The 62239-nt window shown below is 41.7% G+C and overlaps 1 protein-coding gene, 1 long non-coding RNA gene and 2 pseudogenes across 4 annotated transcripts; 1 reads left to right on the top strand and 3 right to left on the bottom strand.

The window, feature by feature from the left end:
• Nucleotides 1-7611: 7611 nt before the first annotated feature.
• Nucleotides 7612-33742, bottom strand: LOC129631909 (zinc finger protein 665-like). 2 transcript variants are annotated; one of them, XM_055553205.1, is made up of 4 exons: nucleotides 33607-33742; nucleotides 26000-26082; nucleotides 19473-19599; nucleotides 7612-12060 (listed from the first exon to the last, which is right to left on the bottom strand). In XM_055553205.1, exons 2-4 carry the CDS (start codon nucleotides 26012-26014, stop codon nucleotides 9224-9226), a joined length of 2979 nt encoding a protein of 992 aa, XP_055409180.1. In that variant the 5' UTR covers nucleotides 26015-26082; nucleotides 33607-33742; the 3' UTR covers nucleotides 7612-9223. The 2 variants fall into 2 exon arrangements, with proteins under 2 accessions (XP_055409180.1, XP_055409181.1); XM_055553206.1 differs by lacking the exon at nucleotides 26000-26082.
• Nucleotides 20434-20831, top strand: LOC129632073 (ATP synthase F(0) complex subunit C2, mitochondrial-like; annotated as a pseudogene).
• A 5216-nt stretch (nucleotides 33743-38958) lies between the features above and the next one.
• On the bottom strand, nucleotides 38959-52451 carry LOC129631918 (uncharacterized). 2 transcript variants are annotated; one of them, XR_008704228.1, is made up of 4 exons: nucleotides 51853-52451; nucleotides 50719-50802; nucleotides 45369-45490; nucleotides 38959-40970 (listed from the first exon to the last, which is right to left on the bottom strand). It is a non-coding gene; the product is annotated as an uncharacterized LOC129631918 (long non-coding RNA). The 2 variants fall into 2 exon arrangements; XR_008704227.1 differs by lacking the exon at nucleotides 45369-45490 and having other exon boundaries at nucleotides 51853-52426.
• Nucleotides 52452-52502: 51 nt separating this feature from the next.
• LOC129631917 (bolA-like protein 3) lies at nucleotides 52503-53828 on the bottom strand (annotated as a pseudogene).
• Between the last annotated feature and the right edge of the window lie 8411 nt (nucleotides 53829-62239).

Here is a 62239-nt window from a genome sequence, read left to right on the forward strand (position 1 = left end):
TGAAAATGCCACACACCAGTGTACCACTAACAGAGAATTCAGCTTGCTTTTTGTGGCCTTTAACAAGCCCGACCGAGAGGAGCTACTCTATGTCCAAGGTCGGGGCACCAGCTGAGAGGAGCTACCCCATGTCCAAGGTCAGGGGCGGTGGCTGAGACGAGCTACCCCACGTCCAAGGTAAAAAGCAGTGGTTGTGCCTTACTGGAGCAGCCGTGAAGAGATACCCCACGTCCAAGATAAGAGAAACCCAAGTAAGACGGTAGGCACTGAGAGAGGGCATCAGAGGGCAGACAGACTGAAACCACAATCACAGACAACTAGCCAATGTTATCACATGGACCACAGCCTTGTTTAACTCAATGAAACTAAGCCATGCTCTGTGGGGCCACCCAAGACGGATGGGTCATGGTGGAGAGGTCTGACAGAATGTGGTCCACTGGAGAAGGGAATGGCAAGCCACTTCAGTATTCTTGCCTTGAGAACCCCATGAACCGTATGAATAGGCAAAAAGCTAGGACACTGAAAGATGAACTTCCCAGGTTGGTAGGTGCCCAATATACTACTGGAGAAATAACTCCAGAAAGAACAAAGGGATGCAGCCAAAGAAGACACAACACCCAGTTTGGATGGGACTGGTGATAGAAGCAAGGTTCAATACTGTAAAGAGCAATACTGCATAGGAACCTCGAATGTTAGGTTGATAAATCAAGGCAAATTGGAAGTGGTCAAACAGGAGATGGCAAGAGTGAACGTCGACATTCAAGGAATCAGCAAACTAAGATGGACTGTAATGGGCTAATTTAACTCAGATGACCATTATATCTACTACTGTGGGCAGGAATCCCTTAGAAGAAATGGAGTAGCCATCATAGTCAACAAGAGTTGCATTCCAAAATGCAGAACTTGGATGCTATCTCAAAAATGACAGAATGATCTCTGTTCGTTTCCAAGGCAAACCATTCAATATCATGGTAATCCAAGTCTATGCCCCAAGAGTAACGCTGAAGAAGCTGAAGTTGAACAGGTCTATGAAGACCTACAAGACCTTCTAGAACTAACACCCAAAAAAGATGTCCTTTTCATTATAGGGGACTGGAATGCAAAAGTAAGAAGTCAAGAAACACCTGGAGTAAGAGGCAAATTTGGCCTTGGAGTACAGAATGAAGCAGGGCAAAGGCTAACAGAGTTCTGCCAAGAGTTTCTCTTTTAGTCCTCCATTAAAATTATATGATTTCTAATAGAAAATAAATTATTGTTACTCCAAAGTGTTTCATCTCTTACTCATGTTTATCTTCTAAACCTCAGCAACCACAATCCTGTCCAATTATGTCAGTTCAGTTCAGTAGGTCAGTCGAGTCCGACTCTTTGCGACCCCTTGAATTGCAGCACGCCAGGTCTCCCTGTCCATTACCAACTCCTGGAGTTCACTCAAACTCACGTCCATCGAGTCGGTGATGCCATCCAGCCATCTCATCCTGTCGTCCCCTTCTCCCCCTGCCCCTAGTCCCTCCCAGCATCAGAGTCTTTTCCAATGAGTCAACTCTTCGCATGAGGCGGCCAAAGTATTGGAGTTTCAGCTTCAGCATCAGTCCTTCCAATGAACACCCAGGATTCATCTCCTTTAGGATGGACTGGTTGGATCTGCTTGCAGTCCAAGGGACTCTCAAGAGTCTTCTCCAATACAATTCAAAAGCATCAATTCTTCGGTGCTCAGCTTTCTTTATAACCCAACTCTCATATCCATACAAGACTACTGGGAAAATCATAGCGCCTTAGCATACACACATGGTGCATATAAAAGTTACGTTTTCACTATTCTACAGACTAAACTATGCAACAGAATTATATCTTTAAAAAACAGTCTAAATACATGATTGAGATGTTTATTCCTGTCTTTTTCTTCTGGGAGGCAGCCCAATGGACACAGATATTTATTGGATTGGCCAGTTTTGTTCAGGTGTTTCTGTTAAGTTTTTCCAACAGATGTTTGTAAATACACTGAGGTCATCCTAACTGACCACCAGCATTTGATTTTTGTGGGCACAGAGCTGGTGGATGGCCCTACTCTCTCAGAATTACTATATGCAGAGAGTCCACCTGCACTTGGTCTGCTGCCTGAGGTGCCACCGCAGGGAGCCTCCCCTCAGCTGTTCCCCCAGAAATACAGCTGGGACAAGGTGACTTGTCCCACGCTTTGTGCCTGCCTGCACCTCGGCCCTGTCACTGCAACAAGAATTATTGTAGCCATGCCAACAACCTGGGCGTCAGTGTAGCAACATGGCGACGAGTTCTTTGAGGCGAGACCACGTGGATTCAAGCTCCCATTCAGTCACTTCCTGGGATGGGGTGGTTTTTGTTCCATTCAAGTTCCTTCATCTGGGAAATGAGAAAGAACATCAGTACTTATTTTGGAGTTCAAATTCAAAAAGCATGCATAAAGCATTTAGACAAGGACTCACAAACTGTGATATAAAAGTGAATTTGAGTCCAATTTAACATCAGTTATCAAAGAAAGTATTTTCACTTGGGAACAAAGAACACATCTCACTTTCTGTGCAAGATCTTTGGGCTCTGAATGTGAACACAACATTGAGAAACGGCAGGATGACTTGCAGGCATTTGGCACTGGAGACTAGTTCCCTGTCACAAAATACAGTTGGAATCCATAGGTTCCCTTCACTGTGTGCTTGTGAAACTACTCACTTGACCTTCAAGCACCTGATCACAGCCAACTCCCAAATTAAACATTTCATTTCACCATTTTGCCATTTCAGTTTTTTCATGGAAGTGAACCCCACCCCTACAGAAACTCAGCTTCTTCATGTTTATGCTGCACCTACTTTGTACATGTCATGGCATTTATGAGTATATTCAGGTCACAAAAGTTTGAAAACCACCCACTGATTCATATATACCTTGGTGTAAAGACGACAGACAGCTTCTGGGAGCACCTGTTATTTACCAGGTGGGATGCTGACCAAACCATGAATCAATGAATAAGGCCATCGAGATCTTTAACATTTACTTCTGAAGACCAGCGGGCCCTGACTGCAGGAGCTCCACAGGAATGGGGAAAACAGAGACTTCACTCTTAACAGGTGCAGACGAAGCCTCACGCACCCTGAGACGAAGCTGAGATGAAGGGCAACACACAATCGTTTGCTAGGATCCTGGATGGTGAGACCTGCCTGCTGGTCTTGAAGGATCTCTGGAGGGTGGGGGGTGGGCTGTGGCTCACTGTGGGGACACAGATCCTGAGGGCAGAACTATGAGAGAGCACTCATCTGCGTGATGTCTACATTTTGGCCCAACACTGGATCTACTCAGAACCTGTAGGCTACAGCAATGGGGCCCCTAAGGCCAAAGGATGAAAGGGTCAGGATGCAGCCCTAACCATCAGCAGACAGGCTGTCCAAAGGCCTCCTGTACACACGCCTTTCGATGTAACTCTACCCAAAAAAGGGTCAAGACCCAGTTCTAACCATCACTGTGCAGGCACAAGCCTCCAGACCAGCCTCACTCAGCAGGGTTGTTGGTCAGCCGCTCAGCCGCGTCTGACTCTTTGCGACCCCTTGGACTGCAGCAAGGCAGGCTTCCCTGTCTTTCACCATCTCCTGGAGTTTGCTCAAACTCATATCCATTGAATCGGTGATGTCATCCAACCCTCTAGTCCTCTGTCGCCCCTTTTTCCTCCTGTCCTCACTCTTTCCCAGCATCAGGGTCTTTTCCAACGGGTTGGCTCTTCACATCAGGGGGCAGACACCAAAAGCAAAAGTAGAGTCCCACAGCTTGCAAACCGAGTCCACAAATACCCGTGGGACACCACCCTGTGATCAGATGTTCTGGCCCTTGGATCAGGAGAAGGGTGCCTGGGATATCTCCTGCAGAGGGCCACTTCTCAAAGGTCAAGAAACGTAACTACACTAACAGATAGATAAAAATACAACTAGTAATTATACAAAACGAGGTGACAGAGGAATATGATTCAGAGGGAGAAACAAGACAAAACCCCAGAAGAACTAAGTAACGTGGAGATAGACAATCTACCTGAAAGAGTTCAGAGTAATGGTAGTAAACATGATTAGAGAATTTGGGAGAAGAATGCACAACCTGAGAACTGAGAAGTATTTAACGAAGACTTAGAAAATATAACAACCAACCAAACAGAATGGAGGAATATAGTAAATGAAATAAAAAAAAAAAACAAAAAAACAAACAACAACAAAAAAAAACAAAGAAGAAACTAAAATGAGTAAGAACAGGCTAAATGAGGCAGAAAACACATCAATGAGCCAGAAGAAAGAGTACTGAAAATCACCACTACTGAACAGAATAAAAAAGAACAAAAGGAGGAGATTTTAAGAGACCTCTGGGACAATAAGTCACAAATATTTGTCCTGTAGGAGTCCCAGAAGAAGACAGGAAAGATCTTCGGAGGAGAAAACAGCTGAAACCACACTAATCTGGGAAAGGAAACAGTCACCCAAGTCTAAGAAACACCAAGAGCCCATATCTAAATAAAAACTTCACAGTAAGGAGAAGCCAAAAATCTGTAACAGATACATAATCACAATACACATGAAAATACCCTCAACATCCTGAGACTGTCCACTGTGTCAGGCTCCTTGGAGCACCCACTTACCAGGTTGAATTCTGCCCAATGCATGAATCATTCAATAAAGCTAATGAGGGACTCCTCCAATGGTTCAGTGGTCAAGAATCCGCTGTCAATGCAGAGCATCAGGTTCCATCCTTGGTCTGAGAAGATCCCACATGCCACAGGACAATTAACAGTGTGTGCTGAAGCTACTGAGTCCATGCTTTAGAGCCTGTGAGATGCAACTACTGAGCCCTCGCATTTAGAGGCTGTGCTCACCAACAAGAAAAGCCAACACACACAGCAACTAAACAAACCTTGCATGCAGCAACAAAGACCAAGCACAGCCAAAAATAAAAATAAAGCAGATGAGATCTTTAAGTTTATTTGATACAATTTTTGTACAGTAATGGAAGTCGGTCTAAAATGCACTGCTGTGCTATTTGGATTGCAGTCATATGAATGTCCTGGCATAGAGTGTACAGAGAGTAACTTTAGTTACAAATTATGACTATGTAACCCCCAAATTTTATGTTGTTTGATTCCATGGTGACAAGAAATTGTTCTAGATTATTTAAACCTGAGAGCCGAATGGTGCCTTCTTAGCTGCTGTTGTAAGTACTGAAGTGAGAGAAAACGGTGTTGATGGAATAAACACAATTCATCCAGGGTTGTGACACAAGGGTTTCTATTTTATTCATGGAAACAGGAAACCTTGATACTTTGAGAATGTAGTTCTTTGAACACAATAGTAGCAAATGGTAATGATAGCTGTTAAATGTGATTCATACACATACACATAGTATCCTGGTTCAGATCAAACTGATGCTCAAAATAATTGCTCTGTGTCATGGGACGTTCAACTTTAAGGGATCCAGTATGTTGCATTTTCTTCTTTAGCATGCTCTTTCTCAAGGAGTCTGTATTCCTTACCAGTTCCTGGAAAATAGGAACGAGCAGAGCTGCACGCAGTTCTCAGGACTGAGATCATGAGAAAGGGCACCTGCTTGGATTCCTTTCAGTGACTCCCTTCAGTGACCTTTTACTTAAAGGTAATTATTCAGTTATGCCCCTCTTCCTCAGTATATGGAATGCTTTCTGGCCCTTTGAAGATTGTTATTTGCTTGGCTTTGTTTTTGCTCAATTTTTTTACTGACTAAAGCTGCCTTGTATGAAGATACATAAACATGTGTTTCTGCAAAAAAAAGCACCCTTGTTTTGAGATGTGGGTACCCTGCTTCCTTCTTCTTGTCCACTCCAGTCCCTGGGTCCCAGTCAACAAAGACTGTGACAAGTGGCGCCCGAAGAGGGACCTGGTGAATGCCCTTGGCAAGCGTCTGAATTCGACTGTTAGGACCTACGGAGGTCGGTACGTGCGGGGTTATACGACAAACGGCTGGAAAGCCCCACCACTTTTCTACTTTACTTCATCATTTATTTAAGGTTCAAGGACTGTTGGTTTTGCGTCAATGGATAGAGGCTTGTCTCCCAACAGTGGTTAAATATAATCCCTGGTTCCCTGAAGAAAGTAGTTTCAATTTAGAAATTTGGAGCTGGGTTAAAGAAAATGTTGAACAAGCCGCAAGACGGGGAGAAAATATTCGAATAAATTTCTGGCCCTTGTGGGCCTCCATTTAAGCCGTGATCTTGCTATTTCAAGGCCATTCTAGCCTCCCTGATATTCATCAAAAAGCAGAATGCTCATTATACGAATATAAATTAGATGATAAAACTTTACAGAAGGCCCAATTACAGCAACATAAAATGTTTAAAACTTTCCCACCATCCCTGCTCCGTCTGTCCCAAGTGCTCCTCCCCTTTCTCTTGTAATGGGCACAAAACCAAAGGTCCCCTGAATTAGAGGACAAAATTAATCTGATGATGATTCTTCTGATGCTCTCTTCGACACTAAAGCCAACAATACATTTTTGCTGATAATAAGCCCCTAACACACACTCATATTTATGAAAACAGACGATCCACGCATTGTCCTTCACGGCGAAGCCTTTCTGATTTACTGGCTTTGCAATCGCGAATCTCTGAGGCCTTGTTCTTGCCTTTTTTGTGTTAGGAAATGTTTACGCTGAAGGGCAACTAGTTTTGTTTGTACCGCAGTACAAACACATTGCTTTTTCTTACATGCAACAGGTGAAAAAGCATATAACTCTATACGGCCCTCATTCACGTTTTACTAAAGAACTTCTAAATGCATACGTGAAAGTGAAAGTGAAGTCGCTCAGGCATGTCCAACCCTTTGCCACCCCATGGACTGTAGCCTTCCAGGCTCCTCTGTCCATGGGATTTTCCAGGCAATAGTATTGGAGTGGATTGCCACTCCTTTTTCCAGGGGATCTTCCCGATCCAGGGATCAAAGCCGGGTCTCCCGCATTGTAGACAGACGCCTTCATACCTTCAATAAAATCATTACTCAGCCCTTAAAAATGAAGTTCCATCAGTTGCAACAAAATGGATAGTCCTGTAAGTAAAAGGTCACTGAAGAGAGTCACTGAAGGGAATCCAAGCAGGTGCCCTTTCCTATGATCTAAGTCCCGAGAACTGCATGCAGCTCTGCTCGTTCCTGTTTTCCAGGAACTGATAAGGAACAGAGTCTCTGAGAAATGGCACATAAAGGAAGAAAATGCAACATATTGGATCCCTTAAAGTTGAACATCCCATGACAATTCCCCCCTTTTTATTTTTTCATAATTGGGGGTGATTGTAGATACTTTTAGTGAAAAAGTCCCGGGCCAATTTAGTTTGTTTAGTTTGAACAATTTTAGTTGACAGGCAATGGTAGAATACAAATATAATCACCAGGATAATTATCAGTTTTATATCCCCAGATCCATTACTATGTGTAATGCTTTGAAACCATCCTCGAGGGTCTAGCCCAGATAATTGATCAGCTAGCTGGTCAGCTAAGGTTTCCAAATTGTTGGAAGAGGGTAGACTCATAGAAAAGGTTTCAAAGATTTCCTTTTGTAATAATTGTACATTTAAGGAAGCGTTATCACATATGTTTTACAAGTGAAATTTTATTTGTTCCCAAGAGTAGGCACTATAGTTGAACCGAACAGGGGTAATACAAAATTGAGTAGAATTCCAGTCACATTTTAGCATAACTTGTTTTTGTAAATCTATTAATTCATCTCTGACCCATTGGATGGCTGTTTTTATTTCCTGTATTTCATCTTGAACTTCCTCATTTACCTGAGCTGAGTGGTCCACATAGTATGAGCATCTTTGGTCCAATTTTGAATAAAGTTGTGTGTTTGAACTGAGGTTTGTAAAGCAGTGCCTGCGACAACGGCAGTAGTGCAAATGGCTATTAATCCCCAAATGCCAAGAATTAACCATCCAATGAATCATTTAGATCATCAAAGTAATTGAGTGTGTAGCCAGAAGGCAAGTCCTGCCATGGGACCCTCTTCCCAGTGTCGTTAAAGATCTACTAGCAACCATAGATTACATCGAGATTCAAGAATCAAAAGGGATTCGTTTTTCAAAGAAACAGAGAAATTAAGACAAGTATACAATTTAAAGTCTTATTAAACTGCAAGTTCCCTATAGCTATAAAAAAAAGGGGAACACAAGCTTGTGTGAAACAGATTATAACAAAGGAAATAGTTATGTTTTATAACTATTATTATAGTGTTTTCTATTATAATGTTTTATATTATTATTATATGTATGTTTTATGATAGGCTGGACTACGTACGGAAGGGCTTCCTGATCCTACTGACCATGATGAGTCCTGTCCTAGTTTTACATTATTTTCCGCCCTCCCTGTTGCTAATTCACACACGGCTGAATCTCATAATTCAGGCTGTGTGTGTTTCCAGGAAATACGGATGTGAATGAATCATATCTAATAAAGTTGGCCCCTTCATCTCACTGATTCCTTCCCAGAGACCATCAGGAAATGCATATAGCAAATGTGTTTGATCAATGTATTACCAAAGCCAAGCTCTTAGAGCTGACCACACAACAGGCCAATAAACTGAGAGACTACTTGTTGGGCAAGGAATAGTGACTTTATTCAGAAGGCCAGGAGACCAAAAAGATGGTGGACTACTTTCCCAAAGAATCATCTCTGCTGAGTTAGAATTCAGGTTTATTTTACACGAAAATATCTCTACAGCTTCTTGTCAAATATGGATTTACTGTAGCTGCTGAGTACCTGAACTAAAGTCATCAGAGAATACATATAGTGAAAAAGGTAAAGGATTTGCCACAACCACTGAGTCTGGGAAGTATGGCTCCACTATGTTCCTATCTTGTGACTTTTGGGTAAGATCCTTGCCACACACATTACATTGCTGTGTGTTTTCTCCAGGATAAATACTCTAATACTACTGTCGAGATGTTAAGCTGTGAGGATAGGTGTTTTTGTTTTTTACACTTGTGAAATTGGTGAGGAATCTTTCTAGAATGAATTCATGTTCTAAAGACCTAATAAATACATATATATCTGGCTTCTATCCAGTATGAATTTTCTCATGAAGCCTAAGATGTTGCCACACTCATGATATTTGTATGGTGTCTCAGGAGAATGAATTTTCTGACCAACAGTAGGGTGTGAATTCTTAAGACTTCTACCATATACCACATTCACATACATTTCTCTCATATATGGATTTTCTCATGTTGAGTGAGTGCTGAGACCTGAGTAAAGGATTTTCCACACTTGAAACATTTGAAAGGTTTCTCTATATGTATTCGGCGATGACTTGTAACGTGTGAATTTCGACTGAAGAACTTGCCACACTCATCACATCTGAAAGGTCTTTCTCCAGTATGAATTCTCCAGTGAAGTTGAAGATGTGATTTTTGACTGAAGACTTTTCCACACTCATCACATTTGTAAGGTTTCTCACCAGTATGAACTCTCTGATGCCTAAAAAGGGTTGACTTTATACAAAAGGCCTTGCCACACTCATCACATTTGTAAGGTTTCTCTCCAGTATGAACTGTCTGATGCCTAAAAAGGGCTGACTTTACACGAAAGGCCTTGTCACACTCATCACATTTGTAAGGTTTCTCTCCAGTATGAACTGTCTGATGCCTGAAACGGAATGACTTTTCATGAAAGGCCTTGCCACCCTCATCACATTTGTAAGGTTTCTCTCCAGTATGAACTCTCTGATGCATTAAAAGGATTGCTTTTACACGAAAGGCCTTGCCACATTCAACACATTTGTAAAGTTTCTCTCCAGAATGAACTGTCTGATGACTTAAAAGGACTGACTTTTCACGAAGTGCCTTGCCACACACATCACATTTGTAAGGTTTCTCTCCAGTATGAACTCTCTGATCCCTTAAAAGGGTTGAGTTTACACGAAAGGCCTTGCCAGACTCATCACATTTGTAAGGTTTCTCTCCAGTATGAACTCTCTGATGCCTTAAAAGGATTGACTTTACACGAAAGGCGATGCCACACTCATCACATTTGTAAGGTTTCTCTCCAGAATGAACACTCTGATGACCAGCAAGCTGTTCCCTTCCACTAAAGACTTTGTAACATATATCACATTTAAATAATTTTTGTCCTGTATGAATTTTCTGATGTCTCCTGAGGTTTGAGCTCTCAGGAAAGGCCTTGCCACACTCATCACATTTGTAAGGTTTCTCTCCAGTATGAACTCTCTGATGCCTTAAAAGGATTGACTTTACACGAAAGGCGATGCCACACTCATCACATTTGTAAGGTTTCTCTCCAGAATGAACGTTCTGATGACCAGCAAGCTGTTCCCTTCCGCTGAAGACTTTGTAACATATATCACATTTAAATAATTTCTGTCCTGTATGAATTTTCTGATGTCTCCTGAGGTTTGAGCTGTCAGGAAAGGCCTTGCCACACTCATCACATTTGTAAGGTTTCTCTCCAGTATGAACTCTCTGATGCCTTAAAAGGATTGACTTTACATGAAAGGCGATGCCACACTCATCACATTTGTAAGGTTTCTCTCCAGAATGAACGCTCTGATGACCAGCAAGCTGTTCCCTTCTGCTGAAGACTTTGTAACATATATCACATTTATATAATTTCTGTCCTGTATGAATTTTCTGATGTCTTCTGAGGTTTGAGCTGTTAGTAAAGGCCTTGCCACACTCATCACATTTGTAAGGTTTCTCTCCAGTATGAACTGTCTGATGACTTAAAAGGATTGACTTTACACGAAAGGCCTTGCCACACTCATCACATTTGTAAGGTTTCTCTCCAGTATGAACTGTCTGATGCCTTAAAAGGATTGACTTTACATGAAAGTCCTTGCCACACTCATCACATTTGTAGGGTTTCTCTCCAGTATGTAATCTCTTATGACTTATGAACTGTGAAGGTTGACTAAAGTCCTTGCCACACTCATCACATTTGTAAGGTTTCTCTCCAGTATGTAATCTCTTATGATTTATGAACTTTGAAGGTTGATTAAAGTGCTTGCCACACTCATTACATTTGTAAGGTTTCTCTCCAGAATGAACGCTCTGATGACCAGCAAGGTGTTCACTTCGGCTGAAGACTTTGTCACATATATCACATTTAAATAATTTCTGTCCTGTATGAATTTTCTGATGTCTCCTGAGATTTGAGCTGTGAGTAAAGGCCTTGCCACACTCATTACATTTGTAAGGTTTCTCACCAGTATGAACTGTCTGATGCCTTAAAATGGTTGACTTTGCACGAAAGGCCTTGCCACACTCATCACATTTGTAAGGTTTCTCTCCAGTATGAACTCTCTGATGACTTAAAAGGAATGACTTTAAACGAAAGGCCTTGCCACACTCATCACATTTGTAAGGTTTCTCTCCAGTATGAACTGTCTGATGACTTAAAAGGATTGACTTTAAACGAAAGGCCTTGCCACACTCGTCACATTTGTAAGGTTTCTCTCCAGTATGAACTGTCTGATGACTTAAAAGGCTTGACTTTACACGAAAGGCCTTGCCACACTCATCACATTTGTAAGGTTTTTCCCTGTGTGCTTTGAGGTCTTGCGTTACTACTGAAGGACTCATAAAGTCATTCCCATATATATTAGAAACACTGGTTTGGGCACAAGGAGGAATTCTTTGAAGTGGTGAAAATGAGAAACTGTTGTTGACAGACCTCTCAACTTCATTATATTCAGAAATTATCCCACTAGTTTGAAATATCTGCAGTTTATCGTGAAAGTTAAATCCAAGCCTACTTCCAAACGGCTTGATTCCTGCATCCTTTCCATCATGTGAATCTATTTCATCAGGCACATTTCCATTAAGGCTTACAGGTGTTCCTTTGTAATTTCGTTTGTCATCTCTCCCCTGACATTCAAAGTCACATGTATTTTCCTGACTTTCCCAAAGATGAAAATGTTTGATATCACAGCTTTCAGGTCTTCCCAGCATCAATGTTTGGAATATTTCTTGTTTATCACTGTTCCCTTTGGGTTGTAAATGCTTGATCACATGTGTAGGAGAGATATCTACAAGATAAAAAGAACCACAGGTATCCCGCTCACAATAATTCAAAAATAAATCTTTCATGTTGAATATATATTACACCAAAAGTAATACTTACACCAAGTTGTGAAACACCACAATGATGACCTTAAGTTTTTAGAAACACTAAAAGAATAGAATTCTTAATTTAAGAAAGCATGATAACATAAATTCACCGTTAAGGTAGCCTAGTTTTAAAAACCATATGTGAAACACACTCACGTTGGACAATCTTAGGCCAACTCTCAAAAACAGAGTATTTTTCTACCAGGACTCCTAGGAACATATCAAACAACAGTTGTCTCAAATTGAAAAGCAAAATATTACACTATCATTGTATTCTGCATACTTACTGTACATAAAGAAATTCTAAACAGTATATAATATATTGTAACAGTAAAGAATCCAAAACCAAGCTTACCCAATTAATGCTTAACTATTCAATTCGTTGTTTACAATTGAAAACAAATGAGAAAATGAAGAATGTGACTAAAACAATTCTTTGGATACAACAGTTTTCTAAATCTGCTATAGAACTACATACAAAAGAAGAAAAAGCATTTTAGAATGGTAACAAGTAGTATGTGTCAGCTGTATTGCAGAATACACACTAAAAGACCATCATTTGTAAATGACATATACATTAAGACATAAAATATTCACCAGTTTTCTAACAGTCAATAACCAAAGCAATCCCTACCTATGTTGTTGTTCAGTCGCTCAGTCATATTTGACTCTGCGACCCCGTGGACTGTAGCCCACAGGACTCCTCTGTCCATGGGAATTCCCAGGCAAGAATAATGGAGTGGGTTGCCATTTCCTTCAACACAGGATCTTCCTAACTCAGGGATCAAACCCGCATCTTCTGCATTGGTAGGTTAATTCTTTACCAGTGAGCCACCAAGGAAGGCTTCTCTCTAGCCATGCACTATTCTTAATTACCTGGTTTAATGGCACCAAAATATAATAAATAAAAATCGAGTGCTTTGTGTATTTATTGACTAGGGTCAGACACAATATTGCTGAAAAATGTTGCAAGTAAATAGCATACAAGATATAATGTAGTTGAGGTCTGACAGAAAACAAAATTCTGTAAAGCAATAATCCTTCAATTAAAAAATTAATAAAATTTTAAAAAGATATGTAGATAAAGTCATATCACAAAGAACATGAAATAAATTTTGAGTACTTACTATAAAACATGCACTACTGTAAGCCAACTGACAGCACTAATTTGCTTTAAAAGGCTTGAGGTAAATTAACATGTTTTTCTCTAATCAGAGGAGGAGACACACCAAATGGCACACAAAGTGGTAAGAGAAGCAGGTTATGAATCTGAACCTACAGACTGAGAAAACTTATTTGTAAACATGACCACCCACCGAATGAATAGATTAGAAAATATTAAAAAAAAAAAAATACAAGGAACTTAGAAAGAAAATATCAACAAAGAAACAAGACAGAAGTAGTCCATTTAACTATTATTCAACCATCCCATCTCGAAATGGGTTGTGAGTCATCATGGATGCACAGAGTGATTTAGGTCATGTCCTGAGAAACTTGTTCAATAAATGACCAGAGATCTTTACAGTGAGAGTATGTAAAAGGTGGAGGGATGTGGTAGTTGAGAACAGTGTTTCCATCCATATCAAGGTACTATGTGAGGAATGGTCAGGACTAAGAAAGGGCCTGCATAGAGCATAGGGTTCATAGGTTTATGTCAGATATCAGCTTGTGACCGCATGTCTTTGTGAAGATAACTGAGAGTGCAAACTAATATACTGACCTTAAAAGAAAAGAACTGGTTCAGCAAGTTTATGGGCATTATACTATGGGTATGGGACAGAAACAAAAGAGATTTTAAAAAGTGACTGTGATATATGGAGAAAGCAGGATAATACCTGTTATACTATTTACAATGTACTGTATCCAACTGTGAATTTTGTAAGTTACAATGGAATGCTAATATTCAAGAAAAACATACACAATATTCCAGGATATTGTGTAAGAATCTTATCAGCAGAAATCAGAAGGAAAATCCAGGAAAAGGCTATCTAAACCTGGGTACCTCTGCCAAATACGATTAACCTCTCTTTTGGACACTTATTTCATTTCTTCTTCCACACATGTTCATCTCAAGATCGAGGAGTATCAAAGAAAATGAGGTATTGAAATTGACTCTGGACGACCTTCCCAGTTACAAAAGCCTTCCTGAGGCATCCAACTCCTTTTTGTAGAAAAAGGCATTATTCTCCTAGACCTTCCCTGAGTTCAAAAGAGCAGATTCAAACACTTACTAACACATAAAAGGATCATACCATGTTCAAGTGGGATTTATTGCAGGGATGCAAGATTTCTCAATATCCACAAGTTAATCACTATGATACACCACATTAACAGTTGAAGATTAAAAACCATATGATCATCAATAGATTCAGAAAAGGTTTTGACAAAATTCAAGTGCCATTTATAATAAAAACCCTTCAGAAAGTCAGCACAGATGGACCCTGCTGCTGCGGCTGCTAAGTCGCTTCAGTCGTGTCTGACTCTGTTCAACCCCATAGACGGCAGCCTACCAGGCTCCCCTGTCCTTGGGATTCTCCAGGCAAGAATGCTGGAATGGGTTGCCATTTCCTTCTCCAGTGCGTGAAAGTGAAGTTGCTCAGTCGTTTCTGACTCTTCGCGACCCCATGGACTGCAGCCTACCAGGCTCCTCCGTCCATGGGATTTTCCAGGCAAAAGTACTGGAGTGGGGTGCCATTGCCTTCTCCGAGATGGACCCTACCTCAAAATAATTAAGACTGTATATGTCAAACACACAGCTAACATCATACTCAACAAGGAAAAACTGAAAGCATTCCCCTTAACAACATGAATAAGACAAGAATGTTCACTATTGCCACTTTTACTGGAAATATTTCTGGAAGTCCTAACCACAATAATCAAAAAAGAAAATGAAATAAAAAGGAATTCAAGTTAAAAAAAATAAGAAAGAAGTAAAACTGTCACTATAATGCTACACACAGAAAATCCCCAAGATGCCACAGATGACTACTAGACCTCATCAATGAGCAGAGTAAACTTGCTGGATACAAAATATATAGAAAACTCCTGCATTTCTATACACTAACAATGATATATCAGAAAGTGAAATTAATGAAACAATCCCATTCACCATCTCAAAGAATAAAACTCTAAGGAATAAACCTACCAAAAAAGTCATAGGAACTGTACTCATAAAACTATAAGATGCTGATGACTGATACCAAAGATGACACAAACAGATGGAAACATATACCATGTTCTTAGATTGAAAGAAGTAACAGTCAAAATGACCATACTATCCAAGGCAATCGACATATTCAATGCAACCCTTATCAAATTAACAATGACATATTTCATAAAACAAAGAAAAACTTAATTTGTAACAAAATACAAAAGACTCTGATATTTAAAATGATCTTGAGAAGGAAGAACAGAGCTGGAGGAATCATGTTCCCTGAGTTCAGAGTACACTACAAACTGACAGTCATCAAAGTGAAAGTGAAGTCGCTCAGTTGTGTCCAACTCTTTGCAACCCCATGGACTGTAGCCTACCAGGTTCTTCTGTCCGTGGGATTTTCCAGGCAAGAATACTGAAGTGGGTTGCCATTTCCTTCTCCAGGAGATCTTCCTGACCCAGGGATTGAACCTGGGTATCCTGCATTGTAGGCAGACGCTTTACCGTCTGAGCCACCAGGGAAGTGGTATGATAATGGCACAAAACAGAAACACAGATCCGTAAGACCACATACAAAAATAAACTCAAAATGCATTAAACATCTAAATGCTAAAGCAAATACTATAAAATTCATAGTAGAAAACAAATGCAAAACACTGACATAAATGTCAGCAAAATTTTTTTGGATCTTAGAGTCATGGTAATAAAAGCAAAATCAAACAAATGAGACCTAATTAAATTTAAAACCTTTTTGCAAAGCAAAGGAAACCAAGCAAAGAACAAAAACACAACTGTTGGACTAGGAGACTATAGATGCAAATGATGCTACCTATAAGGGATTTATTTCCAAAATATACAAACACCTCATACAGCTTAATATCAAAACAAACAAACAACCCAATCAAAAACTGGGCAGAAGATCAAAACCGGTATTTCTCCAAAGGAGACAAACAGATGGCCAACAGTCATCTGAAAAGATGTTTGACGTCTCTACTTATGAGAGAAATGCAAATCAAAACCACAAAAATGTATCACCTCACACTGGTCAGAATGACCACCATCAAACAGTCTACAAACAATAAAGGCTTGAGAGGGTATGGAGAAAAGAGAACCCTCCTGCACTGTTGGAAGGCCCATAAATTGGTACTGCCACTTTGGAGACTAGCATGGAGGTTCCATCAAGAACTAAAAATAGAGCTATCACATGAACCAGCAATTCCAATCCTGGGCATATATCCAGAAAGGATGAAAACTAATTCAAAATGACACATGCACCCCAATGTTGTTAGCAGCACTATTTATACCAGGCAAAACATGGCAGCAACCTAAATGTTCACTGACAGACAAAGGGATAAAGAATGTGTGTACATATACACAAGGGAATATTGTGAAGTGAAAGTAGCTCAGCCATGTCCAACTCTTTAAGACCCCATGGCCTGCAGCCTGCCAGACTCCCCTATCCATGAAATTCTCCAGAAAAGAACACTGGAGTGGGTTGCCACCTCTACCGTATAAAACACAATGAGGTAATGCCTTTTGCAGCAATATAGACAGACTTAGGGATAATTCTAAGTGAAATCATACAGAGAAAGACAAATACCATAGGCTATTATATGTTGAACTGAAACAAATGATACAAATGAACTTATTCACAAAATAAACTCACCAGCATAAAAAACAAACTATACCAAAGGCGATAGGGCAGGATGGTGGTGCGGGCAGGAAAGGGAGAGATAAATTGGAGTTTGAATATATACAAACTAATATATATATAAAATAGATAAACAACAAGAACCTATGATATAGCTCAGGGAACTATATTAAGTATCTTGTAAACTGCTGTATACCTGAAACACAACATTGTAAATTAACTATACCTAAAAAGTGGAGAAGGAAATGGCAAGCCACTCCAGTATTCTCGCCTGGAGAAACCCAGGGACAGAGGGGCCTGGTGGGCTGCCGTCTATGGGGTCGCACAGAGTCGGACACAGCTGAAGCAACTTGGCATGCATGCATGCATTGGAGAAGGAAATGGAAACCCACTCCAGTCTTTTTGCCTCGAGAATCGCAGGGGCAGAGGAGCCTGGTGGGCTGCCGTCTGAGGGGTCGCACAGAGTCGGACACAACTGACGCGACTTAGCAGTAGCAGCATGCCTAAAAAGAATGCTTAAAACAAAAACAAAAACACCTCTTGCAGAGATGTTCAAAGGATGTTCACAAGGGTGAAAAAACCACTAAATGGGGAAACAGTCTATGAAACAAGACATGTTGACAAAACTGAATACCCACCAGCAAAAGAATTTACTTGGAACATTATCTTACACTATAGACAAAAATGAACTCAAAATGGTTCAAAGACCTAAACCTAAGTCCCAAATGTATAAAACTCCTAGAGGTAAACATGCAGGAAATGTTTCTGGAAACTGGACCCACAAATGATTTACTAGTTATAACATCAAAAGCACAGGCCACAAAATAAAACTATTATTAATAAATTGAACTATATCCAAATTATAAACTACTGTGTATTAACGTGCAGTGAGTTTGAAAAGACAATCAACAGTAAAAGAGAAAATATGTGGAAATCATACATCTGATAGTAAATGAGTACAAAGAATATATCAAGAATTGTAAGAGGGACTGATCACCAGTTCCACCATAGGGACCATTCCCCAATCAACCATCTAACCCATTGCAAATACAAAACAGAAACACTAAGAGTAACACAGAAAATTGAACTCAATGCTAAAATAAAAAAGAACTTACAATGCACAGAACAACAGTGCAGCCAATAGCCTCATAGATAGAGAATGTGACCTTGGACAAAGTTGTCCTGGGATAAATTCCCATACCATTTACAGAGGCTAAAATATACGGTCCTTGATATACATGAACAACACTGTCATGGTGCCCTTGACAGAGTCTCCAAAGGCAGAAAATAACCTGGAAAGATGTATCAGGTTCTCATGATACTTTCTCTCTCATAATCCTAGAACATGCTGATCACTCTACTTGATAGCTTCAAGTGGTGACTTTGTACAGAGAAAGAAAATACCATTAGGAATAGTGTCTCAATCACAGTTTTCTGTTACCTAGTAAATCCATCCCACAGAGACTCAGCTGCTGCTGCTGCTGCTAAGTCACTTCAGTCGAGTCTGACTCTGTGCGACCCCATAGACCGCAGCCCACCAGGCTTCCCCGTCACTGGGATTCTCCAGGCAAGAACACTGGAGTGGGTTGCCATTTCCTTCTCCAATGCATGAAAGTGAAAAGTGAAAGTGAAGTCGCTCAGTCATGTCCGACTCTTAGCCACCCCATGGACTGTAGCCCACCAGGCTCCTCCATCCATGGGATTTTCCAGGCAAGAGTACTGGAGTGGGTGCCATTGCCTTTTCCCAGAGACTCAGCAGAGGTTGCCAATTAAACATAGTTGGATTACCACAGCAAGGAAACCAGATAAAATTTCAAACCCTCAGGAATATATATCAAAGAAATTTAAGTGGTAAAATGATACAAAGTAAGGAGAATCTAACATCAGGAAGGGTTGACATTCCCAGACTGGGTAGAGCAGCACAAGGGTAAAAATAATACAGCATGAAGGTCAGACATCACAGCGTCTTGAGATGGGACCATGCGCTCAACCTACAGATGGCAAGCTAAGAGCCCGTGGGATTCACATATGCTCCCCGAGTAGGATCTGGGATCAAAAAGACGATCTCTATACCCACTCCCCGTACATTTTCCTAAGTAACAACCACAGAGGATCCAATCCACCAGCTTGGCCCAATCCTAAACAGAAAGAAAAAGCCCTTTTTGAGATACTCATTTTTCTTTATACGTTGTATTTTTGACTATTTTTACATCATTCCCCACTGTCCAGAGCTTTATCTCATGCTCCAATGTGGAGATAATATTCAAATCCAAAAGAGAAATTCTGGGACTCCCCTGGTGATCCAGTGGTTAAGACTCTGCATTTCCAATGCAGGGAGTGCAGGTTTGATCCCTAGTCAGTGACATGAAACAGACACAGCATCTGAAGAGGGTCAGTTTAACTTGTGAAGCTGTGTCATGCCCGAGTCACCAGAATTCTCAGATGAAAGACATCAGGGCCTCCCATGGGGCACACAGGGAAAATGCAGATACCCAAGGGCAGCTCTGGAAGGAAGTCATCCTCACCCACAGACAGCAGGTTCCTGTAGGTCTCCAGCATCACATCCCTGTACAAGGCCCTCTGAGCAGGGTCCAGGAATTCCCACTCCTCCTGAGTGAATTCGATGGCCACATCCTCAGAGGTCAGTCGTTTCTGAAATGAAACCACATGTCAACAAAACGGCCATGAAAAGTTCTCATTTTCATGCAAAAGACAAAGTGTAGTAAGGGGTAAGGATTGACTTGGTTGAAGTATGTGTTCTAACAGATCCATGCAGGGGTATCTGGAGAAATTATGCATCTCTAATTTTAATTTCTTATGCTTTTTCATTAGGCCTTATGAGATCCTCCAATTAATATGGAGTTTTCATCACTGCTCAAAATCCATGAAATATATATAAATAAAACTCAACACTGTACTGGATATACAGAAGTGTCAGATATTATGTTCTACCCAGTGAGTGCAATTCATTATCTAGATGAGGTACAGCATGAGTGGTGTCTTCAGAGATGATGAAGTCCAGGGCACTTTTAATGGAAAGGTCAAAAGTTTCAGTTATGACATCGATAACAGCAGCAAGGACCAAAAGTGTCTGAAGGCTTCCGGCTGCTCTAAATTACTGTAGTATTACTCTAAACATTAAACAAGTACTTTACAGGCAAGAACCTGTCATCAATATAATAGCTCATTAAAGAACGACCTCTTCCCACCTTACAGAAGAAAAACTGTATCACAGACAGACACTCTGAGAAACTCGACTCAGATCAAGAAGGTAAGAAACATTACATGAAGCACCTGAACTCAGAGACTTGGGCTCAGCAACTGAAGCTTAAGCATCTAACAGTTAAGTAATACGGAGAACATTAAAAGTCCTTTGACAGAGGGCTCCTAAAGAAAACTTGAAAGAAGTCCAAGGTGAGCCTCCTCCCTGTCCCTCTTGTTTGCACGGGGAGCAGCTCTCGGGCCTCGGGCCTTCATCCCCTGAAAATGGACCTCTGCACCAAATTCGTCTCCACCCACTTCTTGATCAGGAGAACCTCCCTGCTGTTGAGTGATCACTGTCCAGAGTGGTGGTGAAGGACGGGAGACACTGACCGATGAGAGCCACAGCAGCTTGGGAGCCCCAGGTCCCCGGAACATCTCACTTATTCCTAGCCACAGCTTCCAAACTAGTGCCATTTCAAGGGACTCTGACACAGCAGCCAAGTTCCTGGAGCTGGAGCTGCCACAGCAGGGGTTGCTGGCTCCGGGGCTGGAAGTGGGACTGTGTTCGGGAGCTTCATCACTGTTAGGCCAGGAACCCTTCTCTGAAACAGTAGCTCTTCTACGCCATGGGCTTGGCCCTCTCAAAGGCCATGGGGCTCTTTTGCCTGATTGTGGTCTAGCTCACCTTCTTCACGATGTGAAGGAGCTGTTTCCACCTCCCATAGTTCTTTCTCCTGTGTCTGCCCTGTATATTCCCTTTCCCGTAACTCCCCAGGCAGCCTGGGGAAAGTGGTGGGCTCAGGGTTTGACAGAAGGAAAACAAATAAATATTGTATTACTATGAAAAAAACACAAAGCTCAAGGTGAACAATATGGAATGGCATGAAAGGTCATTATAGATGTGGATACAGAAACACAACGGATAGTAATTTACTACTTAAAATACTAATAGGATTGTTTAGAAAATTACAAGGCCACAGATTATACTGATAAATAATTTCAACTCAAAAAAAAAAAGGTGATATGTAGTTTTTAAATAATGATGTCTTCTATCTAAACCACAGACTTGTACATGAATGCATACATATCTATAAAAAATTAACTGAAAGGAGAGGATGCATCTCTTGACAGATTTTTTTTTGGACAATTTTATATCATCCATTTATTCACATGTATTTCAGCATCTTTCAGACAATAAAAATGTATCCTTTGTACTCAGCTGAGTTTGTCAACAGCATTCTATACTAGGCTACCAAAAGAAAAACTGGTAAAAACATTAAAAAAAAAAATACTTGAACTAAATTCATAATAAAATGACCATATACTAAAATACAAATACAATTTTATCCACTTAAATTTACATAGCAAGGCATTAACAGAAGCCAAAGACTTTCTCTGCTTTCATTTTTCCATTAATAAAACAGTGATTTGAAATTAGAAGAGTCATTAGATTATAACAAAAAAAAAAACTATAGCAATAGTAAAGTAAAACAACTTCTTGTAAAATGAAAAATCATGGAGAAAAAGAATATGAAAAAAATATATACTTCTTAAGCAAGACTATCTCAAGAAACATCATGATGGGAAGGAAACATTCAAAATATTCCTTCTGAAATTACAGTGGCATGAAAGGAGCTGTCCAGGGTGTCTGTCTTTCACCACCATATGATGTGCATGAGCAGGGGCCACTAGAAAAAGTAACAGGAGGAAAAACACAGGGCAAGAGACACAGAGTTTGTCAGAGAGTTGAAACAGGTAGTACTCACAAACCTAAGGACATGGAAAGGTGAACAGTCAAAGGATGGAAAAAGTCCATCCTAAAGAGAGCAGGGGAGAGTGTTATATCAGACAAAATAAACTGAAGAAAAAAAAAGTGCAATGAGTTAAATATTGTATAATGATAAAATGGTCAATTTACCGAAAAGCTGTAACAAGTAAAAACATATATACATCTTATATTGGATATGTCAGAAAAATGAAGCAAACATTAAGGGAAAGGAGACAGAAATAGTGGCACAGGAATAGTATGAGATTTCAACATCCAAGCTGAACAGGCATGTACAGATCACACGGCCCAACAAAAGCATAAAACACGGGCATCTCAAGGACACATAAAACATTATCTATGAGAGACCACAGGTTAGGCCCAAATCAACAATTTTAAGAGACTGCTACCATGAAAGTATTGAGAGGGTAACAGGCAGGAAGGCCAGGGGTCTCCAAAAGGAGGAAGGAGCTTCCAAGTGTCAGACATTTTTCTCTCTCTTAAGCAGCAGGAAGAAACAAACTAGCTATATTTTTTCCTTCTCTATACTAATTTAAAAAGAGGTTTCTCTTAAAATACTGTGTTGCCATAATGACACTTGGTTTCACCTGAAGTTAACTATTCTCAAACCTTGAGTGAACCAATGCCTTTCTCTTATGGAAATGTTCATCTTAAGCTATGCGAATGTACTATATGTATTTACCCCAAACTCTGTCTTCAAGTCGGTTCTGCCTCTTGGCTCAGAACCTACTTGACAAACCACTATGTTACATTCCGATACTGCTCGCCTAATCTATGTAAACGAAACTATTTGTATGGCGATCTGCCCTTCTTCAAGATTCAAGTTAATCATTTTACGGCCCAGGATGAACCATTTGGTGCCAAGATTCTCCCCAAATGCATCTTATGGGTGAGGGGCCTGGTGCCATTCTGAGTTTTAAGACATTCCTTTCTTTCATTAACAGACTGCTAGTGACTATAGAACATCCAGCTGAAGACTAGCAGGGGGGTACTCTTTCTGCCCCCTTCTGATGCCTATGTCAGAAGCTTTCTCTATCTCCTTTATACTTTAATAAACCTTTATTACACAAAAGCTCTGAGCCATCAAGCCTCATCTCTGGCCCCTGACTGAATTCTTCTCCTCCAGGGCCAAGAATCCCGGCGTCTTTGCGTGATTCAACAACCACCTTTCAGGATCTTCCCTAACAATGAAATAAACACAAGAAAAAAAGAAAATTCCCCAAATGTGGACATTAAACAACTCACTTTTACACCACAAATGGGTCTAAGAAAAAAATCACATGGAAATTTTTAATACAGGGATGAAAACGAAAAGACAACATTAGAAAATTTATAACACACAGAGAAGACTGTACTAAAAGCAAAGTCTGAACCGTTAAATGCTTACAGTAAAGAAGAGACAAGATCTTAAATCTGAAATCTATTTTTAGACCTTTAGGAAGCAGAAAACAGAAAACAAACTAAACTCAAGTTTAGCAGAAGGAAACACGTAAATAAGAAAGATTAAACCAGAGATACAGCAGAAAGAAGAAAACTATAAAAATCAACAAACCAAGAGCTGATGTTTTGAAAAAAACTGTACAGGAAAACCCCCACCTAGACTAAGGAAAAGAGAAAAAAAGATTCAAATAACTAAAAACAGATATGAAACAGGACTAATTACACCTGAGGTCCAAGAAAGTTTCTAAAGATAAGGAAGTACTATGACCAATAATGCCGATAAATGACAGAATATAGGAGATCCTGGCAAATTCTCAGAAACACACAAACTCTTTTACTTATTAAGAAATAAAAACATTGAGAAGTGTTGAAAGTGAAAGTGTTAGCCACTCAGTCGTGTCTGACTCTTTGTGACCTCATGGACTGTAGCCCACAAGGCTCCTCTGTCCATGGAATTTCTCCAGACAAGAATACTGGACTAGACAGCCATTCCTTTCTCCAGGGAATCTTCCGACCCAGGGATAGAACCTGGGTCTCCCTCACTGCAGGCAGATTCTTTATGATTCGAGTCACCAGGGAAGCCCATTATACCTAGAGAGATTTAAGAAATAGTCAGAAACCTCTAAGAAAAATACAGGACCAAATTCTATGAAACATTTACAAAAGAATTACCACTAAGCCTGCTAATTCTATGGAGCAAGCATGATTCGAATAGTTTGCTGATTTCCCAAAGACACAAGAAAAGAAAACTAGAAACCAGTACCCCTGACGAATAATGATGCAAAATTAAAATACTTGCAAACCCACTTCAACACATATTAAAAAGATCTGGAGAAACAAACATAGAGAACAGACAGAGGCGGGAGGGGAGGAAGGAGAGGGTGAGATGTATGGAGAGAGTAACACGGAAACTTACATTACCACATGTAAAGTAGAGAGCCAATGCGAATTTGCAGAATGACTCAGGGAACTCAAACAGGGGCTCTCTAACAACCTACAGGGGTAGATAGGGAGGAAGGTGGGAGGGAGGGGACATAGGTATACCTATGGCTGATTCATGTTGGTATTTGGCAGAAAACAACAACTTCTGTAAAGCAATTATCCTTCAATTAAAATAGATAAATAAAAAGATCTGACACCATGACCAAATGGAATTTACTCATATAAGGTAAGGAGAAGTCAACATACAAAAATCAATTAATATGACACACTACATTAACAGATTTAAGGGAAAAAAAAATACAGGATCATCTCGATGCAGAAAAAAAACATTCGACAAAAATTTGACAACCTTTCAAGATGGAACACTCAACAAGCTACAAACAATAAACTATACCAACATCAACATAATAAATGCCATTATGAAAAGAGCACAGCAATGGGGAAAGAATGAAAGATCTTTTCCTCTGAGGTCAAGAAGGCCAGGATGCACACCCTGTACTACAGTTCAACAAAGCACTGAAACCCTTAGAGCAATTAGATGAGAAAAAGAAATCAAAGGTCAGCAAATTGAAAAAGAAGGAAATTTATCTTCTTTCCCACGTGACAAAGTTTCATAAGTAAAAGCCATAAAGATTACAAAAGAAACATGCTATATCAAAAAAGATTCTTTAATAACCACACAAAGGATCAATCAACCAATTAACTTATTATCAAAACTGCCATAGCAATCTTTGTAGAAGCAGAAAAAAACATGGTGAAAGTTGTAGAACTATTCAAAGAGCAAACAGCAAAACTCCTGAAGAAGGAAGATGGAGGTCTCTCTATTCCAAAACCTATTACAAGGTAATCAAGGTGATGTGGTACTGGTATAAAAACAGACAAATAAACCAAATGAACAGAACACAGTACTCAGAAATAATTCTTTCTGTATATGTAAGGTATATCCACAAGATACACAAAAGGGCAAGGACAATCTCAATAACCATGACGCTGAGAAAATAGATACCCACCAGCAAAAGAATGAAGCTGGAATCTTGCTTGCGTTAAAAGTTAAAACATTTCTGTGTCAAAGGATTCAATCCACAGAGTGAAAGGACAACCTCTGAAGAATGGAGGTGATGAAAATTTCCACTTGCCAGAGACTTAGATTCATTTCATAGATTAAATCTGATGATAAACTAAAAAACCCTGTATCACTGATGTCTATTTCTGAACTTTCCATTCTATTATCAATAAGGATTTAAGGAGACTGACCCACATCTTTAGCTTGAACTGCCTTAAAAAAGAACAAACTGCCCCTAATTGATCTGATCCCAGATTTCACCAGCTACTGTGCATATTAATACCTGACTTCCAAGTGCAGTTTCTTTACCCTGGTTGACAGAGAGCAGACAGAGTGTCCAGGTGGGCCCTAAGCAATCCCTGCTGCCCAACAGCACTAAGACCCCATCTCCAACCCGTGGGTGAGAAGTCCTGCCCAGGACGGTGCCCAGGGGAGCCTCCTCACAAGGGCCAGGTCACCGGGTCATGCGGAAACAACATGTAAGTGGAGACAACAGGCCCTGAGGGAAGGCCCCGGATGAGTGTGTGTATACAGGAGTCAGGATACTCCAGAGTCAGACACGATAAGCAAGTCCAGCGCAGGGCATTTCAGGAAGGACAGACTGAATATGACCTTACCTGAGAAAGAGCCATGCCTGACTCCTTTTCTTTCCTCTTCCTCAACTTCAGGGCTTCCTCAGGCAACACAAGTCTTCAGAGTTCTATCATGAAAGTTGAAAACAGGCCGCTTAATGCTTAGAGTCAGCACATCCCCTTTCTGAGCCCCAGTGACACACACAGGGCAGCCCTCACTGTGTGGAACAGACAGTCCTCTGTGGCCACTGTCTCAGGAGGGACTCAGGAAGGTCAACTCCCGCAGAGAGACCAACATGGGACTTTCCCACACTTTCCCTCGGATCGCAATCCCCTCCTGGTGAGGCCTCATGTACACAGCAAGCAGGGGCCACCTCTGCTGACCCCACGACCCCTTTCAGGTCACACAGCAGGCCCTGGTCCAGACCCACTCGGAGCAGAGTGCCCCCTCCTCAGCTCAGATCTCAGCCCTCAGGACTGGGAGGACTCAGAGTCCTGATGCTCAGTGAGGGAACCAGACTGGAATCAACTGGGGCACCTTAAACATTCTCGAGCTGTGGACCAACACAAGTTACCTGAAGGGCAATCTCTGGTCAGAGGGTACAAAACATGGGTATGCAAAATGCCTCATGAATGAAATGTGAAGCCTGGACTGAGCACCATTCAGAGGAGCAAAGCACCTCCCAACTCTCTTTTTCATCCCAGCCTTACTAAGGAGTAACTAACAAAAAATGGTATAAACGTACTGTGTACAAAGTGATCGTGTAATAGATTCATACACTGAATAATTATTATAGTGGAGTAAGTTACACTTCCATCTATGAGTACACTGTATTTCTCCTCTCTGGGCGAATTTCAAGTATATAAAAACACTACAGGCAGCATGCAGTACCTCAGATTCCCAGAACTGAATATCTCTACTCTTTGCCTAACAGTGCCCCATTTCCCCCTCCACCCAGCTTCTGGTAACAGCCTTATTACTCGATGGCTCCATGAGTTTGACAAATCTAGTTTCCACATACAGTGTCTGTCCTCCTTTGTCAGGCGTCTTTAACTTGGCATACTGTTCTCTAGGTTCATTCAGTTTAGTTCAGATCCTTGATTTTTATATACAGAGAAAAAATAGTTCATGAATATACAGTATATAATAAATATTTCTATACCATACTTTTGTTACCTATTCTTTTGTCAAGAGACATCTGGGCTGTGTCTATGCCTTGGCTACTGCAAATCCAGTCACACTCATGGGACTGCGGACATATCCCTGAAAAACCGATTGCTTTCCCTTTGGACATCTGTCAGAAATGGGTTTGACAGACTGTAGGCCTGTTCTATATTAATTTGTTAAAGAACTTCCATTTTATTTTCCAACATACCAGTACCATTTACATTACCAACAACAGTGCAGTTAAGATTCCGTGTTTTGTGTACTGTGCCTGTGTGTCTGCTTATTTTGGGAGGGACAGGAGTGGATAACAGAGAACCCAGCACTGGTCTGGCAGCAAGAGAGTTGCAGCTGCATCTTCCAGAGGACGAGCCTCCAGGATGCAGATCACTGTGGTATCGCTGCCCTCTGATTCTCGGAATCATCTTCCCCTACGTCACAGGACTTTATGACTCTTCGCAGGTTAGGCCCAGAGATCCCTACTGAGCAGGACCACCTTATAACAAGCATTCTGTGATCTTAACCTTAGTACTCCTATTTTCCCAGAGGGACTCAAACAAACTTACAAACTTTCATGGTGTCCAACAGAGTGTCCACAGAGCCCATGATGAGCCTCTAACCCTCTTATACAAACACAAAGCATTCCAAGCCCTGATAACTCACGCATGAGGCAAAATACAAAAGAGGACAGCCAAGGATTCACAGACACAAGACACCATATTTTCATTTACAGTGAGTGATCCGGGTCAAACACCGAAATCTCCAAAGACTATGAAAAAGAGGGATCATTCCAATGATGCACACGGCCCACTGAGACCTCAGCATCTTCCAAGGAAACACTCCAGATTCTCTTGGTATCTTCCCAAATGCACATGAACCTTTCTTCACAGGCAACTCCAAGAACACAATGATACCAAAGTTGATGCAAAAAATGACCTGAGATTTTCCCTGTTACTCTATGGTGCCTGCCTGCTAAAAGAGCCAACAAAAGCCAGGGCGTGGAGTGGATGCTGGGGGCACCTGCTAGAACCAGCCCCTCAAGCCCAAGGCTCCCATCCTCCTGCACCCACAGGTGCCTGTGGGCTCAGCCCAGGCCACAGTTCTAACACTGGAAAAGACTTCTCCTGGCTGAATTCCACGTCCTTCATTGCTGCTCACGTGTGGTCACGAGTTGTCAAATCAAACCTGTGCAGGCAAGTGTCAGCCTCAGCACTGCTGTCCCGGGAACACGAGCTAAGGCATTGGAACCTCAAACCATTCCATGCGGGCTCTCCAACAAACCCGCTCCCAGGTTCTCCAGCCTGAACTGAGACATTCTTTTCCAACAGATCCACACCCGCCTTGTCCCTGCAACTACACTTGGGATGGGCGCACGCTCCATTCACTGGGCTCACCTTGATGCCCCCAAGTACTGCCACAAGCCTCCTGCAGACCCCACCAGGCTCCCTCCGCTTTCCCCATTTGTCTACCTCTCCTCCCTGCATGACTGGACTAAGCAAGACTAAAGCGCACTGGGGTTTCTTGGCAAAGGGGATCACAAGAGGAGTGTCCACGAGCTACCACCCAAAGGACACTGCACGTGCAGTATGAAAATCAAGACACTGGCCTTCCTGGGAAAGTCTGCCACCACCTGAGGACACTATGGAGTCCACGTACAAAGGTATTTGAGATGAGGAAGTCTCAGAGCAAGGGTCTCCAGGTCTCACTCTCTCCTGTTTTCCCCACCCACACCTACTTGGAAAATATTCTAGCCCTTGGGAGGGGGGAGGCCGGGCAGCGTCTCCGTCCTGCGCTGTTAGGTTTTGCATTTCTGCTCATCCTCAGCGCACTAAAATCACAATCGCTGACACTGAGCACATGAACTCCTAGAAGGCAAAGCTGCTGTTCATTATGGTGACTGGTCCCTGGATGGATAGAGCTTAGATCTGGGGGCTGCAGAGGACGAAACACAGCAGACTAAACATGGGGACATCTTAGCCCACTGCTTGAGGACACCAGTTCTGTAAGGCTTTGGGGGATTTTCTATATTTTTTGGCTCTTCTTTTCAGTAATTAAGTAGTCACATGGGGTAAAGATCAATTACAGCTGAAATGTCCAGAACGTGGGAAACATCTTCATCACCTGTCCTGTGCTCTTGGTCATCCCTGAGGATTATTCAACCCAACCCATAGTCCTGTCATCTAAAGACATTTCCAGTATCAGGTACTACAGCCACGATGGGAAGAAGAGGAACACTATGAGCCCTAAAAAGAGGGGAACCAGGAAGGACTCAAAATAACCCTTGAAGAAGGGCATTAATTTCTGCTGATGGCAACTGATACAGAGGCAAAAAACCTGGGTAACATGAGAGAGACTGTTAGGAGGGGATGGGGAGACCTCTCTGAGCCTAGACTTGAAGGGTGACAAAGGGCCTGAGCCAGGGTGACCTGAAGGTGAGAAAAGGAAGTACAATGTCAGACAGAAATGGTTTTGGTATTTGGAAACAGAGAAAAGGTAAATGAGACCAAGACAGGCTGAACCACGGGCAAACGGTCAGCTCACAGGATGAGGCTGGAGACACTGACAGGGCCCTGAGCTTGACAGAGGGCTGTGGAGCCACAGCGAGGAGTCAAGCTTTTGTCCCAAGAACAAATGAAAGCCAGTGGAGGTCTGAACGTCAGGACGTAAAAAAAAATCTCCCTTCAGATTTAGCCTTATTCATAGAAGTCATCTAATTCTGAGCCTGTGATCCTGCCTCCATCCTACAGTTTTCTTTTTCGTTTTTTATTGAGGGAGGACTGGGATCTATTTAAAATTCTAATTACCGCCAGACACTCCCTCCAAACCAGAACTGCCACACACACACAGCCAATTTGGCTAATCATTTCAGGGGTCAGTGTTGCTCACGCTCAGAGTTTCCGGTCTAGTCTCTCATCTCCATGTTACAAGTGGGCTCCCTCGGGCCCAGATTGAAGCCTTTTATGAGAAGGTCTGAGCTGAGTGAAGAGAACCAGGTATAACTGATTAACGAAATGGGAGGCTGAAGGGCAAGGGGGCCAAGTCTGTCCTTAATGCCCATCCCATTTAAGACCAGGAACATCTGTCATGTATCTGAGCAAAAGAAACTTTTCTTTCAAGATTGGGTCAAACTGATACCAAGCAGGTAATTCTTTATTAGAAGATTGCAGTAAAATATTTTAAAAATACAGAATTGCAAATATATATCCACTGGTACAAAAAATATTAGAAATAGGATCTGAGCAATCTTTTTCATCATGAATAGAGAGGCTCTGTTGGAAGGTTCCACGTCAATCCAGCCCATCCTTCCTCATTTGCACAGAAAAGTCAAAAAGGGACCTGAGGGAAACATCTTCATATCACCTCACAGCTCACGTGTTTCACTGATCATACAAAATGGAGAAAACAGAGCATTACACCAACCAGTTAAATTAGGTGCTTTTTTTTTCTTTTTTTGAAAGGAAAGACTGAAGCATTTTATTTTGTTGGTTTTATCATGTTAAATGTTCTTTTATTTTCCACTTTCTCAAAGAAATGCCTTTAATTTTACAAGATCTAATGTCATACCTCCGTTATTCTCTGGTAAAGAGCTGAGACCAGAAATATCCGTTTGTGTGTGCACACATAAACACATACACACAATTCATGTGTTTGGTAAAACCACAGTTGAAAATATGTCTGTTTTATTACACGATGGCCCATACATAAAACCCTCCAAGATGTATTTCTCTGTGAATTCAGAGAAAGGGAGGCGAGATGATCTTTGCTTATTAACCTTAAGTTTTTCAGTTTCCTCATTTTTAACTATTATAATTGGAGGATAATTACTTTATAATATTGTGATGGTTTTTGCCATACATCAACATGAATTGGACATGTGTCCCCCCCATCCTGAACCACCTTGCACCTCCCTCCTCACCTGATCTCTCTGGGTTGTTCCAGAGCACTGGCTTTGCGTGCCCTGCTTCGTGCATTGAACTTGCACTGATCATTCTATTTTACATATGGTAATATACATGTTTCTATGCTATTCTCTCAAATCATGCCACCCTCGCCTTCTCCCACTGAGTCCAAAAGTCTGTTCTTTACATTTGTGTCTCCCTTTGTTGCCCTGCATGTAGGATCGTTGGCACCCTCTTTCTAAATTCCATATATATGCAGTAATATACAGTATTTGTCTTTCTCTTCCTGACTTATTTCACTCTGTATAATAGGCTCTAGGTTCATCTACCTCATAAGAACTGATAAACGAGGTGACATTTTTGCTAAGTATGGCACAAAATAGTCTAAGATGATTTACTACTTACCAAAGAAAATTTCAAATGTACAAGACGAAGGGAAGGAAGCACCCAGGCAAGGAATGAATCGGAAAAAATTTTAAAAGAAAAAATTGTGAATTAGTTTTAATCTAAAAATCTGGTGTTAAAGTTTAAAAAAACACTGAGAATAATCATATTCAGAAAAGGATGATAAGAGTAGAATACTGGAAACTAAAAAAGCTTATTTCTAAAGTTAAAAATGATTACAGAAACTGAATGAATTAAGACCTATTCCAAGCCACAAAAAGCACCATACAAATAGGAAGGAGAAAATGTGAATCTATTAAAAAAAAAAAAAATGTGTTCCTTTAAAAATGCTACCCAATAGTGATACAGTGGATAAGAATCTGCCTGACAATGCAGGGGACATGGGTTCTATCCCTGGTTCTGGAAGATCCCACAAGTACAAGCAACTAAGCCTGTGCACAACTACTGAGCCTGTGCTTTAAAACCTGGAGCCTCAACTCCTGAGCCCACGGCACAGAACCGAAGACAACACAGCCCAAAAAATTAAAAAAAAAAAAAAGCTACCACAGAGTGACAGAGTCCATCATTTCTTGCTCCAGGTGTCTTCTTCCCTGACCTCTATCTTATGATAGGACAGGGGAAGGGGTTCACTCACAACTCAGTGAATCAAGCCACTGCCCCAGGCTCAACAGGGTTTGCAAATGAAAAGTCATCTTCTGCCACAAGTAATAAAAAAAGACACAACCCTTATAGACAGGAGTTTTGAAATTCTCAGCCTCCTCTGTGTAACTAAAAAAATCATCTGTATCCAAACAACTGGCCACACCTGGATCGAGCTTACTTACCCCTCTGTTCACCTATCTCCCTATTTCATCTGAGTCTCCGTGTCTCTCTCCCCCTCTGCTCTCCTGCTGTTCCTGTCCTATTTCCTGCCTCACACGTGTCCTGTCTCAGGCTGCTGCAACTCGTCCCCCCTCGAAATGCTCTCTCTCTCCAACCTTCCTGAGTCTTTCAAAAATCCATACCTATGTCTGCCTCTTTCTTCCCCCATTTCGGCTCCCTCTCTGCGCTGTCGCTGTGACTCTCCCTTCCTCCTCAGTCTCTAGCAGGCCATGTGGCTACGCTTCCTTCCAGCCCTTTCTTCCTCTGCTCCTTCCCTCTTGCTCTGCCAGCACCATGATAAAACCGGCCACCTCAGATTGAGACTTGAACCCTTGTGGCGGGACCCCAATCGGATGAAAACACAACTCCGGACTCTAACCCAAGAGGCCTGGACTCAAACCCGGCCAAAACCCAGTTAGGGACTCTCCACCTCTGACGTCCCTCATCGCCCTTCGCCTCCCCGCTCCCATCACTGATACAGGGCAGTTCTCCCTATGCTGTTTACCAATCCCTGGAGATCTGGCTTTTATTAATGCTTCTGTATTTTACTCACTTGGCTATTTTCAGGGCTTAACCTCTTTGACTTGACTATCCCTTTGCAAGTCCCTCAGCCATTCTCAGGGTTCCCATTGGTTCTCCCTGATGCTTTTCTCCTCAGTTTCAGTTATTTCTCTCAGTCTTTCTGACTCTGCTTCTCCTGATCCTCCTGCCTCCTGAATTTACTGAGTGGGCGACAGAACGAGACGCCCCCGGACCGGAAGACCACCTTTTCCGACCGAGCTGAATTGGGCATGGAACAGCACTGGCTGTCACAAGGCTGGACCAGGTCACCTACCCTACGCGGGGTGAGGGGACGGGCTGACAGGAAAGGGGGTGCCTGCGGGTAGAAGGACCGGCCTCAGGAGACGCGAGGACAGAGGGGCTGGGAAGGAGGGGGCTCAGGAGCGGGGCGGGCTCTCCGGAATCCCGGGACCAGGGAGAGGGCGCGGCCTCTCCGGGAGCGGGGGCGACGGGCTCTGCCTCCAGCGGTCGAGAAGGCGACGCGGCGGGGCGCGACTCCAACTCGCGAGAGAGGGCTTTACTTGGCGAGGCCAGAGGTAAAAAAGGGTTTTAAGCAGGAAAATGTCGCCAGAGGCGGTGTCTACGCGGACAGAGGGCCGAAACCACCTCAGAAACACTTCCGCAACGGCAGCGGCAACGTATATTCGGGGCCGAGCACCGGGTGCCAGGGTTTTCAGGTCGCTGGCAATTCCCACACCATGAAGACGACTGAGCGGGAGCGGAGGTGGGGATTGGAGGGGTGGCGAGCTCTGCAAACTTACTCTAGAAGCAAGCTTAGGCGCCGCTCGGGGACCTCGGCTCCGCGCTCTCCAACTTCCGGCTCTGGGTGAAAGGGCTTTTGGTATTCGAGCCGCGGCTTCCGACCAGGGGCGGGGCGAGCACCGGCTGAGCGCAGAGTTCGTGGGAGGGGCGGGCCGCGGAGGGGGGCGGGGCCTGTTACCTTGACAGCATTAAGTTACCCTCTGTAACACTGCTCAGGTAAAGGCTTCAAGTTATGTCGGAAGCCAAGATACTTCCTCTTAAGACTAAAAGGGTTTATTCTCAATAAAAAGCTGTTTTTCACAGCATGGTGTGCTCAGATCCTGCTAGTGAGGTTGAAGCAATTCAGGGATCTGAGTACTTGGGCAGTTTAAGAAACAAGATTGGGACTAGTCTCTATATTACAAACACAAAACTGTCCCTGGGTAGAAATGGGCTATTCCCTACTGACGCCCTACAAAACAGCAAACTCAGCATAGTGCTGAGTTCAACCAACTGAGGGTCAGCACTTGGGTGTCTGAGATGGAGGACTTAAGCAATGTGATCATTTGGGTCACTAACCACAGCCTTAAAATGAGCAAGACACTTTAAATGATTATAAGCTGCGTTATTGTTTATTTTATCCAACGTGTTTTAATTATTTCCCTTTCTAAACCCAACTCTTTAAACTGACATAAAGGGGGTTGTATAAGCAACTCTTACAATGACAAATATCATTGTGTAAGTTTAAGCTACAGAGAAAAATTAACTGATACATATACTGTGAAACGATTATCACAATAAGTTTACCTAGCATCCATAATTTGGTATAGATAACCTAAAAAGAGACAGCAAAATAGGAGAAAAAAACATTTTTTTTCTTTTGATGAGAACTGCATTATTCTTTTGGAGAAACATTTTTTTTCTTTTGATGAGAACTGCATTATTCTTTCGGAGAAGGCGATGGCACCCCACTCCATTACTCTTGTCTGGAAAATCCCATGGATGGAGGGGCCTTGTGGGCTGCAGTCCATGGGGTCGCTAGGAGTCGGACACGACTGAGCGACTTCACTTCATTTTTTCACTTTCATTCATTGGAGAAGGAAATGGCAACCCACTCCAGTGTTCTTGCCTGGAGAATCCCAGGGATGGGGGAGCCTGGTGGGCTGCGTCTATGGGGTCGCACACAGTCGGACAGGACTGAAGCGACTTAGCAGCAGCGTTATTCTTTAAAATACTCTATTCTGTACTTTGGAGGAAGTGCTTAGTCGCGAAGCTGTGTCAGATTCTTTGCGACCCCATGGACCATAGCCTGCCAGGCTCCTCTGTCCGTGGGACTCTCCAGGCAAGAATACTTGAGTGGGTTGCCATGCCCTCCTCCAGGGGATCTTCCCAACGAGGGATCAAACCCATGTCTTGTGCATTGCAGGCGAATTCTTTACTGTCTGAGCCACCAGGGAAGCCTAACTGTTAAGTATCTTTCCCAAAAACTTGTTTAGGAAATTACACTAAATAATATTCACAATGTAATTTCAAGTTGATTATATGTTCAGTGTGAACATAATTAGAATCTTTCACTTGCTATTTGCAAGTTCTAATATATTTTAGGTCTTTATTTTCTAAAGCTATGACAAATCTCTACAGCATATTAAAAAGGAGAGACATTACTTTGCCCATAAAGGTCTGTATAGTAAAGCTATGGGCCAGTAGTCATGTATGGATATGAGAGCTGGACCATAAAGAAGGCTGAGTGGTAAACAATTGATGCTTTTGAATCGTGGTATTGGAGAACACTCTTGAGAGTCCCTTGGACTGCAAGGAGATCAAACCAATCAATCCTAAAGGAGATCAATCCTGAATATTCACTGGAAGGGTTGATGTTGAAGCTGAAGCTCCAATACTTTGGTCACCTGATATGAAGAGTCAACTCTTAGAAAAGACCCCAATGCTGGGAAAGATTGAAAGCTGAAGAAGGGGACGATAGAGAATGAGATGCTTGAATGGTGTCATCAACTCAACGGACATGAGTGAGCAAGCTCTGCGAGATGGTGAAGGACAGGGAAGCCTGGCATGCTGCAGTCCATGGAGCTGCAAAGAGTCGGACATGCCTGTGCAACTGAACAACAACGTTCTATCAAATGTGGATAACAAAGTCTGAAAAATACACTCTTCTGAATATTTGGGATTTATGGATAAACTCCATACGCCCATCATCATGGGATCTAATCAACATTTTCAGAACTTTCAAAAATGGCAGATTACATGTTATTTTCAAAAACACATGTCAAAATATATCAGTCTTAGCAATATCTTCTTAGATGCACTTCTAGTAGCCAACTTCCACACTTAACGTTTGTTTCAGAGCAGGCTGTTTGATTCAAAATATTATAGGCATTCTTTTCATTATTCACTTCAGTTCAGTTGCTCAGTTGTGTCCGATTCTTTGCGACCCCATGAACTGCAGCACGCCAGGCCTCCCTGTCCATCACCAACTCCCGGAGTTCACTCAAACTCATATCCATCAAGTCAGTGATGCCATCCAGCCATCTCATCCTCTATCGTCCCCTTCTCCTCCTGCCCCCAATGCCTCCCAGCATCAGAGTCTTTTCCAGTGAGTCAACTCTTTGCATGAGGTTGCCAAAGTATTGGAGTTTCAGCTTTAGCATCAGTCCTTCCAATGAACACCAAGGACTGATCTCCTTTAGAATGGACGGTTGGATCTCCTTGCAGTCCAAGGGACTCTCAAGAGTCATTTCCAACACTACAGTTCAAAAGCATCAATTCTTCAGCGCTCAGCTTTCTTCACAGTCCAACTCTCACATCCATACATGACCACAGGAAAAACTATAGCCTTGCCTAGATAGACCTTTGTTGGCAAAGTAATGTCTCTGCCTTTTAATATGCTATATAGGTCGGTCATAACTTTCCTTCCAAGGGGTAAGGGTCTTTTAATTTCTTGGCTGCAATCACCATCTGCAGTGATTTTGGAGCCCCCAAAAATAAAGTCTGACACTGTTTCCACTGTTTCCCCATCTATTTCCCATGAAGTGATGGGACAGGATGCCATGATCTTCGTTTTCTGAATGTTGAGCTTTAAGCCAACTTTTTCACTCTCCTCTTTCACTTTCATCAAGAGGCTCTTTAGCTCCTCTTCACTTTCTGCCATAGGGTGGTATCATCTGCATACCTGAGGTTATTGATATTTCTTCCAGCAATCTTGATTCCAGCTTGTGCTTCTTCCAGCCCAGCATTTCTCATGATGTACTCTGCATATAAGTTAAATAAGCAGGGTGACAATATACACCCTTGATGTACTCCTTTTCCTATTTGGAACCAATCTGTTGTTCCACGTCCAGTTCTAACTGTTGCTTCCTGACCTGCATACAGGTTTCTCAAGAGGCAGGTCAGGTGGTCTGGTATGCCCTTCTCTTTCAGAATTTTCCACAGTTTTTTGTGATCCACACAGTCAAAGGCTTTGGCATAGTCAATAAAGCAGAAATAGATGTTTTTCTGGAACTCTCTTGCTTTTTCCATGATCCAGCGGATGTTGGCAATTTGATCTCTGGTTCCTCTGCCTTTTCTAAAACTAGCTGGAACATCTGGAAATACACGGTTCACATAATGCTGAAGCCTGGCTTGGAGAATTTTGAGCATTACTTTACTAGCATGTGAGATTAATGCAATTGTGCAGTAGTTTGAGCATTCTTTGGCATTGCCTTTCTTTGGGCTTCCCTGGTGCCTCAGACGGTAAAGCGTCTGTCTGCAATGTGGGAGACCCGGGTTTGATTCCTGGGTCGGGAAGTTCCCCTGGAGAAGGAAATGGCAATCCACTCCAGCACTCTTGCCTGGAAAATCCCATGGATGGAGGAGCCTGATAGGCTACAGTCCATGGGGTCGCAAAGAGTCAGACACGACTGAGCTACTAGCTACTACTTCTTTGGGACTGGAATGAAAACTAAGCTTTTCCAGTCCTGTGGCCACTGCTGAGTTTTCCAAATTTGTTGGCATAGCGTGATTAGAAGCTCCCATCACTATGACTTGGCACCTGGGATCCATATCCAGTCCATCCCAAAGAGTCATAAACTGAGCTTTCATCATTGCTAGGCTTCATGGTCAGAAACTGAACATTCTCATGATCAGGTGCCTCAAGTCCTAATGCCTGAACTCAACATAAAGGTTTTCCCACACTCATTGCCTTTTGGAGGTGTTGTTCCAGTATGTTTCCCAACTTGTGATCTTTGGGTGAAAGCCTTGCCACACACTTTACATCTGTGTGCTTTCTCTTCAAGATAAATATTCTGCCATCTAGTGATAAGTGAACAATAACATGAAGCTTTGCCATATTCACTGCAATTTAAATCATGAAGTATTTGGTAAGTCTAAGGCACAACCTAAAAGCTATTCAAAATTCAGTTCATTCGTACTGTTTGGTGCAGTACATACAACTTGATTACTGGTGCAAGAGGGACCAGTGAGGAAAGGTTGCTCGCATTCCTGAACTGGTGATGAACTTTTTGAGAATGAGTAGATATTCAACGGCCTGACCACATTCAATATCATCTGAGCTCGATCCAGTGTGAATATTCCCATGAAGCATAAGAAACCACTGCCAAAAGCACTGCAACCTCTATATTTTCAAGGGCTGTCACCTCTGTACATCATCTGATGGCAAGTTAGGCTTGAAAGTACACTGAAGAATTTACCAAACTCATTACATTTCTAATGTTTCTTTCCAATATGGATCATAAGGTATGCATTCAGACTAAGTACTCTGAGACACTCACTACATTTGTAATGTTCCACTCTTCTATGAATTATCTGATCGTGAGGCTTCCACACACAAAAGTTTTGCCACTCATGACATTTGTATAATTTCTTTTGAACTCTCACAGTTAAAGATCAACATATATCACACTTGGATGATGTCTCTCATTTGTGGATTTTCTGATGTTTAGTGAGGTTTGAGACCTGAGTAAAGGCTCTTTTAACACTCAAGACATCTGAAAGGTCTCTCTACAAAATGTACTCTCTGATGACTTGTAAGGTGTGATTTTAGACTGAAACACATGCCACACATTACATTTGTAAGGTTCCTCTCCTGTATGTATTCTCCAATGAAGCTGAAGATGTGCTTTTTGACTAAAGGCTTTTCCACACTTGTTACATTTGTAAGGTTTCTCTCCAGTATGAATTCTTTGATGCTTTGCAAGGGTTGCCTTTTTGCTAAAGTCCTTCTCACATTGATTACATTTGTAGGGTTTCTCTCCCATAGAGATTTGAAAGGTTGTTGCTGACTGAAAAAACACCAGGATTCTTGGCCTCTGGAGGAGAAAAATTCAATCTGGGGCCAGACACGAGGCTTGATCGCTCAGAGATTTGTGTAATAAAGTTTTATTCAAGTATAAAGGAGATAGAGAAAGCCTCTGACATAGGCATCAGAAGGGGACAGAAAGAGTACCCCCCCTGCTAGTCTTCAGGTGGATGTTATATAGTCATTCGCAGTCTGTTCAGAGAAGGTGATGGCACCCCACTCCAGTACTCTTGCCTGGAAAATCCCATGGACAGCATAGCCGGGTGGGCTGCAGTCCATGGAGTCGCGAAGAGTCGGACACGACTGAGCGACTTCACTTTCACTTTTCACTGATGTATTTTGGGATAATCTTGGCATCAGACAATTCATCCTGGGCCATAAAATGATTGACTTGAATCTTGTAGAAGGGCAGATTACCATACATTAGTTTTGTTTACATAAATTAGGGGAACAATATCTGAGTATAACATACTGGTTTATTAAGCAGATTCTGAGCCATTAGATGGAACCGACTTGAAGATGGAGTTTGGGGTAAATGCATGGTACATTAACATAGCTTAAGACAAACATTTGCATAAGAAAAATGCATTGGTTAACTCAAGGTTTGAGAATAGTTAACTTCAGGTGAAACCAGGTGTCATTATGGCAACGCAGTATTTTAAGAGAAACCTCCATTTAAATTTATAAAGAGAAAGAAAAAAATATCACTAGTTTGTTTCCTCCTGCTGCTTAAGAGAGATAAAAATGCCTGACACTTGCAGCCTATTTCCTCCATTTGGAGACCCCTTGCCTTCCTGCCTGTTATCCTCTCAGATTCTCTGATGAATTAAAAGGTGTGAACTCTAACTAAACAGCTTACCACAAAAATACATTTATAACCTTCTCCCACTTTTCTTCGCTTCTATCTACTATGAACTCTCTGTTGATCTGTGAGGTTTGGTTTTCAACTAAAGACACTGCCACATACATCACATTTATATAATTTACATTCTATATGAATTATCTGGTGCCTAGAGAGATTTGCTACAGTATGCTTGCCTGGAAAATCCCATGGATGGAGGAGCCTGGTGGGCTGCAGTCCATGGGGTCGCTAAGAGTTGGACACGACTGAGCAACTTCACTTTCACTTTTCACTTTCATGCATTGGAAAAGGACATGGCAACCCACTCCAGTGTTCTTGCCTGGAGAATCCCAGGGACAGGAGAGCCTGGTGGGCTGCCGTCTATGGGGTCACAGAGAGTCAAACACGACTGAAGTGACTTAGCAGCAGCAGCAGAGAGATTTGAGGAGCGATTAAAGCTTCTGCCACACTCATTACATTTGAAAGGTTTCTCTCCGGTATGAATTCTTTGATTATTTGCAAGGGTTGTTCTATGACTGAAGACCTTGCCACATTCATCACATTTGTAAAGTTTCTCTTCCTTATGAATTCTCTGATGAACTGCAAGGTGTAAATTTGTACTGAAGACCTTGACACATATGTCACACTTATGTAATATCTCATCTGAATAAATTATCTGATGATTCCTGAGAGCTGAGACATGACTAAAGGTTTTCCTACACTCAATATACTTGGAAGCTCTTTCCCGGTATGCTGTTGGATCTTGTGTCAGTAATAAAGGATGCAAAAAATCATTCCCAAATATATTAGAAAGGTTAGTTTGGACACCAGGAGGTATTCCTTGAAGTGGTGAAGGTAACAAACTACTGTTGACAGACCTCGTAACTTCATTACATTCAGAAATTATCCCATCAGTTTGAAATATCTGCAATTTATCCTGCAGGTTTAATCCAAGCCTATTTACAAAGGGCTTGATTTCCACATCCCTTCTTCACTGTTGACCTCTGCCATCAGTGAGAATTCCATCATGAGTTATAGGCGTTCCTTTGTTATTTCTTCCACCACTTCTCCAACAACACTCAAAGTCATACATGTCTTCCTGGAGTTCCCTGAGGTAAAGATGTTTGATTTCATGACTTTTAGGTCTTCCCAAGATCACTGTTTGGAATACTTCTCCTGTATCACTGTCTGCTTTGAGTTGTAATTGGTTGACCACATGTATCAGATAGATAGATCTATAAGACATAAAGAATCTATTCACTAAAATTTGTCAATAAGTGTCTCAGTGTCTATTACACCAAAAGTAATACATCTATCACAGTTATAAAACTTTTCCCAACTATGTAATATTTTTCATTTTCGAAAAATTTTGAAACTTTCCAAATATGATCTTAAAATTCTGAGAAACACTAGAGCAATAAACTTGTTTATTAAAAATAAGAGTTGTAAAAGATAATTCAAATTGATTTTAGGGAAGAATACTTGCAAACAGCCTATGACAAAAACACATATACTAGAAAAACATGTCAGCTCACACAAAAACACTATTTTTGCACCATGACTTCCATGCATGTACCAATTAACAGTAAACATACTGCAGTCTCATAATTGAGGAGAAAAATGTATTCTACTATAGATATATTCTCCACACTTACTGTACACAAATAAATGCTAATGAACACACAATATATTGTAATGCTAAAGAACCCAAAATGAGTTTATCTAATAATATGTTGCTATTTAGATCTGTAATATATATACCATAGAGAAAAAAATTCAATACTACAGTTTTTATGAAACAAAATATCTTTCTAAATATGTCCTACAAGATAACATACCCATAATAGGCATTTTGCAACATTAACAAGTAAAAATATATATATAGAAATAATGAAAGACTTCAAAGCAATTACAAGATACAATATCAACATGCAAACCCAATTGGGTTTCTAAACTTTAAAAATGAACAATCAAAGTAATTCAACTGACAAGAAAATTAAAAAAGAATACTTCATCATAACATTATACAAGAAGGGAAGAATTTTTATACTGCAAACTAATGACTTCTGCAAAATATTAGAGAAGACACAAATAAATGTAACACCCCATGCTTCACAGATATTGTGAAGCTGATATTGTCAAGATGTCAGGACTAGTCAAAGTTAACAAAAGATTCAAAACAATCCTTAGTGAAATCCAAACTCTGCTTTTCTTAAGAAACAGATGAATCAATCCTACAATTCCTATGGAATCACAGAAGACAATGAACAGCAAAAACAAACTAGAAAGCAAAGTCAGACATCTCATATTTCTTTATTTCAAAACTGAATCCAACACTACACTAATCAAAGCAGTATGGTACCAATATAAAGACAGACACCTGAGGAACACAACAGATTCAGAAAAATACTTTTTTGTGTAAGGTCACATGATGTTCCACAATAGTGTCCAGACCAAATAATGGGGCAAGGGCAATCTATGGAACAAAGGTGCTGTGAAAACTGGATATTCACATATAGAATTTAGTGGGAGCATTATTATACACTATACACAAAAATTAACTCAAAATGCTTCAAAGACCTAAACTTCAGTCGCTAGTGTATAAAGCTCCTATAAGTAAATGAACAAAAAATGATTCTTGACAGTGGACTCACCAATGATTTATCAGATACAACAACAAAAGCTCATGCCAACAAAATTAAAAGATAAATTGGACACATCCTAATTATCAAGTATTGTGCACTAATCCATCCTCAGCAGAGTGAAAAACAATGTACACTATAATACAAAATATTTGCCAAGCATATATTCAATAATAGCTTCACATCAAGAATACATAAAGAACTCTAAAAAGTACTGATCACCAATTCCACCATAGGGGTGGGGGAGCTTTCTTAACCAACCATCCCACATATTGCAAATAAAACACAAAGAGTAACATAAAATAGAAACTTAATGATAAAAATAAAAAGACATTCATTTATAATGCATAAAAATATAAAAAAAGGAAAGTAGCAACGCCTTGAAAAAAAACAAATGATGGTTTATCACTAAAGTTATCACGCTGCTACATAAGCTCTGTCATTAAGTTACTACAAAATTAAATGTGGAGGCAGAATGATCAATAGCACCCAGGTGACAAGCATGCAGCATCAGCAACAGTTTAGTCAACAGCCTCACAAATATGAGGGTGTGAACCTGGACAATACCCTTGTCAGGAGAAGTTCCTACACCTCTTGGTGAGGCTCAGAGGGCATGGTGATAGTACACGTGAACAACACTATCACAGTGCCCTTCACGCAGGCTTTTCTGACATCACTCAAAGCCAGAAAAAGATGTACAGGTCAAGGTCTTCAGATGCTTTCTCATATCACAGAACACGCTGACCACTATACTTAGTAGCTTCAAGTGGTAATTCTGTATGCAGCAGGAAAATATTACAACCAATAAGGGAAAGTATTCTCCTTTAAAAATTTTCTCTTACCCAGTAAACCCACACCACAGAGAGTCCATGAGGAGCTGCCCCTTAAACACAGGCAGACTACCACAGCAAAGAAACTGGACATGACTTCAGACTCTAGAACCACATACTTCAAAATCAAATTTAAAAGGAAAAATTACACAAACTAAGGAGAAAGCAAAGTCAGGAAGAGTCTACACTCCCAGACTAGATAGACCAGTACAAGAGCGGAAAACTACAAAATGTGGGGGTCTCATATCATAAGACCTTGAGATGCGACTATTTGGTCCACCCAGAGATGCCGATCTAAGAGCCTGAAAGATTTACACATTTTCCCTTTGCTGGACTGCTGTCCTTATAGTTTTCCTAAGTAAGAGGCACAGAAGATCCAATCCACTAGGCTATTCCACACATTCTGACATGTATGGCAGCAAAAGGAGAACAGCAGAAATGGCTGAGGGATCTCAAGAGGCAGACAGGGACTGAGACAGTTCCATACAGGTTCTGAGGTGCCAGATAAAATTAAAGAGCAGCCAGTATTTTCCCATTTTCCGATTCTATCTTCCAAATATGACAACTGTGATGAAAGCAGCACAGGATCAGGGGTTAGACACTAGGGGCATCAGCTCTGATCTATATGGATTAAGAACTGTGTAGCCAATAGATCCAAGCCCACAAAGAGAAGAGGGGGCAAGACACCCCAGTAAGGCAACCCACGTCATGCTCCTCACGCTCAAGACCAACCAGCTCACAGCAGGGAGATGGCGAGTGTTGTGGATACAAACCTTGCCTTTGTGTCTGACGGAGCTGCAGCACCACTGGAGGGTGAAAGAATACATGATACATGTTGAAGGACAGGCTGAGAACTCGGGGAAAGGTTAAGCTTCCTCTGGGAGTTTAATAAACAAACTTCTCTCTGCCAAAGATCTGAGAGAGTCAATTCCTAGGTAGGTTGATAAGTCCGGGGTACCCGAGGAGGAGAAAGGGGTCTGGGGCTCTCGAGGAGGATAGATAGGGGTCTGGAATTCTCAAGAAGGAGAAAAGGACAAATGTTTTCTTCTTTAAGCCCAGAGCTGATGATTACACAACAAAACAACTCAGCTTAAACTCTGTACTAAGATTATATAACAACAATGTATCCTACTTGAGGACAGGTTTCTCCTTCTTGAGAACCTTCTGACTAATCCTGTCATCTTAAAATGTAAATTGTGGGAGTGGGCCTGGTAAGACCCTTACAACCTTGAGACATTCTTTTGACTTACTGTAATAACTAATTGAAAAAGTATATAGCTCCCTTGCTAAGACTAGTGAGGCGGGGCATTCTCCATCCCCCTTCTGATGTCTATGTCAGAAGCTTTCTCTGTCCCCTTTCATATTTTAATAAAACTCTTCTACACAAAAGCTCTTGAGTGATCAAGCCTGGTCCCTGGTCCCAAAGCTATATCTTCTTCAGAGATCACAAATATGACATCGTTCACCATAAGCTATCATCTCTATGTACCATTACAAGAGGTTTCCAACCATTTTTAATGTTGTGCTTTCCTCTCTGTCCTGAGATCTGATCTCTGTTCACACTTTTAATACATTCCTGTCCATTTGGGGGTTTGTTTTGTTTTGTTTTGCTATCTTCACACCACTCATCACAATACTAGGTTCTTTCTCTTGCTCCAATATGGAGATGATGTTTAGATCAGAAATAGAAAATCCTGCTTATCAGAACAAAGAAATGTAAAGTGCTGCGTTTTTTTCCCAAAATCACAGCTTTGTTCAGCTGAGGAGTGAGAACAGTACAGGTAGGTCTGGAAAAATATTCCACAAATTTTTTCACTGCTTTGCCTCCTTCTAAATACACAGGGAAGAATGTAATATATTTATCTAACACCCTTCCAAGAAATAGTGAGTCAAAAGTAAAGGACACAAAACAGAAAATTGGATATCTTAAAATTTGGCATTCAGTTTTATACATAATTAAGCTCTGGGAAAACCTCTGATGTAACATGAAATGGGCAAATCATTGGAAGAAAGGGTCATTTTAAATTCGTGATGCCACATCATGTCTGTGTCAACAGGGCTCTAAGATCATGCAATGAAATCAGGCCTCCCAAGAGACACATAGGGAAAATGCAAAATATTCAAGGGGAGATCCAAACGTCCAAAGAGAAGCTATCCTCACCCAGGGAGAGCAAGTTTTTCTAGGTCTCCAGCATCATGTCCCTGTACAAGGCCCTCTGAACAGGGTCCAGGCATTCCCACTTCTCCTGAGAGAATCTGATCATCCTTGAAGGTTAACCATCCCTGAAATGAGAATATATTTCACCAATGGATCATAATAAGAGTTCTTATCTTCATACAGCTGAAAAGATAATGAGAGGGGTAAGGACTGATTTGGATATGTTCTGAAAGAGTTGTGTTAAGGTATTTGGAGGGCTTCCCTGGTGGCTCAGAAGGTAAAGAAACTACCTGCAGTACCTGGCTTCAATCCCTGGGTCAGGAAGATCTCCTGGAGAAGGGAATGGCTACCCATTCCAATATTCTTGCCCAGAGAATTTCATGGACAGAGGAACTGGTGGGCTACAGTCCATGGGGTAACAAAGAATTGAACACAACTAAGCAGAGAGACTAACACACATTGTGTCCCTTAAATTCTTATGCATTTTCATAAAAGATTTCTATATCTTCCAATAAATATGTATTTTTCACTTTTTGTGACGAATTCATGAAAAATAGCTAATAACAAAAGGTTGTCTATGCAGAAGTGTCAGATACTATGTTCTACACATTGAGAGATATTCAATACCTAAATGAGTTACACTCTGAGTGGTGGCTTCAGAGATGACAAAGTCCAGCAATGGCTTTAAAGAAAAATCAAAATCATCAATTATGATAATAAGAGAAATAGCACTGACTGAAAGTGTTTGAATACTTTAAGTCAAGAAGCTAAGCAAGGACACTTATGGCTCAAAGAAATCAGGAAAATTTTTAAACATCTACATGAAACTCAAAGTACAACATTCCAGAACTTATAACATTCAATGAAGGCTATAATAAGAGAAGTCTACATGGCTAAGAAACTTCTCAGGTGGTTCAGTGGTAAACAACATGCTTGCCAATGCAGGAGACCCAGGAGATTCAGGTTTGATCCCTGGGTTGGGAAGATCCCTGGAGAAGGAAATGACGACTCACTTAAGTATTCTTTCTTGGGAAATCCCATGAAGAGAAGAGCCGGATGGGCTACAGTCCATGGGATGCAAAAAGTCAGACATGACAGAGCACAAACACACGCACGTGGCTAAATGGTTACCACAAAAGGAAAAAGAAGTCCAATCAGGAAACTATTTTTACATCTCAAGGAAGGAGAAAGAGAACAAACTAAATTCAGCTTTGACAGAACAAAAAAGTTAAATAAGAAAGATTCAGATCCTGCAAACCCACTCCTGGGCATTTATCTGAAGAAAACCATAATTCAAAACAACAGTGCATCCTAATGTTCACTGCAGCACTATTTACAATAGGCAAGGCATGGAAACAATCTAAATGCCCAGCAACAGAGGAATGGATAAAGAAGACGTGGTACATATATACAAGAATATCAGTTGTGTCCAACTCTTTGCGATCCCATGGACTATACAGTCCATGAAATTTTCCAGGCCAGAATACTGGAGTGCGTAGCCTTTCCCTTCTCCAGGGGATCTTCCCAACCCAGGGATCAAACCCAAGTCTCCTGCATTGCAGGTAAATTCTTTACCAACTGAGCTATCAGGGAAGCCCAAATGAAATATTAACTCCTGCATTAAACAAAAAAGAAAGAAAGAATGCCATTTGCAGCTACATGCATGGAACTAGAGATTATCACGTTATGACCAACCTAGACAGCATACTGAAAAGCAGAGACATTACTTTGCCAACAAAGGTCCGTCTAATCAAGGCTATGGTTTTTCCAGTGGTCATGTATGGAAGTGAGAGTTGGACCATAAAGAAAGCTGAGGGCTGAAGAATTGATGCTTTTGAATGGTAGTGTTGGAGAAGACTCTTGAGAGTCCCTTGGACTGCACAGAGATCCAACCAGTCCATCTTAAAGGAGATCAGACCTGGGTGTTCATTGGAAGGACTGATGTTGAAGCTGAAACTCCAATACTTTGGCCACCTGATGCAAAGAGCTGACTCACTGGAAAAGACCTTGATGTTGGGAAAGATTGAGGGCAGGGGAAAGGGATGACAGAGGATGGATGGTTGGATGGCATCATCGACTCGATGGACATGGCTTTGGGTGGAGTCCAGGAGTTGGTAATGGACAGGGAGGACTAGCATGCTTCGGTTCATGGGGTCCCGAAGAGTTGGACACGACTGAGCAACTGAACTGACTGAGAGATTATCATACTAAGTGAATAAACCAGACAGAGAAAGACAAATTATCACTTGTGTGTGAAATTAAAATAAAAAAAGATCCAATTGAACTTATGAAAACACAAACAGACTGAGAGACATGGAAAACAAACACAGAGGTGACCAAAGTACAAGGTGGGAGGGATAAATCAGGATTTGGGATTAATACAGACACACTCCTAGGTATAAAACAGATACCCAACAAGGACCTACTACACAGCACAGGGAACTATACTTCATAGTTTGTAATAGCTTATAAGGTAAAGGATGTGTCAAAGAATATATATAAATAAAACTGAATCACTTTGCTCTATACCCAAAATTAACTGAACATTGTAAATCAACATACTTCAATAAAAAATTTCTAAGTAATAATACCTACAAATTACATATACATATCATAAAATAAACAGGTAAATTTGTAGAAACATACTGCTACTGCTACTGCTAAGTCACTTCAGTCGGGTCCGACTCTGTGTGATCCCATAGACGGCAGCCCACCAGGCTCCCCCGTCCCTGGGATTCTCCAGGCAAGAACACTGGAGTGGGTTGCCATTTCCTTCTCCAATGCATGAAAGTGAAAAGTGAAAGTGAAGTCGCTCAGTCGTGTCCGAACCTCAGCGACCTCCTTGGACTGCAGCCTTCCAGGCTCCTCTGTCCATGGGATTTTCCAGGCAAGAGTACTGGAGTGGGGTGCCATTGCCTTCTCCGAGAAACATACTATCTAATCCTTAATCATGAAGCAAATAAAAATGTGAACCAAATTATAACTAGAAAGATTCAAGCAGTAATTAAAATCCTCAAACTAAGAAAAACCTAGGATCAGATGCCATCTGTGAAATTATACTAAACCTTTACAAAAGAAGTACCTCTAATCCTGCCAAAAATATTACAAAGAGTTGAAGATGCAACGCTGACAAACTCACTGAATAGAGCCAACATGATTCTGAAACTGACCCAAAAAAGATCAAAGAACAAAAAAATAAAATCCAATACTCCCTGATGAATATTGATGCAAAATCCTTAACAAAACACCAGCAAATCAACTTCAACACCACATTAAAAAGATCTGAATTCATGACCAAGTGAATTTTATTCATATAAGGCAAAGAGGACTCAACAAACAAAAATCAACTTATACGTACATTAACAGAATAAAGGGAAAAAACAACAGATGACCACCTCAATTGATACAGAAAAAAAGCATCTTACAAAATTCAACAACCTTTAAATATATATATACAAACTAGAAAAGATAAAGTATCTCAAAGTAAAATATACCCTGTATGAAAAGAGCACACCTAACATTGTTCTCAATGGTGAAAGACTGAAAACTTTTCCTCTGAGATCAGGAAGAAGGGAAGGACGTGCACTCTGCACCACTGTTCAACAAAGGACTGAAACCCCTAACCAGAGCAATTAGACAAGAAAAAGAAATCAAAGCTTCCCAAAGTGAAAAATTAGAAAGTTGCCTTCTTTCCTAGAGGACAAGGTCTTTTATGTATAAATTGTAAAGACTCCACACAGACACAAAAAAACCCCTGCCACATCAAATAACAATTTTAGCAAACTATCAGGATACAAAAGTCAACATGCAAATCAGTTGCATTTCTATACACAATGAACGATGTCAAAAGAAAATCACATAACAATTTTATTTACTATTGTATTAAAAATGGATGAAATATTTAGGAATAATTCACCAAGGAGGTGAAACATATACACTGAAAACTACTTAACCACTTCTAAAAGAAATCCAAAATAAACAAATAAATCTAGTAGCCATGGACTGGAAATCTCAGTACTCTTTAAATTTGCAAGTTACCCAAAGTGTTCCACAGATCTAATGAATTCATTATCAAACTTACAATAGAAATGTTTACAGAAATAGAAAAAACTTGCCAGAAGTCATAAAGAATCTCAAGGGGATCACAAACTGCAAAAATACTCTTCAATAAGTAGAAAGAAGAAAGATGAAGGCCACCCTTTTTAAAATTTCAAGCCATATCAAAATATAATCCAGATGGTGTAGTACTGGCATTAAAACGGATTTATACACCAAGGGAACAGAAGAGAATGTTCAGAAACAACCATTTGCATATATTTAAAACCTAATAAGGATGCTAAGAAAACCCAGTGGAAAAAAGACAGTTGCCATAACAAATGATGAAATTATGGGTTAAACAATGAAGAGGAAACCTCACCTGCATCAAAAGTAAAAAATTTCTGTGCCAAACCACAAAATGAACACCGTGAAAAGACAAAATCTGAAGAATGAAGGCAATGAAAGTGAATTTCCAGCTCTGAGATTTAGATTCATGTCACAGTTTCAAACAAATGATAGAATAGCACACCCTCTATCACTGATACCTGATTCTGAACTTTCCATCCCATTTCCAATCAAGATTTTGAAGTCTGTGCCTCACTCACTTAGCTTCAATTACCTTAGAACAAATTTTCCTTTTTAGGTCTACTTCCAGATTTTACCAGGTACTGTGCATGTTAATACCTGACTTCCACCCACAGCTTCTTAATCCTGATTGACAGAGCAGACTGCACATCCAGAAGAGCCCTAGGCAATCCCTGCTGCCCAACAGCACTGAGCTGCTGCTGCTGCTGCTGCTAAGTCGCTTCAGTCGTGTCCGACTGTGTGTGACCCCAAAGATGGCAGCCTACCAGGCTTCCCCGTCCCTGGGAGTCTCCAGGCAAGAACACGGGAGTGGGTTGCCATTTCCTTCTTCAATGCATGAAAGTGAAAAGTGAAAGTGAAGTCGCTCAGTTGTGCCGGACTCTAGCGACCCCATGGACTGCAGCCTACCAGGCTCCTCCGTCCATGGGATTTTCCAGGCAAAAGTACTGGAGTGGGGTGCCACTGCCTTCTCCAACAGCACTGAGACCCCTTCTCAAACCTGTGGGTGTGAAGCCCTGCCCAGGATGGTGCCCTCCACACAAGGTCCAGGCCACTGGGTCATGGGGTGATGGGATCTAAGTGGAGACGACAGGCCCTGAGGGAAGTTCCCTGGTGAGTGTGCATGTACAGGCGTCAGGAAGGATACTTCAGAGTCACAGATGATTAGTAAGTCCAAAGAAGGGCATTTCAGGAAGGATAGACTGAGAATCAACTGAGAATATGATTTTACCTGAGAACGAGGCATTCCTGTTGCCTTTCCTTTCTTCCTCTTTCCAGCTTCTTCCTCAGACAATGTAAGTTTTTAGAAGTTGATCTGGCAAGTGGAAAACAGGCTGCTTAAGGCTTAGAATCAACATCCCCCTCTTCGTTTGCCACAACCACAAAAACAGGAAGACCTCACTCTGTGGAACAGTCCTTTGGTGTCCACTGCCTCCGGGGGGGATGCTGTTTCTGCCCTCCTATTTCTTTTCTCACACCTGTCCTGCCCACCTCTGCAACTTGTTCTCCTCTTGCTGCTCTTCTCCCCACCCCCACCCTTCTAATTGTCCTAAATATCTATACATCTGTCTCTTTCTTTCTCCAACTCTGTTCCCTCTCTGCCTTCTAGTCACACCCCTTCTCTCCCTGTTACACTCCCACTCTGGGGCACTCCAGGTCTCTAGGCTTATTTCCTCCTCTTCTCTTCTGCTACTGCTGCTAAGTCACTTCAGTTGTGTCCGACTCTGTGCAACCCCATAGATGGCAGCCCACCAGGCTCCCCCGTCCCTGGGATTCTCCAGGCAAGAACACTGGAGTGGGTTGCCATGTCCTTCTCCAATGCATGGAAGTGAAAAGTGAAAGTGAAGTCGCTCAGTCGTGTCTGACTCTTAGCGACCCCATGGACTGCAGCCTACCAGGCTCCTCCGTTCATGGGATTTTCCAGGCAAGAGTACTGGAGTGGGGTGGCACTGTCAACACCTATCCCTTTTCTCTCCTAGGATCACCCCTTGTCAGCCCTCTAACCGCAGACGCAGGGCCCCTGTCTCGTTGTCTCCAACTCCTGGAGATCTCACGCCGTGGTCCATTTCTCTTTCACCCACCCGCTACTTTAAGGGCGAAATCTATTTCATGTTACCATCCCTTTGCAAGTGCCTCAGCCATCCTGGGCGACCCCGTCGGTTCTCTCATTGTTTTCCCACTTCTGACTTTGCCTTTCCCTCTCAGTCACTGCTTCTTCTGATGCCCCTCGCCCACGTATCTACAGAAATGATGAGTAAATGAAACGCCCGCCTATCAAAAGAGCACATTTTCCAACGAGACGGACTCGTGACGGAAAAACGCTGGGTGTCACACGTCCAGCCCAGGGGTGAGGAAAAGGACTGACCAGGAAGGGAGGCCTGCGGGGCAGAACGATCGGCCTGAGGAGACGCGAAGGCAGAGAGGCTGGGAGCGAGGGGGTCTCAGGGGTCGGACGGGCTCTCCGGAATCCCAGGACGGGGGAAAGGAATCGGCTTCTCCGGGAGCGGGGCTGTCGACGCGACCTCCAGGGGCCGACAGGGTGAGGCGGTGGAGGTGGGCGTGCCTGAATACACCTCGCTCCCGGGGACTTTACAAGGCACAGGCGCAGGTACTAATGGTTAAGTTTTAAGCAGGAAAATATCCCGGAAGGCGGCGTCTCCGGGGCCGAAGGCGAAAACCAAACGGCAAGGACAAGCCTCACAGCGATTTCGAATACTCGACCTAAACGGCGGCCTCTGGGTTTATTTGGGGCGGAGTTCGGGGTATTGGGATATTACTGCCGCAGAACCAGCCGGACCCTGAAGATGGGCGTGGCGAGGGCAGGCGCTTAGGGTTACACTAGGAAAAAACACCGCAAGGGCCGTGCAGCGACCTTCTCTCTCGGCTTTCCGCTTCCTCAGGAAACTGCGCACGCGCGGAAAACGAGGCGGAACTTCCGGGTCGGGGGCTGGGCGGATCGCTGCAGGCGAGGGGCGGGGCGAGGAGCGTCCGGGTCTGCAGGGCGAGAGTAAGGCGGGGCAACGGGTAGGGAGGTGCTTAACAGTCCTGTCATGCCTCATAAATTACATGGTTTTTTTTTTAATCTGTTGCCTTTAACATCTATATAGATAGCATATTCTTCTATAATTACGATATGGAAATGTCTATGACCAAATAAACTTTTTGTCATATGTTGAGGAAAGAACGGTGGTAGTAGTGAAAGTCGCTCGGTGGCATCCGACTCTGCGACCCCATGGTCTATACAGTCCATGGAATTCTCCAGGCCAAAATACTGGAGTGGGTAGTATTTCCTTTCTGCGTGGCATCTTCCCAAACCAGGGATCTAACCCAGGTCTCCCGCATTGCAGGCGGATTCTTTACCACCTGAGCCACAAGGGAAGCCCTGTTAGTAAGATTCATCCAGTGTTTTAGCAACATCTAAGCAGCCACGGTATGGTCAGTGTTGGGGACAGACTTAAAAATCTGCAATCCGTGCATACCTTTGATTTCTTCTTTTAGAGCCTGTTGGCTGCTGGACAGTTCTCTTCTCCTTAAATTCTTCCCATTTAATTTGAATTTTATACATTCCCCCACAGCCTCCTGGAAATTTTGAGGATTTGGGTCACTTTGCGCTCCCCCTCCGGATGCGAGGAAAACATGCACTGGGCGCAGTGGAGAAGAGGAAGCTGCCGGGTTCCGCGGACCAGAGGCACTGCTGTGGCGGGGCTCCCCGTCGCCATGCCCGCAGAGGCGGCCGGTCTTCCCAGGTCGCTGTGTCACCCCGTTACACTTATAAGGCAAAAGCTTATAACTTTGTAGACCAGTATGTTGGAAACTAGGATCTTTCCTCCTAACAAGTAGAAAAATTTCAATAAAGATTTTATTTTCCTTTTTAAAATTTTTTGAAATGACGAAAGTATGACAACACATTTACATGAGGCTTTGAAAATAGTTAGAGACAGTTCCACTATATATTACAATTTTTTAAGTAGACAAATTAAGATTTTTAGTTGGAATTTCAATATTAAACCCTCAAAAATTAATAGAATGGACAGGAAAGTAGGATATACTAGACCTGAAAAGAACTGTGAACCAATTGAATATAATTAAGATTTATACAATTTTCACACAACAGCAGGATACAAATTTTATTCAAGTTCCCATAGACTATTAACCAGGAGACACAGGGACATGATGTAAAACAAGGTGCAAAAGTTTCATGGTCTAAATAGAGTGTTGAAATCATACAGGGCCTGTTCTCTTATTACTGTGAAACTATGTGAGAAATCAATACCAAAAGGTATTTGAAAATCACATATTTTCAAGTGCAATAAATAAATAAATAAATGTTTTTGTCAGCAGGTTCTTGCCTGTCCTGCTCCTGGAAATTCAGGGGTTGGGAACCTGGGTCTCCAGAGAATTCCTGTAGGACGATAATTGGATGCAGAACATTTCCTGCCATTAGAATAATTGAACCATCTTAAGAAAACATGAAATTTTTTCTGGATTTCTCTCTGTACTGCAAACTAAAATAAGAAATACAAAACTATCCCTGGGGAAAACGTGCCATTTTACAGTGACATCCTGTATAACAACTTTTCCTCTTTGTTCTTCATTCAGCTGGAAGGCCAAACTCCACATGGCTCGGTTCCAGAGACACAAGGTCAAAACCTACAGTCTGAGACTGGAGGACTAAGGTATGTGATGGGAACTCCCGTCGGTACCTTTTTTTTTTTTTTTTTTTTTTAATTTTGAAATTGACAAAGTTTACTAACCATTGCTTTAAAAAGAGCAATTTTCATTGATCAGTTGCTAAGTTGAATCTGACTCTTTGCAACTCCATGAACTGCAGCACACCAGGCTTCCCTGTCCTTCACTATCTCCCAGGGTTTTCTCAAACTTCTGTTCATTGAGTGGGTAATGCCATCCAACCATCTCATCCTCTGTCGCCCTCTTCTCCTGCCCACAATCTTTCCCAGCATCAAAGTCTTTTCCATTGAGTCCGCTCTTTGCATCATGTGGCCAAAAAGAGCAATACATCTTTAAAAATTGATGAAAACCGCATTGTTCCTTTAGTTCACATTCTAAGCTTCTACTGCTCTCCACACAACAGGCCAATAATTGAGAGACAAGTTGCTGGGGCAGGAATAACGACTTTATTCAGAAAGTCAGTAAACCGAAAATATGGTGGACTGTACCCCCAAAACCATCTTATCCAAGTTAGAACTCAGTCCCCTTTTATACTAAAAGAGGAGGGAGTAAAGTCAAGTCGAATTCCTCTGAATCTAAGGAATCAAACAGTTAAGTAACAGAGCATAAAAGTCCATCAATCAGAGTTCCCTGAGAAACCTCAAATAACATCAAGGAATTTGAAGAGCAATGGAAGGCCATAAAAGGTCATTGTATAGGGTCACTCCTCAACCCCTCCCCCCACACAATATCAGTAATCTTATTACTACTTAAATCATTCCTGTGCTGGGGTAGAAAAAATTTAAGGCTACATAAAATATTTAAGATATAATTTCAACTGTTAAAAAGTACAAAGCTTATTTATGAGATGATGTTTTGTAATAAAACCATGGAGTTGCATATCCATGCATGCACATGTAAATACACAATTGACTGAAATGAAGAGTTGCCTCTTGACACATTTTTAAATCATTTTCTCATTATCAATTTTAGTCATATGTATTTCAGCATCTCTGGGACCATGAAAATGAATCAACTGTACTTAAGTTTGTCAATATTACATTTTTTTTAAAGCTTGTTTCTTTATTTAGGTTGTGCTGGTCTTTGTTACTTTGTGTGGCTTTTTCTAGTTGCACTGAGCGGGAGATATTCTGTAGTTGTGGTGAGTGGGCTTCTCACTGCAATGGCATCTTTTGTTACAGAGAACAGGTTGTAGGTGAACTGCAGGCACAAGGCTTCTGTAGTTGCAACACATGGGCTCTGCAGTTTTGGCTCACAGGCTCTCGAGCATGGGCTCAGTAGTTGTGGTGAATGGGCTTAGTTACTCCCGGGCATGTGGAATCTTCTCGGACCAGGGAGATCAAACCCATATCCCCTGCATTGGCGGGCACATTCTTATCCACTGTACCAACAGGGAAGTCTCAACTCTAATACTATATTAGTTAAAAAAAAAAAAAAAGTAGTATACATATGGCACCCCACTCCAGTACTCTTGCCTGGAAAATCCCATGGACGGAGGGGCCTGGTGGGCTGCAGTCCATGGGGTCGCTAGGAGTCGGACACAACTAAGCAGCTTCACTTTCACTTTTCACTTTCATGCATTGGAGAAGGAAATGGCAACCCACTCCAGTGTTCTTGCCTGGAGAATCCCAGGGACGGGGGAGCCTGGTGGGCTGCTGTCTGTGGGGTCGCACAGAGTCGGACACGACTGAAGCGACTTAGCAACAGGCAGGCAGTATACGTATAAAAAACATATATAGAGTACTTTGAGTGCAATCCCTATAAAATACTTATATTCAAAAATAATATGAAGGTATCTCTCCTGGCGCAATGGTAAAGAATCCACAGGCAAATGTGGAAGACACGGGTTCTGCTCCAGGATAATGCCACATGCCTCGGGGCAACTAAGACCAAGTGACACAACTACTGAGCCTGTGCTGTAACGCCCAAGAGCCCAAACTACTAGGCCCACGTGCTGAAACTACTGAAGCCCAAGCATCATACAGCCCATGCTCTGCAACAAGACACCACCAGAATCCCATGCACCACGACTAGAGAACAGCCCCCACTTCTGGCAACTAGAGAAAAGACCAAGCAGTGACAAAGACCCAGAACACCTAAATAAATAATTTTTCTAAAAAAATAATGATTTTTATCCTTAGTTAATTTTGGGTATGTAGTTACTAACAAAAACCAAAGTTTATGTCTTAATTCCACAATAAAACAATCAACCAAGGTTAGTAAAGTTGGGGACTTCCCTGGCAGTCCCGTGATTAAGACCTCACGCTTCCATTTCAGGAGTTTCAGGTTCAATCCATACTCAGGGAACTAAGATTCTGCAAGCTGCACCATGTGACAAAGAAGAAAAAAAAATTTCAGAGAACTTGGATTTCATAGTGAAAAATAGATGATGGAATGAAAAGCCCCCTAGCCCTGTGGTCTCTTTCTGAACTTTCCATTCCATTCCCAAACACCAAGATTTTCAAGTAGGTCCTTATTTACTTTTAAATGTACTATAAATAGTCAGGACTGATTTCCCCTTATTGGCCTCTTTTCCAGATTTTACCACATATTCTGAGTGTTAATACCTGATGTCCACGTGCAGCTTCTTTACCCTGGTTGACACAGAGCAGACAGTGCATCCAGATGGGCCCTAAGCAATCCCTGCTGCCCAACAGCACTGAGACCCCGTCTCAAACCCATGGGTGAGAAGCCCCGGTGCCCAGGGGAGCCTCCCAACAAGGGCCAGGTCACCGGGTCATGGGGAGACAGGATCTAAACGGAGACGACAGGCCCTGAGGGAAGGCCCCGGGTGAGTGTGCACATACAGGAGTCAGACAGGATACTTCAGAATCAGACACAATTAGCGAGTTCAAGTAAGGGCATTTCAGGAAGGACAGACTGAGAATCAACTGAGACTATGACCTTACCTGAGAAAGAGCCATTCCTGACTTTTTATCCCCTCTTCCATGTTTCTTCTCAGGCATCCTGCAGAGATTGATACTAAAAGTTGAAAACATGCTGTTTAATGCCTACAGTCAACATTCCCCCTTCCTGAGCTCCAACCACACATGCAGGGAAACCCTCACCATGGGGAACAGACAGTCCTCTGTGGCCAGTGTCTCAGGAGGGACTCAGGAAAGGCAACTCCCACATAGAGACCAACACGGGAGCTTTCCCACACTTTCCTTCGGATCACACTCCCCTCCGGATGAGGCCTCATGCACACAGCAGCAGGGGGGACCTCAGATGACCCAACAATTCCCTTCAGATCACAGAGCAGGCCCTGCTGCTGCTGCTGCTAAGTCACTTCAGTTGTGTCCGACTCTGTGCAACCCCATAGACGGCAGCCCACCAGGCTTCCCCATCCCTGGGATTCCCCAGGCAAGAACACTGGAGTGGGTTGCCATTTCCTTCTCCAATGCATGAAAGTGAAAAGTGAAAGTGAAGTCACTCAGTCGTGTCCGACCCTCAGCGACCCCATGGACTGCAGCCTTCTAGGCTCCTCCATCCATGGGATTTTCCAGGCAAGAGTACTGGAGTGGGTTGCCAAGAGCAGGCCCTGGTCCATCCCAACTCAGAACAGAGTGGCCTCCTCATCCCTGGGGCTGATCTCAGTCCCAGAAATGGAGGCTAAGAGCCTTGGTGCTCAATGCAGGATCCCGATCAGATTTGCTGCACTGTGAATATACCGGGGACTAGGACCCACACAAGTATTTGAGGATGTCTGATATGGCAGGGAGTACCATACACGGTTTCGCAAAATGCTTCATGGATCTCATGGGAAACATGGGATGAACACCACTAAAGGTGCCCAACCCAGCCCACCTCATACTTTCTTCTTTTCCAGCCTTACTGAGGTAGAACTAATGAAATGGATATGTGTATATTTATCATGCATGATCTGACCATTTGACAGACATATACACTGTGAAATATTTATCACATTCCAGTCATCAACACATCCATCAATTCCCAGTTTCCATGTTTTGTATGGTGACAACACAAGATTTACACTACTGGCAAATTTAAAGTATGTAGTAATACAGAAGAATTTACTACAGTTAGAATGCTGCACATAGCGCCCCAGAAGTTACTCATTTTACAACTCAAAGTTCATACCTTAACATCTCCCCATCTTCCCCAACTCCCAGATCCAGAAAACCACCATCCTATTGGCTGTTACTGACTTTCACTCTAGTAGATTCTACATGTAAGTGAGATCATACAATAGCTGTCTTTCTCTGCCTTAGTTCACTTAGCATATTGTTCTTTACATTCATCCAGGTTATCCTAAGTGGCAAAAATCTTCATTTTTTTATGGCTCAATAATGTGTCATCTAGTACTCCTTCACTGACTATTCTAAAGCCTTTGACTGTATGGATCTCAACATACTATGGGAATTTATTAGAGATGGAAGTACCAGACCACCTTACCTGTCTCGTGAGGAATTGTATGCAGATGAAGCAACAGAACTAGAAATGGAACAGCTAGCTGGTTTAAAATTAGGAAAGGAGTAGGTTGTCACTCGGCTTATTTAACTTATATGCAGAATGCATCATGAGAAATGCTGGGCTGGATGAATCAAAAGCTAGAGTCAAGAGTTGTGAGAGAAATATCAACAACCTCAGATATGCAGATGATGCCATCCTAATGGCAGAAAGCGAAGAGGAACTAAAGAGCCTCATGATGACGGTAAAAAGAGGAGAGTGAAAAAGCTGCCTTAAAACTCAACATTCAGAAAACTAAGTTCATGGCATCTGATCCCATCAATTCACGGCAAATAGATGGGTACAAAGTGGAAACTGTGGCATATTTTATTTTCTGAGGTTCCCAAGTCACTGTAGATGGTGACTGCAGCCTATGACAAACCTAGACAGCAGATTTAAAAGCAGAGACATTACTTTGGTGACAAAGGTATGTGTAGTCAAAGCTATGGTTTTTCCAGTAGTCATGTACAGATGTGGGAATTGTACCATAAAGAAGGCTGAGCACCAAAGAATTGATGCTTCTGAATTGTGCTAGAGAAGACGCTTGAAGAGTCCCTTGGACTGCAAGATCAAACCAGTCAATCCTAAAGGAAATCAATCTTGAATATTCACTGTAAAGACTGATGCTGAAGCTGAAACTCCAATACTTTGGCCACCTGATGCAAAGAGCTAACTGACTGGAAAAGACATTGATGCTAGAAAAGATTGAAGGAAAAAGGAAAGGAGACAGAGAGCATCACTTAGATAGCATCACTCACTCAATGGACATGAATCTGAGCAAACTCCAGGAGATAATGGAGGACAGAGAAGCCTAGAGTGCTGCAGTCCATGGGGTCACAAAGAGTTAGATACAACTTACCAACTGAACAACAAAAAGCAGCAGCTTGCAGAATTTTATTTCTCCAAACAACTATTGAATTCCAGGCCACCGGGAATAAAAGATCAGTCTAACAACTGGATTGCTAGAGTTATTATCTAGGTGATTTATTTATAAGATATAAAGATTTAGTCATGGAGAGGAGTAACGCATTACTCACACCTTATTTGGCAAAAGAGTTCTCATGGCCTTGTCTAGCTGCACGGTGGCTGTGAAATTAAGAATATGCATTGCTGTGATGGCTGGATGGCATCACTGACTCGATGGACGTGAGTCTCAGTGAACTCCGGGAGTTGGTGATGGACAGGGAGGCCTGGCATGCTGCGATTCATGGGGTCGAAAAGAGTCAGACACGACTGACCGACTGATCTGATCTGATGTATTAGGAATGAAGAAAGTCATTACACTGTAGTGATCTTCAGTGTGAATTTATATGTGGATATAAAAATGAATGAAAGAACTGAAAATAGCAAGAAAAAACTACTTCATGTCTCTGAGACAAACTTAGGTTCAAATATTGAAATAATAATTTAAAATGATTTCACAACTATAAACCTTTTATGTATCCCACAGGCTCAGGTAGGGTGGTATGAATGACATCCTAAAATGGATTTTTTTTCATTTACCTACTTTGCTGCTAGTATCAGCAAAGAATATTTATATTAAAACTTAGAGACTCATTTTAGCTTGTTAAGATTCAGAAAAAATGTAAAGGGAAACAAATCTGTGAGTTAAAAAAAAACAACACAAAGGCCTCATTTAATTTTAAACTCTAATTTGGGACAAGGAAGAGACTGGCCATGGGTTACATGGGGTATTTTACACTGAGGATAAAGACAGTGAGTTGGTATATCTCTTTCAACAATTTTCCTTACTACCTTGTTATTTGGGGCTTCCAAGATGGCTCACAGAAGTTCAAGCTGGTTTTAGAAAAGGCAGAGGAACCAGAAATCAAATGGCCAACATCTGCTGGCTCATGGGAAAAGGAAGAGAGTTCAAGAAAAACATCTATTTATTGACTATGCCAAAGCTTTTGACTGTGTGGATCAAAATAAACTATGGAAAATTCTGAAACAGATGGGAATACCAGACTACCTGACCTGCCTCTTGAGAAAACTATATGCAGGTCCGGAAGCAACAGTTAGAACTGGACATAAAAAAACAGATTGGTTCCAAATAGGAAAAGGAGTAAGTCAAGGCTGTATATTGTCACTCTGCTTATTTAACTTATATGCAGAGTACATCATGAGAAATGCTGGCTGGAAGAAGCACAAGCTGGAATCAAGATTGCCAGGAGAAATATCAATAACCTCAGATATGCAGATGACACCACCCTTATGGCAGAAAGTGAAGAGGAACTAAAAAGCCTCTTGGTGAAAGTGAAAGAAGAGAGTAAAAAAGTTGGTACCTCATTGTGGTTTTGATTTGCCTTTCTCTGATAATGAGTGATGCTGAGCATCTTTTCATGTGTTTGTTAGTAATCTGTATGTCTTCCTTGGAGAAATGTCTGTTTAGTTCTTTAGCCCACTTTTTAACTGGGTTGTTTAGTTTTCTGGAATTGAGCTGCATGAACTTCTTGTATATTTTGGAGATTAACTGTCAGTTGTTTCGTTTGCTATTATTTTCTCCCATTCTGGAGGCTGCCTTTTCACCTTGCTTATAGTTACCTTCGTTATGCAAAAGCTTTTAAGTGTAATTAGGTCCCATCTGTTTCTTTTTGTTTTCATTTCCATTACTCTGGGAGGTGGCTCATAGTGGATCTTGCTGTGATTTAGGTCAAAGAGTGTTCTGCCTATGTTTTTCTCTATGAGTTTTATAGTTTCTGTTCTTATACTTAGCTCTTTAATCCATTTTGAGTTTATTTTTGTGTATGGTTTTAGAAAGTGTTTCATTCGTTTATAGGTGGTTGACCAGTTTTCCCAGCACCACTTGTTAAAGAGATTGTCTTTTCTCCATTGTATATTTTTGCCTCCTTTGTCAAAGATAAGGTGTTCATAGGTGCGTGGATTTATCTTTGGGCTTTCTATATTGTTCCAATGATCTATATTTCTGTCTTTGTGCCAGTGCCATAATGTCTTGATGACTGTAGCTTTCCAGTACAGTCTGACATCAGGAAGGTTGATCCCTCCAGTTCCATTCTTCTTTCTGAAGGTTGCTTTGGCTATTTGAGGTTTTTTGTGTTTCTCTGATGTTATTTGTTCTAGTTCTGTGAAAAATACTGTTGGTAGCTTGATCAGGATTGCATTGAATCTATAGATTGCTTTGCGTAGAATACTCATTTTCACTATATTGATTCTTCCAATCCATGAACATGGTATATTGCTCCATCTATTTCTTTCATCTTTCTTTCATTAGTGTTCTATAGTTTTATATACAAAAGTCTTTTTGTTTCTTTAGGTGAATTTATTCATAAGTTCAGTTCAGTTCAGTTCAGTCGCTCAGTCGTGTCCGAATCTTTGCAACCCCATGAATCGCAGCATGCCAGGCCTCCCTGTCCATCACCAACTCCTGGAGTTCACCCAGACTCACGTTCATCGAGTCAGTGATGCCATCCAGCCATCTCATCCTCTGTCGTCCCCTTCTCCTCCTGCCCCCAATCCCTCCCAGCATCAGAGTCTTTTCCAATGAGTCAACTCTTCGCATGAGGTGCCCAAAGTACCGGAGTTTCAGCTTTAGCATCATTCCTTCCAAAGAAATCCCAGGGCTGATTTCCTTC

Source organism: Bubalus kerabau, chromosome 17 (assembly GCF_029407905.1).
Source record: "Bubalus kerabau isolate K-KA32 ecotype Philippines breed swamp buffalo chromosome 17, PCC_UOA_SB_1v2, whole genome shotgun sequence".
Taxonomy (NCBI): domain Eukaryota; kingdom Metazoa; phylum Chordata; class Mammalia; order Artiodactyla; family Bovidae; genus Bubalus; species Bubalus kerabau.

What these genes read in the sequence shown, in the direction of transcription:
- LOC129631909 (XM_055553205.1), bottom strand. An exon ending in CAGGAACCTGCTGTCTGTGG is followed by an intron (nt 12,061 to 19,472) that starts GTGAGGATGACT and finishes TTTATCTTGTAG; the next exon opens with ATATCTCTCCTACACATGTG.